The 72,089-nt window shown below is 46.4% G+C and overlaps 1 protein-coding gene across 1 annotated transcript; it reads right to left on the reverse strand.

Annotated features, from left to right (window-relative positions):
• Positions 1 to 32,630: 32,630 nt before the first annotated feature.
• Positions 32,631 to 55,112, reverse strand: LOC140723625 (ribonuclease inhibitor-like). The gene is made up of 11 exons (XM_073038199.1): positions 55,012 to 55,112; positions 49,898 to 49,985; positions 46,126 to 46,292; positions 43,320 to 43,491; positions 43,156 to 43,221; positions 36,080 to 36,399; positions 34,644 to 34,849; positions 33,611 to 33,697; positions 33,277 to 33,447; positions 32,955 to 33,122; positions 32,631 to 32,790 (listed from the first exon to the last, which is right to left on the reverse strand). Exons 2-11 carry the CDS (start codon positions 49,905 to 49,907, stop codon positions 32,703 to 32,705), a joined length of 1,455 nt encoding a protein of 484 aa, XP_072894300.1. The 5' UTR covers positions 49,908 to 49,985; positions 55,012 to 55,112; the 3' UTR covers positions 32,631 to 32,702.
• Positions 55,113 to 72,089: the final 16,977 nt, after the last annotated feature.

The raw sequence follows: 72,089 nt of genomic DNA on the forward strand, positions 1-72,089 counted from the left end.
CCCCCCACAAAAGAGGTCCCAGTGATCCAGAAATCTTTATCCCTGCCTCCTGCTCCAATCCCTCAGCCATGCATTTATCCTCCACCTCATTCTATTCCTATTCTCACTGCCGCGTGGCACAGGCAGTAATTCCGAGATCACTACCTTTGAGGATCTGGTTCTCAACTTCCTTCCTAACTCCCTGTAGTCTGTTTTCAGGACCTCTTCCCTTTTCCAACCTATGTTGTTGGTACCAATATGTACCACAAACTCTGGCTGTTCTCCCTCCCACTGCAGGATATGTTGGATGCGATCTGAAATATCCCAGACCCTGGTACCTGGGAAGCAAACTACCATCCAAGTTTCTTTCCTGCATCCACAGAATCGCCTGTCTGACCCCCTAATATAGAGTCCCCTATCACTACTCCCTTTCTCTTCTGAGTCACATAGCCAGACTCTGTGCCAGAGGCAGTGACACTGATGCACCCCACCCCCATAGGCTGTTCCCCCCTCCAGTAGTACTCGAACAGGAGTACTTATTGTCAAGGGGTACAACCACAGGGGAGCTCACTAGTATCTGCTTCTTAGATAGATAGATAGATAGATACTTTATTCATCCCCATGGGGAAATTCAACTTTTTTTTCCAATGTCCCATACACTTGTAGCAAAACTAATTACATACAATACTTAACTCAGTAAAAAAAAATATGATATGCATCTAAATCACCATCTCAAAAAGCATTAATAATAGCTTTTAAAAAGTTCTTAAGTCCTGGCGGTAGAATTGTAAAGCCTAATGGCATTGGGGAGTATTGACCTCTTCATCCCTTCCCTTGCCCTTCCCTCTCCTGACTGTGACCCACTTCTTCAGTCTCCCGTGGCCCCGGTGTGAACACCTGCCTGTGACTCCTCTCTATCACCTCCTCACTCTCCCTGACCAGACGAAGGTCATCGAGCTGTATCTCCAGTTCCCTAACTCGGTCCCTAAGGAGCTGCAGCTCGACACACCTGGTGCAGATGTTGCCGTCCAGGAGGCTGGAAGTCTCCAGGATTTCCCAAATCTGATACCGAGCACAGAAAACCAGCCTCACACGCATACTCTCTGTCTATATTGTAAACAGATAACCTACCTCGCCTCGACCCTTTATCGCCAAAGCCCGTTGAGCCAAAGCCTTCCTACTCTGTCTCCCGCTCCTCTGATGCTCGCTCTGTAAATCTGTCTTCCTTTTAAACTCATCTCGCTCTTCTCACTGGTTGACTTGCGCAGTCGTGCTGCAGAAAGAAATCAGTAATGGGGTTACTGATAAACACTGGGGATTTTTACCGTCTCCTGTTTCTCTGAGTCCTTCACACTCACTCTCTCTCATCTCCAGGCTGGGGGGTGTTGGTCTCACAGATTCTGGTGCTGAGGATCTCGTCTCCGCTCTCAGTGCAAACCCATCACTGGCGGAGCTGAACCTGGGACTAAACTCACTGGAAGACCGATCTGTCCCCGCTCTCCGCCGCCTCGTACTGAACAACCGGAGGCTGAAGTGGATCGAGTGAGTGTGTTAATATTCAATGTGATAAAATTCCAGCGGATCTGCGGGTTTTCTGGTGATAGTTGTCTGTTAGTGTTGTTGAAACATTAACCCCTGTCCCCTGTTACTGACAATGTTGTGTAATCTGTTCATTTCATATAACCATTTAACCATATAACAATTACAGCACGGAAGCAGGCATTCACGGTCATTCTAGTCCGTGCCAAACGCTTACACTTACCTAGTCCCACTGGCCCGCACTCAGCTCATAACCCTCCATTCCTTTCCTGTCCATATACCTATCTAATTTTACTTTAAACGACAATACCGAACCTGCCTCTACCACTTCTACTGGAAGCTCGTTCCACACAGCTACCACTCTCTGAGTAAAGAAATTGCCCCTTGTGTTACCCTTAAATTTTTGCCCCCTAACTCTCAACTCACGTCCTCTTGTTTGAATCTCCCCTACTCTCAATGGAAAAAGCCTATTCATGTGAACTCTATCTATCCCCCTCATAATTTTAAATACCACTATCAAGTCCCCCCTCAACCTTCTGGGCTCCAAAGAATAAAGACCTAACTTGCTCAATCTTTCGCTGTAACTTAGGTGCTGAAACCCAGATAACATTCTAGTAAATCTTTTCTGATTCCCTCTATTTTGCTGACATATTTCCTATAATTTGTTGACGAGAAATATACACAATACAATACACAAATTTGGAATATTGTGTACAGTTCTGGTCACCGAATTATAGGAAAGATATCAATAAATTAGAGAGAGTGCAGAGACGATTTACTAGGATGTTACCTGGGTTTCAGCACTTAAGTTACAGAGAAAGGTTGAACAAGTTAGGTCTCTATTCATTGGAGCGTAGAAGGTTGAGGGGGGATTTGATCGAGGTATTTAAAATGTTGAGAGGGATAGATAGAGTTGACGTGAATAGGCTGTTTCCATTGAGAGTAGGGGAGATTCAAATGAGAGGACATGATTTGAGAGTTAGGGGGCAAAAGTTTAAGGGAAACACGAGGGGGTATTTCTTTACTCAGAGATTGATAGCTGTGTGGAATGAGCTTCCTGTAGAAGTAGTAGAGGCCAGTTCAGTTGTGTCATTTAAGGTAAAATTGGATAGGTATATGGACAGGAAAGGAGTGGAGGGTTATAGGCTGAGTGCGGGTAGGTGGGACTAGGTGAGATTAAGAGTTCGGCACGGACTAGGAGGGCTGGAATGGCCTGTTTCTGTGCTGTGATTGTTATATGGTTACTCCAAATTCGGCAGTACCAATGCCTTGAACAATTTTAGCATTACATCCCAACTCCTATACTCAATGCTCTGATTTATAAAGGCCAGCATCCCAAAAGTTTTCTTCACCAACCTATCCACATGAGATTCCACCTTCAGGGAACTATGCACCATTATTCCTAGATCACTCTGTTCTATTGCATTCCTCAATGCCCTACCATTTACCATGTATGCCCTATTTGGATTATTCCTACCAAAATATGGCACCTCACATTTATCAGCATTAAACTCCATTCGCCATCTTTCAGCCCACTCTTCTAACTGGCCGAAATCTCTCTGCAAGCTTTAAAAACCTACTTCATTATCCACAACATCATCTGCATAAAGTATCATCTGCATACTTACTAATCCAATTTACCACCCCATCATCCAGATCATTAATTTATACGACAACAACACTGGAACCAGTACAGATCCCTGAGGCACACCACTAGTCACCGGCCTCCAACTAGACAAACAGTTATTCATACTACTCTCTGGCATCTCCCATCCAGCCACTGTTGAATGCATTCATCTTTATTCTTCCATCTGTTTCAGGTTGCGGAAGAATCGGTTCAGTGAGACCGGGAAGGAGGAACTGAGACCTCTGCGGGGAGTCAGACCCGGACTGACAGTGGCCGTGTGAACATCTGAATGGGTGAACACCCCCGCCCATGGGATGGCAACATTTTGTCCGATTTGCCGCCCTCCCCTTTAACTCCCGCCCTTAACTTAATTGCCGCACACCGGGGGTAATTCCCAACAGTTTTAACGGAATCTGTTCCAGTCTTGAGCTCGGTGACATCGGAAGCGGTCCATAGTGACGTATATCCGCCTGTTGTCCAGCGGAGCAGCTTCGGCCGGATGTGCGGGCTCGAGACTTCACCACTTCAGACTCCGGGGAATCACACAGACAGGAAGAGCCCGGGATTCGGCGCTCAGTCTGGAATACCGGTGTCCCAGGGTGGGATTATCCTGGGAGAGAATCCTTTTGCTCCCTTTGCTGAGGACGGTGCATTCGGCAGCCTGGCCGATATAATGATGTTAAATGGACAATTGCCTCGGCAGTGACCCTGGATCTGCAGCGATCCCGGACACGGCCCTGAAGTGTGATTTTATAATCATCGGTTCCCCGATGCAGAGTGATGGTAAGAAACGGGACTGATTATTCAACCGGTCACTCATTGTCGCCGGTCAGTTAATTGTGTGTGACTGTGAGTGAGTCGATTTACATTTGTCATGAGGATATCAATAAACCGCTGTAACTTCCTGTCTTGGTGTCGGACATGAGTCTCATTAGAGGAGAAACAGTGCCCCCAGCACCCGGTGAACTGCAATAATGGGTCTGAGCTCCTCACACTGGTAAGCAGCGTCTCAGAGTCTGGGTGCCCAGGATCTCATCTCCACCCTACCCCGATCGTGGCTAACTGCCCCCGCAGACAGTTAAAATCGACTGTAATGTCAGAGGTGATTTCATTGACGCCCCAAGTATGAAAGGGATGAGGGATGGAATACCGCATTCAGCACAGAGTGAAGATCCAACTGCATCGTCCCATCACACACTCCTGGTGTCAGACACAGAGTGAAAAAAAAGGTCTGTAGTGTGAGATATATCAACCGAGTTCTCGAGTTGAAACAGATTACAGATTACAGAGGAGACTCTCATTGTGTAGCACAGGGAACCACACAAACACACACACACACACGATGAATATACGTGGAGACGGAGAGAGATTCAATATGCACAGACCAGGAGAGGGTGGGAGGGGGCACAGACGGGCAGGGGAGTACAGACGGGAATCATAACCATAGCGGTTAACAATCATATTTGACTTCGAGGGTCGAGAAGTAGCCCAGGATGAAATCGAAGTTGAGGATAATTTTGCAAAGCGGGTATCCACCCGTTCCCCTCCTCTCCCGCGGTCCGCACTCCTCACAGGGCGCCATCCCTTTCCGTTCACGCACACGGACCGCAATCCCGATCAAATGCCATTCTTTCCCATTCATTCACAGCATCCGCACTGCCAATGACACCACCCCTTCCCATTCACTCCACCCATCCGCATTCCTAACCGGATGCTCCCCTACCAGTTCGCTTGCATCGTCCAAACTTTCAATGGATCCCACCCCTTCCCATTCACTCCCAGTGGACCCCACCCTTTCCCATTTACCCCCACCGTCTGCACCGCTTCCCATTCACTCCTGTCGTCCGGTCTCCCAGTGGGATCTGGCCCTTCCCACCATCTGCCTCCCAATGGGACAATTTTCAGTTGATTTCCAACGGGAATGTAATCCTCGAAATTGGCGGGAACGCATGAATTCTGTATTTGACAGAACTCGGAGCGGGGATTACGAAATTTGACGGGAACGCCAATGGGTTTATTAGGTACACTGAAAGTCGAGGGTCGTGTAGATGTTGGCGGCTTTGTAACACTAACGGTGGATACGATCGGACGGAAGGATGGGGAGGGGGCGTAGAGAGCGTGTGAGAGAGGTTTATGGTTTCCGAGTCCCCACGCCGGGAGATTCATTCTGCCCGGTTCCCGGTGTCCACAATACACACAGGAAGTTATACAGGGCACGGTTCCCGGTCTCCATATCCCAAACTGCGAATTTTGCCAGGCACGGTTCCCGATCTTTATCTCCACACCGAGAGTTTTACCGCGCACGGTGTCGGGTCTCTGTATCGACACCGGGAATATTACCACACACGTTTCGTGGTGTCTGTATCCTCCTCTCTCCACGACACTCGGAGTGATGACGCACAGGATCCGGAGATGAGGATGTCGGGTCGGTCTCTGTTGTTTGCGATATATTTATTATTTGTGATAAACAGTCTGCGCAATCGAGTGGAGGGTGGTCGAGAGTGTCTGTCCTGCGAGGGGCTCCTGATTGAAAATGGTGACCAGGGAGGGAACGACAGAAGGATTTAGAATGGTCTCTGGGGAGAAAGTGATGGGCTGAGTAATAATGGGCGCCAGGGAGGGGGCGATGGGCGGAATTGAGATGGCCGCGGTCACCTTGTTTCTCATGGCCGGCAGGGAGGGAGTGATACACTGACAAGAGAGTGGGAGTGACAGGCAGAATTAAAATGACCGACAGGGTGGGGATTGTGCACTGACTGAAAATTATCACCGGGGAGCGAGGGGGGGATGTGCTGATTAAAAATAGGATTCTGGATTAAAGCCAGAATATAAAATTATCACCGGGAGAGAGTGACACACGCACTGAAAATAGTCCCAGGGAGAGAGGGGTGCACCGAGGGAAAATCGACGCCAGGAAGGGAGTAACAAGTCAAAAGAAGTGGCGGCCCGACTTGAAATAGTCCCTGATTCCTTCGTTACAATGGCCGACAGGGAGAGAGTGATAAAACAAACTTTAAATGGCCAACAGGGAGGAAAAGACGCAACGGGTAAAATGGCCGAAATGGAGACTGTGGTACATTGAGAAGAGAGAGGCGGTAATGGCTCGATGTAAAATGATCTAATGGGAGAGAGTGACGCTCTGACATAAAATGGACGCTGCTTCACTTATAATGTCTGACCGGGCAGTTTAGTGTTTGTGATACCTTGTTTAACGTGAGCGCCGGGATGGGAGGGGTGAGACTCCGATTGAAAACGGCCGTCACCATCGTTAATTTTGTTGAGGAAAAAGGAGTGATGTGGTGACTGAAGGAGACGCCGCTCGGCCGGGTTGAAACGGGACCAAGGAGGGAGAGATGTGGTGACTTGAGGAGACCCCGTTCGGCCGGGTTGAAACGGGACCAAGGAGGGAGAGATGTGGTGACTGAAGGAGACCCCGTTCGGCCGGGTTGAAACGGGACCAAGGAGGGAGAGATGTGGTGACTGAAGGAGACGCCGCTCGGCCGGGTTGAAACGGGACCAAGGAGGGAGAGATGTGGTGACTGAAGGAGACCCCGTTCGGCCGGGTTGAAACGGGACCAAGGAGGGAGAGGTGTGGTGACTGAAGGAGACCCCGTTCGGCCGGGTTGAAACGGGACCAAGGAGGGAGAGATGTGGTGACTGAAGGAGACCCCGTTCGGCCGGGTTGAAACGGGACCAAGGAGGGAGAGATGTGGTGACTGAAGGAGACCCCCTTCGGCCGGGTTGAAACGGGACCAAGGAGGGAGAGATGTGGTGACTGAAGTAGACCCCGTTCGGCCGGGTTGAAACGGGACCAAGGAGGGAGAGGTGTGGTGACTGAAGGAGACCCCGTTCGGCCGGGTTGAAACGGGACCAAGGAGGGAGAGATGTGGTGACTGAAGGAGACCCCGTTCGGCCGGGTTGAAACGGGACCAAGGAGGGAGAGATGCGGTGACTGAAGGAGACCCCGTTCGGCCGGGTTGAAACGGGACCAAGGAGGGAGAGGTGTGGTGACTGAAGGAGACCCCGTTCGGCCGGGTTGAAACGGGACCAAGGAGGGAGAGATGTGGTGACTGAAGGAGACCCCGTTCGGCCGGGTTGAAACGGGACCAAGGAGGGAGAGATGTGGTGACTGAAGGAGACCCCGTTCGGCCGGGTTGAAACGGGACCAAGGAGGGAGAGATGTGGTGACTGAAGGAGACGCCGCTCGGCCGGGTTGAAACGGGACCAAGGAGGGAGTGATGTGGTGACTGAAGGAGACCCCGTTCGGCCGGGTTGAAACGGGACCAAGGAGGGAGAGATGTGGTGACGGAAGGAGGCCCCGTTCGGCCGGGTTGAAACGGGACCAAGGAGGGAAATGTGGTGACGGAAGGAGACCCCGTTCGGCCGGGTTGAAACGGGTCCAAGGAGGGAGCGATGTGGTGACTGAAGGAGGCCCCGTTCGGCCGGGTTGAAACGGGACCAAGGAGGGAGAGATGTGGTGACTGAAGGAGACGCCGCTCGGCCGGGTTGAAACGGGACCAAGGAGGGAGAGATGTGGTGACTGAAGGAGACCCCGTTCGGCCGGGTTGAAACGGGACCAAGGAGGGAGAGATGTGGTGACTGAAGGAGACCCCGTTCGGCCGGGTTGAAACGGGACCAAGGAGGGAGAGATGTGGTGACTGAAGGAGACGCCGCTCGGCCGGGATGAAACGGGACCAAGGAGGGAGAGATGTGGTGACTGAAGGAGACCCCGCTCGGCCGGGTTGAAACGGGACCAAGGAGGGAGAGATGTGGTGACTGAAGGAGACCCCGTTCGGCCGGGTTGAAACGGGACCAAGGAGGGAGAGATGTGTTGACTGAAGGAGACCCCGCTCGGCCGGGTTGAAACGGGACCAAGGAGGGAGAGATGTGGTGACTGAAGGAGACCCCGCTCGGCCGGGATGAAACGGGACCAAGGAGGGAGAGGTGTGGTGACTGAAGGAGACCCCGATCGGCCGGGTTGAAACGGGACCAAGGAGGGAGAGATGTGGTGACTGAAGGAGACCCCGTTCGGCCGGGTTGAAACGGGACCAAGGAGGGAGAGATGTGGTGACTGAAGGAGACCCCGCTCGGCCGGGTTGAAACGGGACCAAGGAGGGAGAGATGTGGTGACTGAAGGAGACCCCGTTCGGCGGGTTGAAACGGGACCAAGGAGGGAGAGGTGTGGTGACTGAAGGAGACCCCGTTCGGCCGGGTTGAAACGGGACCAAGGAGGGAGAGATGTGGTGACTGAAGGAGACCCCGTTCGGCCGGGTTGAAACGGGACCAAGGAGGGAGAGATGTGGTGACTGAAGGAGACCCCGTTCGGCCGGGTTGAAACGGGACCAAGGAGGGAGAGATGTGGTGACTGAATGAGACCCCGTTCGGCCGGGTTGAAACGGGACCAAGGAGGGAGAGATGTGGTGACTGAAGGAGACCCCGTTCGGCCGGGTTGAAACGGGACCAAGGAGGGAGAGATGTGGTGACTGAATGAGACCCCGTTCGGCCGGGTTGAAACGGGACCAAGGAGGGAGAGATGTGGTGACTGAAGGAGACCCCGTTCGGCCGGGTTGAAACGGGACCAAGGAGGGAGAGATGTGGTGACTGAAGGAGACCCCGCTCGGCCGGGTTGAAACGGGACCAAGGAGGGAGAGATGTGGTGACTGAAGGAGACCCCGTTCGGCCGGGTTGAAACGGGACCAAGGAGGGAGAGATGTGGTGACTGAAGGAGACGCCGCTCGGCCGGGTTGAAACGGGACCAAGGAGGGAGTGATGTGGTGACTGAAGGAGACCCCGTTCGGCCGGGTTGAAACGGGACCAAGGAGGGAGAGATGTGGTGACGGAAGGAGGCCCCGTTCGGCCGGGTTGAAACGGGACCAAGGAGGGAGAGATGTGGTGACGGAAGGAGACCCCGTTCGGCCGGGTTGAAACGGGTCCAAGGAGGGAGCGATGTGGTGACTGAAGGAGACCCCGTTCGGCCGGGTTGAAACGGGACCAAGGAGGGAGAGATGTGGTGACTGAAGGAGACGCCGCTCGGCCGGGTTGAAACGGGACCAAGGAGGGAGTGATGTGGTGACTGAAGGAGACCCCGTTCGGCCGGGTTGAAACGGGACCAAGGAGGGAGAGATGTGGTGACTGAAGGAGACCCCGTTCGGCCGGGTTGAAACGCGACCAAGGAGGGAGAGATGTGGTGACTGAAGCAGACCCCTCTCGGCCGGGTTGAAACGGGACCAAGGAGGGAGAGATGTGGTGACTGAAGGAGACCCCCTTCGGCCGGGTTGAAACGGGACCAAGGAGGGAGAGATGTTGTGACTGAAGGAGACCCCGTTCGGCCGGGTTGAAACGGGTCCAAGGAGGGAGCGACGCCTTGGTTAAAGTGAGCGGCAGAGAAGGAGTGAAGGACACGTTGACTTCAAATGGCCGACGCTTCACTGAAAATGGCCGCTGGGGAGAGACTGACGGCTTTGGTAGAAGTGAGCACAAGAGAGGGAGGGACGCGCTGATTTAAAATGGGCGAATCCTTGGTTAATGTGGCCGCCAGGGATGGAGTGAGACACTGACTTACAATGGCCACTGTCACACTCAGAATCTATGGCGAAGGAACATGCGGTGCCCATGTATACAATCCCGGGATCGAGTGTGTTACTGATTGTAATAACAGTATTTTAATTTGTGCTTTATATCGTCTTCGGCATTGTATATATGTTTTAAGTCCAATAATTTTGTCATTAAATAAACTAATGTATATATCAGATATTCACACATACACATATACATGTGGGGTTTGGGAGGAAGAGGAGTGACGGGACGAGGAGTGGACTGATGAGACGGTGAGCGTGGCGAAGTCACTGACTCAATAGGGGACGGAAAGGGGAGGGGCGAAAGTTCCTGTCACAAACTGGTGGCCGACAAGGAGAAAATAAAGACGGGATGAGGAGGAGTCCAACAACAGGAAGGGAGCGGGAGTGATGAGACGGAGAGGGAGGGGAAGTAATGGGACGGGAAGGGAGAGGATGCGATGGGACGGGAGGGAGGGAAGTAATGGGACTGGGAGAGAGTGGTCTGCTGGGACAGGGTGGGGAGGAACGGGATGGGAAGTGTGGGGGAGTGACTTAATCAATAGTGGAGGAAGGGTGGCTGGTGACATTTCCTTCGCAAATAAGACGAGCTGCAAGAAAGGGGAGGGGTGTGCTCGAGGGGAAAACGGGGAGCGGGGAGTCGGTGTCGCGGTCACGGCTGATGGACGGATAGTCGATTGTCGCAACGGAGAGGGGATCGACTCACTCAACGACGGAGGGAAGGGATTGGATGGGGAACCGAAATTTCCCATCAGAAAATGCCGGGTGAAAGGGCAAGGGGCCAGAAAGGGGAAAGGGTGTCAGGAGTGATGGGGTGAGTAGGGAAGTGACACACTGGGTAACAGAGAGAGAAAGAGGGCGATGAAGAGAAGCGAAAATTGGCATCGTTAAAATGGCAGCCAATCAGCATACGATGCAGAGCATCGAGGTGGTGGGGAGAGGAAAGAGAGGGGAGGGAGGGAAGGGGTTTGCGAGTGATGGGATGGGAAAGGGGTTGACAAGATGGTGAGTGAGAGGGAGTGACACACTTAATGGTGGAGGAAGTGCAAGGGAGGGTCACACACTGTCACAAAATGGCTGTTGGCGGAATGTTAAATGGAGAGTCTGGAGAGCGGGCACCGAGGGGGAGGTGAGGAGGGATGAGGAGTGGAGATTGAATAAACAGGGAGAAAAGTCAGTGGAAGGTGAGGAAAAGGGTGTGCCCCATTCTATGTTGCTGGGAGAGCAATGGTAAACATCACAAAATGGCCGCCAGCCTGGATGAGACGGGCGGTGATAGAGGGGAGAGCGAGGGAACAGAGAGTGGAGTGTTTCATTAGTGACGGGATGCCGAGGATGGGAGAGGGAGATTTGTAACAAGGGAGCTGGAGCACTAAAGGGAAGGGTGCCTCTGGGGAAGAATGTAGCAACGGGAAGAGCTTGGCACCGTGACCAACCACTCCCATCTCCAAAATACTGCCTTGATTTTTCCTTCCACTCCTCGGGTCGCTCAGACCTTCAGGCTGTCCCGTGGAGTGGGGACCGTATCGTCACTGAGGCCCGCCAGAGGCAGGAGTGGGCGCGGGCTGTGGAGAAGATGGAGGCGAGGTCTGTCGGTGCGGACTGGTTAGTGGGGGCGGCGTGAGAGGGAAGGATCAGATTGAGGAGGAGAGGGGTGAAAGAAAATGTGCGGAGAGGAGACGAGATGAGTAAAACCATCATCGCCTCTGTGTCGTCCATTACCCACTCCCTCAACCTCCCTATCCCTCACACCACTCTCTTCCCCCTCTGTCCCTTTTTCCCTCTCCATTTCTCCCCCCCCACCTCTCTACCACCCCACCCTGTCCTCTAGCCCCTCTCACTACCCTTATTTCCTTTCTCCCCTGTGCCCATCTCTCTCTCCACCTCTCCCGCGCTCTTGCTCCCACCCGTCTCTTTCCTGCCCTCTTTTACCCTCTAGGACCCTGGTCACTCTACCCTCTCCACGCTACCTCGGCCCGTCTCGATATCCCCGGTCTCACCCCGGCTGCTCTCTCATCTACGATTTCTCTCCATCTCCTCCTGGTCTATCTCTCGTCTTGGTCTCTCCCTCTCCCTCATTGGCCTTTCTCCTCGTCTCACTCTCCTCCGTCCCTAGTCGTTCTCTCTCTGCCCTCCCAGATTCTTTCCCTCCCAGATTCCCGCTTTCCTACACTCTGTTACAAACTTAAAAACAAATTTATTATCAAAGTACATGTATGTCACTATATACAGCTCTGATATTCAGTATAGAAACATAGAACGTAGAAACATAAAAAACCCACAGCACAATACAAGCCCTTCGGCCCTCAAGGCTGTGCCGAACATGACATTTTCTTGCAGGCATACACAAAAACAACATCACATAATAACCATCATAGAATCAATGAAATATTTATGCTGATGGTAATTAGACAGGGTATTCTTCCTCCAGGGTCCTTCTCCACTCTCTCCTCACCCCCGTCTGTCTGTCTCAGACTCTCAGTCCCTCTCCAGACTCTCTACCCCAGAGTTTTATCTCTCCCCTATCTCTCTCTCTGCCATCTCCCTCTTCCCCCCCCCCCCCCATCACCTCAAAGGTTACGTGGAGTGTGAGGTATGGTGAGGGCAAATCTCTCTGTCTCTCTCTTTCTCCCTGATGCCGCAGTCCCTCTCTCTCAAACCCAAAGCCCAGACTCTCCCACGGGCGGAAGTGCGAGGAGAGAGAGAAGGCTTTTCATTGAGAAAGATTTAGAAGCAGTGAGAACAAAAAGAGAGAGGGACAGTCAGATAGGCAGATAAAAACTGGAGAGGGACAGAAAAAAAAATAAACAGAAAGCAAACCCGAGGGAGAGAGTGAGACAGTAAGTCCGAGAGAGCAATGAGTAAAACCGAGTGGAGGAGAGAGAGGGAGAGAGACAGAGACTCAGATAAAGAGAGAGAAGACAGACGGAGAGACAGCGAAATCAAGTGAATGGGGGAGGGAGAGAGAGAGAGAGAGACCGAGAGGAAGAGTAAAAGAAGAGAGTGATAGTTAAAGAGAGAGCGAGGGAGAGATACAGAGAGAGACAGTGAATGTCAGGATCAGTGTCAATCGGAGACGAGATGTGGACGGAACAGCGACGCGTGAAAGGCTCCATTCAGAGCAGCAGAAACTCGCACCGCAGCTCGGGAACAGGAGGAACTGGCGAACGGAGCGAGAATGGGAAACCTCAGACCCCTCCCCTTGTGCTGCCTTGGTTACTGCGTTTGGGTCAGACAAAATGGAACTTCCCAATCCCCTGTCTGAGCTTCTCCCACCTGGTATTTATCCCTGCAAGCATAAGTGCTACACCTGTCACTACACCTTCTCTCTTACCACCATTCAGGGCCCCAAACAGTCCTTCCAGGTGAGGCAACAATTCACTTGTGAGTCTGTTGGGGTCATCGATTGCATCCGGTGCTCCCGGTGCGGCCTCCGCTACATCGGCGAGACCCGACGCATCAAACTGTTCACGCAGCAAATAATTCTGGTATTTATTACAATAGGGCTGGAGTTTAGAAATACAACTGTGCAGAGTATTAACACAGACACACCTCGACCACTGTGTACGTTCTGAATTCCCTATTTCAGAGAGAATACGTTCACGTTGACTTTCCAGAACATATCACCGCAGCGAATTCCTGGATCAAAGGTGTGCTCTTATCACGAAAGGCTAAAGATTACAGAGTGAGGGGTGACCTATCTGAACCAGACAGAACCTGGGAGGACACAGCCGGGTAGATGTTCAGAGGGAGGCAGAGAAACACACAGCACGAAACTAGGCTCTTCAACCTATTAACTCCTTGCCAGCTATCAAGGTCTATTTTAAAACTAAATATGCCACAGCCCTTCATATTCCCCTTACATTCCCACTTGTTCTAATGCACGGTCTGCCACTCACCTGCATTTAAAGCGACACATAAAACAAACCGAAATCACACACATATTTGGGATGTTGGAGGAAACTGGAACATCCGGGTTAAATATCTGTGAACACGAGGATTCCGTGTAATCTCCACTTAACCCACCCAAGGGATATGTATCCACTTGCAATAGAGCTTTCAACAAGCGGACATAATTGGGCCGATTGACAACTGAGGTATATCGCAATTTCCTCTCGTGGAAAAGAGTGAATATCTGGAATTCTCTACCTTAGAGGTTTGCTGAGATTAGATCAATGCCTGTACATAACAAGGAAGGGGATACATTTTCAAATACTGGGAATTTAGAATAATGGGGGCCTGGAACAGGAGAGAAGTTGAGAGATGGTAAAGATCCAGGGATAGTATCGACTGTTAGGACTGGCTTGAGGGGCTGAATCGCCGACAGCTGCACCTGTTTTATTATCTTCCTGTCTAAAGTGAAAGAGGGATCCCGGGTGGTAAACTCGGAACACAGGGACTTGGAGGGAAGGGTTGGAGGATTTACCTTCAGGATGATAAATTGAACAGGGCTGGGCAGCAGCAATATCCAAGAAGGAATTCATGCCTTCCCCAGCCCATCGTCCCTCTTTCACCTCAGTCTCATTTATATTGGTTGTTCAAAGGCTTGGGGAAGAGGCTGGACACAAAATATTCACCGTCCATTCCCCCGCACACAGTAGTTGCCTGACATGCTGACATATTGCATCAATATGTTATTTTTGATCCAGGTTTCCGTATCTGGAGTGTCTCGTGTCTCGATGATGCTCAGTGTTCTTGTGACTTGTCACCAGATGTTGTCTCTGTCTTTCCCATGCTGACGCCATCTTTCTCAGTCTGACAACTACCTGTAACAAACACCACATCGGTAAGTACTGCTGCCGCAAAACAAATACTTTCACGACAGACATGTCAGTGACAATATATCTGATTCTGATTGGGAAATGACCTGTGAAAGCTACAATGTACAATAGGCAGCAAGAAATTCAAAATGCATGAAGAAAGATCTTAAGTGGATCAACTGTGGCAATGGGCTGCGTCCTGGGGAAGGAATTTATAATCAATTTGAATTAATGTAATCACGCAAGTACAGCCCATTCAAACAAAGCAGAACCAGCCTGTGTGTGTGATCTGCACCAGCTCCTTTAACCACGCCCCTTTCAAGTGGCCGTCATATTATCTCTTCCCATCTCTCCTTATGGAATTACGCAGCCACCCTTTGAATAAGGATTGAGCTGAATTTTGAGGAACTATCTCCATGTGTAAAGAAGGCCCACGACAGCTGCAGATACCAGCTGAGTTCCTAGGAATATAATGGCAACATTCCCTGTGGAAAATGACCGTGCACAGGACAAACTCCCCCACATCAGCAGAGTGTCCATGTTGGACTCTGGGATGTGCGTACAGGAATATAATAGATATTGAGGGAGCGCGGGCATACATACGCAGGATCAAACCCCATACTGTAATGTTGAACCCAGTGTGTGATGTGCTCTCACCCACGACCATTTCCACCCGAACAATGGCCCATCATCATCAGGCCTCTCTTTTTCTCACAATCTTTCTCAGTAACTGAAACAAGAGAGTTTTGCTCACTCTGTTGTTGGAATAAAATGATTAGACTGGTCGTATTGTAGAAAGGTTTTATAAGGGTGTTACTTGGTCTAGAGGGACAGAATTATGGGATGAATTTGTCCAGGCTGAGTGTTTACTCCTTTGAACGTAGATGAATGGGAATGAAAGCTATTGGAATGTTTACAGTTACATATAAGGCGGTCGCTGACAGACTTTTCTGTTGCGTCGGTGTGTCCAAAATGAGTGGCGCAGGTTCAGGCTGAGCGGGCAAAGGTTTAGAAGGTGCTGAGCATCAGGAATGAGGCCAGGGAACTTGGTTGAGGCAGCGACACTGGGAGCATTGAAGAGGCGCTTCGGTCGGTACATGGGCGATGTTTTAAGTATCGAAATTAAAATGCAAAGGGCGAAGCTGAAGTCGAATTGATTGTTATAATTAGCACAAGAGCATGGATGAACAGTTACAACGCGCGAAGTTTCTGTGAGGTACATCCCACCTCACCAGGAAGGACTGTTTAAGGCCCTGAGGGAGGAGGTGTAGGGGCAGGTGTAGCACTTGCTCCGCTTGCGAGCATAAGCGCCAGGAGGGCGATCGATGGGGAGGGATGAATGGACAAAGGATTCCCGCGGAGAACAGAAAGTGGCTGGGGAGGGGGGGGGGGGGGCGTGAATTGAAGATGCACATGGTGGGATTCCGTTGGAGATGGTCATAAGAGGACAGGGATGGAGTGATTAAATATGAAGGGTATCACGCCAATAATATCAACAATCGTATAGTTTTTTTCGGCTTCATATATATATAGTAAAAAAACATGGGAGTGTAAACATTGCTGGGAAATAGCGCTATAGAGATAATAACTGGATTCAAGGGAATGGCGGACGAACTGAACAAATATCTTGCACCAACCTTTACTGTCGAAGACACTGACAGTGTGCTGAGAGTTCGAGGGTGTCGGGGCAGAAGTGAGTGCGGTTGCTTTGACTAAGGAAAAACTGCTTCAGAAACTAATCAGTCTGAAGGTAGATCGGTCACCTTGAAATGACAGGAAGACACCCCAGAGTTTTAAAAGTGGCGACTAACGGAATTGTGGGTGCTTTAGTAATCATCTTTCAAATATTAATATACTCTGGCATGGTTGCAGAGAACTGAGAATACCAAACGACACTTCAGTCTTCAGGCAGGGAGGGAAGCTTCAGAAAGGAAATTATAGGGCAGTTAGCTCTATAATTAGACCTCGGTGGTTGGGAAGATGTTGGAGTGGATTGTTAAGGAAGCGGTTTCGGGATAATCGAAGACACGTGACAAAATAGTTTTCCTTATGGGAACCGGGCAAACCCGTTGGAATTATTTGAGGAAATAACAAGCAGGATGGACAAATGAGAATCGGTGGATGTTCTGTACTTCGATTTTCAGAAGGTCTTTGACAAGATTCCGCACATGAATCTGCCCAGTGGATTACATGAAAGGCAGCAGCATACATAGAGCATTGGCTGGTTGACAACAGGGAAAGCGTGGGAACAAAGCAAAGGGATGGGTTTCGGGTTGCCTACCGGTGACTAGGAGTGTTCCACAAGGGTGTGTTAGGACCGCTTTTTTAACGATGATGAAATTGATGGCTCTGTAGTGAAGACTGCGGACTATGCGTAGACAGGTGGAGGAGCGGCAAGTGTTGTTTTAAGGAGGGCGGGTGCAGGAGGACAGAGACTGATAAAGAGAATGGACAAAGTGGTGGCCTGAATCGCTTCGCGCTCGAAAATTACACGTCGTCCCAACTCCTACTTCAATGGTGTTGTAAAACTCCGATCGGGTGGAAGACCCATCAGATGATGAATGGAAAAAGATACCGTGTTCGAATCCACAGACACGAGGTACTGTGGTGTTTGTCGTTGTGGTGAAACTGCGATCGGGTGGAAGACCCATCAGAAGATGAATAGAAGAAGATACCGTGTTCGAATCCACAGAGACGAGGTACTGTGGTGTTTCTCCTTGTGGTGAAACTCCGATCGGGTGGAAGACCCATCAGAAGATGAATGGAAGAATAGACCGTGTTCGAATCCACAGACATGAGGTACTGTGGTGTTTCTCCTTGTGGTGAAACTCCGATCGGGTGGAAGACCCATCAGAAGATGAATGGAAGAAGATACCGTGTTCGAATCCACAGACACGAGGTACTGTGGTGTTTCTCCTTGTGGTGAAACTCCGATCGGGTGGAATACCCACCAGATGATGAATGGAAGAAGATGCCGTGTTCGAATCCACAGACATGAGGTACTGTGGTGTTTCTCCTTGTGGTGAAACTCCGATCGGGTGGAAGACCCACCAGATGATGAATGTGAGAAGATACCGTGTTCGAATCCACAGACACGGGGGTAAGGTGGTGTTTGTCGTTGTGGTGAAATTCCGATCGGGTGGAAGACCCATCAGATGATGAATGTGAGAAGATACCGTGTTCGAATCCACAGACACGAGGTACTGTGGTGTTTCTCCTTGTGGTGAAACTCCGATCGGGTGGAAGACCCATCAGATGATGAATGGAAGAAGATACCGTTTTCGAATCCACAGACACGAGGTACGTGGTGTTTTTCCTTGTGGTGAAACTCCGATCGGGTGGAAGACCCATCAGATGATGAATGGAAGAAGATACCGTGTTCGAATCCACAGACACGAGGTACGGTGGTGTTTCTCCTTGTGGTGAAACTCCGATCGGGTGGAAGACCGTCAGATGATGAATGGAAGAAGATACCGTGTTCGAATCCACAGACACGAGGTACGGTGGTGTTTCTCCTTGTGGTGAAACTCCGATCGGGTGGAAGACCCATCAGATGATGAATGGAAGAAGATACCGTGTTCGAATCCACAGACACGAGGTACTGTGGTGTTTCTCCTTGTGGTGAAACTCCGATCGGGTGGAAGACCCATCAGATGATGAATGGAAGAAGATACCGTGTTCGAATCCACAGACACTAGGTACTGTGGTGTTTTTCCTTGTGGTGAACAGTAACTACAGACACCTCAAATATCAATTATTATTTTAAAAAGAACCTACATCATCAGCGGAGCGTTTTCTGCAATTTCTGTTTTAATTCGGATCTCCAGTATCATATTTCCTTTTTTTTCAAAAATAGATTACATTGCAAGTTAAAGTCCAGTTAGTTGCAGAGGGAGAGGGAGAGAGAGAGAGAGAGAGAGAGAGAGAGAGAGAGAGAGAGAGAGAGAGAGAGAGAGAGAGAGAGAGAGAGAGAGAAAGATCAGAAGATTTTTTTCTGGTGGCTTTGTAAGTTCTTTAAAGTGCAGCGTACATTTATGATCAGTGTAAATATATGTTCCGAAACGCTACAATGAGATGTACTTTGCTCAGTAGGGGATCGGACGTGTGGTCGGAGAGAAACAGAGAACAGAGGGAGAAGCAAAGAAGCAAATTGTCACGGTGCCTTGGGAGGTGAACAGAGATGTGGAAGAACAAAGAGGGAGCAGTCCGGAGATGGAAAGATTGTCGAGAAAGAAAACAAAACACACGACTCCGATGTGTGAAGGTCCAATAATGATTCCTCATGCGGCAACACACCAATCTATATTCGTATACCGGCGAGGATGAAGACATAAGCGGGGAAGTTTCTGGAGGAATCGAAGGGATCGGGAGTGAAATCAGAAGCAAAACACCGTGATCATCAATAAATAGGGAAATGAAAAACAGCAAGGAGGATGGAGAAAAGGGAGCTGATCCACTCTGACTGGACCAGCCCGGAGTAAAACACCGTGATTATCACTAAATAGGAAAATGAGAAACAGCGAGGAGGATGGAGAAAAGGGAGCTTATCCACTCTGACTGGACCAGCCCGGAGTAAAACACCGTGAACATCACTAAACAGGAAAATGAGAAACAGCGAGGAGGATGGAGAAAAGGGAGCTGATCCACTCTAACTGGACCAGCCCGGAGTAAACCACCGTGATCATCACTAAATAGGAAAATGAGAAACAGCGAGGAGGATGGGGAAAAGGGAGCTGATCCACTCTGACTGGACCAGCCCGGAGTAAAACACAGGGAGCATCACTAAATAGGAGAATGAGAAACAGCGGGGAGGATGGAGAAAAGGGAGCTGATCCACTCTGACTGGACCAGCCCGGAGTAAAACACCGTGAACATCACTAAATAGGAAAATGAGAAACAGCGAGGAGGATGGGGAAAAGGGAGCTGATCTATTCTGACTGGACCAGCCCGGAGTAAAACACCGGGAACATAATCAGATAAAAGAATGAGACCGAACGGAGAGAATGAAAATAAAAATAAAGAAAGAACGGTCGGGACACGAGTGCCCCGTCCCCGACTGTCCCCATGTTCTACAGAGCGTCCATCCGGGTGAACAGCTGAACTGATCCTTACATATTACATATCTGATGACGGGCACATTTCATCTCTGAGCGAATTACTTCTCAGAGGCGAGTGAAATATATCACCAGTAAACGCATGCGCATGTCAGAGATCTCAGTTGTTAACCGTGATTCCACATATCGGCAAGTGGATAGCTTATGGAAGAAACATGGCTTTTGACTTAATTCTACTGCAGAAACCAACTTGTCGCTCTATGATTAACGAATGTAGATAACCGTTTCAGCGGGCATTTCTCCGCGTTCATCACTCGGCACGGAGTATTGTGATCGGTTTGGGACACCTCATTCAGAAAGGTAGTGCTGGTATTGGGAACGGTCCAGAGGGGGCTCACTAGAATGATTCCGGGAATTCACGGCTGAGCGTATGAGGAGAGTTTGAAGGTTCTGAACCTGTACTCGCCTGAGTTCAGAACAAGGAGGGTGGATTTATGGATATCTATCGAATACCCAAAGGACTCGATGGAGTAACTGTGGAAACAGGACCAGAGGGCACAGCGTCAGTACAGAAGGACGACCATTTAGAGCAGAGATGAGAAGGAATTCGCTCAGCCAGGTGGTGTTGAACCTGTGTAATTCATTGCCATCGACGGCTGGAGACGCCAAAACACTGAGTATACTAAAGCGTGGATTGGTTGGTTCCTGGTTAGTCTGGATGCCACGTCACGGGGAGAAGGCGGGAGAATGGGGTTAAGAGTAGTTATAAATGAGCTATGATAGACTGGGAGAGAAGACGCGATCGGCCGAGTGGACTACTCCTGCTCCTGTATATAATGGTCTAATCACACTGGAAATAATGGGGGATCGAGCTAGAATATGAAGCTGGAGGTGATAAAAGATAGAAGGCGATAGATAAAGCTAATTAGGTGGGGGAGGGGCGGGATGAAAGAAAAAAATCGTGTCCCCATTATTCCCCACAGCAGCGCTGAGGTGTCAATAAAATCACAGAGTTCTGTTTATTGAACTGAAGTGTCTTTTTGAAGGTCCAAATTACGGCTTTGATGGCTCTAACATGTTAGCATACCATTCAGTTTGTGTTCGGGTCTGCTGACCTCTTCAGTCCTGGCGATGTCTCTCCAGGACGTCACAGACACACGGTCAGTATGCCGAGTGGAGAGTTTGTGCCGATCCCATTCGGAACTAATTCACGTCCTTCTCCGTCTGCAGATCTGCTGCGTACAGACTCACAATCACAAATCTTTAAAACGCACCTTCTCAATTGTTTGGCAGCGGCTATCTGCTTATGTGTAGCAGTTGGGGGAAAATAGTTTAATTTTCTTCCACACCCTCCTGTAACAGCCAGAAAAGAAAAAGATCTTGAGATAGGATATGGTAACATATATGGATTTTGATGATAGACTCACTTCGATACGGTGATTTCTAACGTATCCTGAGATTGGAATAACATAGGGATTCGTGTTTTAATTGGAGATCGTTTAATAACTTGTCTTAATAAAATAATAATTTTTCGCAAACGCACAACTGTGATTGAGTCATCCCGTGATTGTACACTTCGGCTCTTGATGGAAAATTCACAATTTAATATGCAGAATAAGGGTTGGGTATTTAGAACTAAATGTAATATTGTGCTCGGATATTCAGTCACAGTCCGTGGTCGATGATTATGGGGTATTATTATTGACGAGTTTAAATATGAACGTCACTGCCGTGCCCGAGTTGGGACAGGAAATGTAACGGCAGTGTTAGTTTAGTGAAGGAAGTTCTGAATGAGCAATGAGATGATCTGTGCAGATATTCATGGACCTGATAGAAACATTTCTAACACGATTGCCGATATTGAGGGAGAAGCCTTGTCCCTGTGGTCAGTGACCGGTCTGAATACACTGTGACAATACCAGAGCGTCAGTGATGCGCCACCAGCAGTCGTGATCGCTCTGTTTACTCCATGTTGAAGTGTAGGTCAGATCACTCGCGTTTCTCCTCTGATTCAGGGAATAAAGCGATAACCTGTTCAAGTTATACTTATAGCTCTGTCCTTAATACCCCGCAACAGTCTCGTAAAATCTCTATGAACTCATTCAATCTTATGGATATCGTTCCTTCTGAAAGGTGACCAGATCTGCATACAATGCTCCTAATTCGGCCTCAGCGACGTCGTAAAACTTCAACATAACATCTCATCACCGATACCCAATACCTTAACATATGAAGGTCAATGTACAAAATACCCTCTTTACTTTGATGCCGCTTTCGAGAGATTATGGATCTCTATTCCCAGATCCCCCTGTTCCACCGCACTCATCGCTGCCCCAACATTCAACGTGTGAATCCTCCTAACGCAACAGCTCGCAGTTCCCTGAATGAAATTACATCGACCACTTCTCAGCCCATTTTACCGGCTGCTCCAATGACTCTGAATGACTTTGACGGATTTGGGGAGGTCAGGTGAGTTTGGAACACACGCCAATGGCATTAGGTCTGTGCTAAGTCTGAAGGAACGCGCAGTTCCAGAGTTTTCAGTCTCTCGATCCCTATAGGTAAAACACCAAAATATGTGCGCTGTATTTCCCCCGCGTTTCTTTCACATTGGAATCCGGCGACGTGTCTGTCCTCGCCTTCCCCCCTCGACCAGACTGAGGCTTTATAAAAAACTACAGCAATTGCACCCCACATTGCGGACTGACATTCGCATTTCCACAAAACTAGCATCGACTTTTCAAGCTTCCGTTAACACTGAGATTGCCAGAAGTTTCCGGAATCCTTGGTCTCGGTCAGCGATACCCGGGACACGATCTCCAGTCTCGAACTGCGAACTGGGGGAACTGGACCGCTGAACAGGAGAGGTTTCGGGAACACAGAATCTCACGCTGGAGCGGGGCAGTGCATCCGCACCAGGTGGACGGTGGGACTTGCAAGACAGAACTGTGGGTCACCAGGGCGGCGCTGATCTACACTGACAAACGTAGGTCGTCCCACTCGGGAAGAGAGGGGAATATACACTGGTGAATGCAGAAAAAAAAACGATTCAAAGGGTCGTCAGTTGAGCTGGAGTGAGGAATCATGCGCGATAGTAAAGCGGGTGCGGAATGAGACGAACACGTATTTACACGGGTCCCCTTTGGTGCAGAGATTGTCTACAATGTGGTGAATTAGTTGAGCCAGGCAGGGAAACATCATTAATTCATGACATCCTTCCAGCAATGAGAGCCAGGGGATGTTTCATCGCGTCCTTCAGTTGCTCCCTGAACTTGGTCTGGGTGACGGCGTAAAGAGCCGTGTTTGTGCAGCAGCTCAGAAGCTGCAGCATCGAGCCCAGTTCTCGCAGAGAATCCGGAGGAGGCTTCACCGCAGAGATACGAGACAATACGATCCACAAAGAATAAACAGTGAATGGTCCCCACAGCAGGACGAAATTGCCAGAGATGATCAGCAGTAAAACGAGGGATTTCCTGCGGCTTTCCATCTCCGGGTCCCCGGCACCCTGTCCCTTGTCAGCACACCGGAGTCTCCTGCGCCCTCTGCTGGTGACTAAAACATGCCGGACGGTCAATGCATTCGTCAGCAGAACCAGCAGGAATGGGATTACAGGGGTGAGAAGGTAATGAAATAAGTCTATTGGCATTGTGACAGAAAAAGACAAATAATACGTGGTTTGCATACAAATAAATGGAGCAATTATCCATGAATAATGCCCTACGAGCCGAAAATACCAGTAAATGTTCCTTAAGCAGCTGATCACTGTCACTGTTCCCAGAATCACAGACGCAGTTTTCCCGGTGCAATATTTTGTTTTCAGCTTCTGGCAACAAATGGCCACAAACCGGTCAAAGGTGAAAGTGACGGTGAACCAGACCGAACAATCGGTGGCGGCGTAAACCAGGACGGCGTGGATTTTACACACTGGTGTATCCCTGGCCCAGAGGAAAAGTTTCATTGGCACATAAGTGTACGGGATCTTGCTCAAAATCAGGTCCAGGACAACGACCATAAGATCCGCCGTTGCCATGGCAACCAGGTACCGAGTGACAACTCTGGAGAGACCGCACTTTCCTCTGGACAGGATTAAAATCGTCACCAGGTTCACTGCGAGGAGGAGAAAAAAAATATTCAAGTGATACACATCAGGAAACATTTTCTGTTACGAATTTGTCCGGCTTGTGGTTAGTTTGTAGATTTGTGGCTGCCGCTTAGTCGACAGGGCAGTTGGCTGCGAGAATATTGCGGATTTGGATTATATTTCCAAATATTTGGATTTGGAAAATTAATTTGCATTGTAAACACAAGGTCTGGAAGCAACTTGATTCGGCAGCTGATGTTCTCGAGGGGAGATGAAGCGACAGAAAAGAAGCAACGTTTCCAGAGGCAAAATATCAAAGCCCCGGCCATGTCATGATGTGTGCAACGGCTGGACAGAGTTTACCGGTTACATCACCGACCTGCGCAGTGCCAGGAGTCACAGGGAACAGCATCGCTGCAGAATTTGAAGCTATCAAAATGTCTTATCCGCAGTGTGCGACAGCAGCAATGATTTCAAATGGGCGATAAACATTAGAAAACAGTTTAAAAGTGTTGCATAGTTGAGCTTTCGAGAGACTTACCGGGAAGAGCAATGATAGCGAGGACGGGAAAGAAAATCATTTGAATTGTTTTTAACGCATACGTAATTCGAAGATCTAAGGTCATCCATTCATACTTCGCAAAGACAAACTGAGCAGCCCAGAAGGCATTCTTCGGAATTTCTGCCACACTCCACGCTGCTGTTCCCGGACTCTGATCCATTACGGAACCAGCAAACCGTCCTTCTGCAGCGTGCTCTCTCTGTCCCGCTGTGTGGATCGGCGAATCACTGTGAGTGCCGGAGCGGCTGTTCCGTGAGAGCTCAGTGATTCAGATGCTTATTAATAGGAGAGGGAAACTCCCTGGAGACGCTGAAACCCTCCGTGGAAATGACGATATCGGCATTTAATGAAATGACACGTGCAGTTAACCCTTTTTGCGTAGCAGCTGAGTAGCAGGTGTGGGGAGGTGTCAAATAATATCGATGTATGAAGTTCTATATGTTCATAATTTATTGATAAAATATTCAGTAGATTTCGCAAAAAAACTGAGTAAAATTCGAAGATGTTAGAATAAAACGTGCAGATTCTATCCTTAAGCTCTTTTAAAGAAAAGCGGTATATGCTTACCTTTGAATATTGTGATTGAAAAGCAGGGTGGTATGAGTATTTGGCTTAAGGAGAGAGACAGTGAGAGCGAGAGAGGGAGAGAAGCGAGAGAGACGGGAGAGGAGAGAGAGACTGTCAGAGAGAGGGAGAGGAGAGAGGGGAGAGACTGAGAGAGAGACTGAGAGAGACTGAAGGAGGGAGGGAGAGAAGGAGAGAGGGGAGAGTGAGAGACAGAGAGAGACTGGAGGGAGGGAGAGAAGGAGAGGGGAGAGAGAGAGAGAGAGAGAGAGAGAGAGAGAGAGAGAGAGAGAGAGAGAGAGAGAGAGACAGAGAGAGAGAGAGAGAGACAGAGAGACAAAGAGAGGGAGGGGAGAGACTGAAAGAGAGACAGTCACAGAGAGAGAGACTGACAGAGGGAGGGAGAGAGGGGGGAGAGACAGAAAGAGACAGTCAGGGAGAGAGACAGAGAGAGACTGACAGAGGGAGAGAAGGAGAGAGGGGAGAGTGAGAAAGAGACAGTCAGAGAGAGAGACTGACAGAGAGAGGGAGGGGAGAGAGGGGAGAGTGAGAGAGAGACAGTCACAGAGAGAGAGACAGACAGATAGAGAGAGAGAGGAGATTATTATTCTCTGCTTTCACGTCTTTCATGGCCAATTTTCACATCATCATAATACAGTAGAATTGTTCATGAAACATGTGGGGGAGAGTTTCTGAATTACAAAACCTTTGGCATTGGGACAGCTCCACTCTTTTGACCTCAGTAGTCCGTGTCTAGTGGCACAAAACGACCTCTTTCTTGGTTCCAGTGAAGAACCGTGAGTTCATCGGTGCCTTGACAGGCCCTTCGCTCTCTCCGGAGCGTTGCAGTACCGAATGCAAACAGATATTCTCAAGATCAAAATCACGTTTAATATCACCGGCATGTGCCGTGATATTTGTTAACTGAGCAGCAGCAGGTCAATGCAATACTTAACATAGAAAAAGTAGATAAATAAGTAAAATAAATACATCGGGTGTATAGTGAATTTTAAAAATCGTGCAAAACAGAAATAATATATGATAAAAATGTGAGATAGTAAGCGCGGGTTCAATGTACATTTAGGAATCGGATGGCAGAGGGGAAGAACCTGTTCCTGAATCGCTGAGTGTGTGCCGTCAGGCTCCTGTACCTCCCCCCTGATGGTAGCAATGAGAAAGGGGTATGCCCTGGGTGATCGGGGTCCTGAATAATGGACGCTGACACCGCTCCAAGATGACGTCCTGGGAACTTTACAGGCTAGTATCCAAGATGGAGCTGCCTAAATTTACGACCCTCTGCAGCTTCTTTCGGCCCTGTGCAGTAGCACCGCACCTACCCCCCCCCCCCCCCCAACAACCCTCCATACCAGATAGTGACCCAGCCTGTCAGAATGCTCTCCCGTCTATAGAAGTTTTGGAGTTTATTTTGTTCACATACCAAATCTCTTCAAACTAAAAAATGAAGTGTAGTCGCTGACTGGCCGTCTTTATAGCTGCATCGATGTGTTGGGACCAGGTTAGGTCCTCAGATAAACAGACACCCAGGAACTTGAAACTGCTCCTCTCTCCACTTCTGATCCCTCTGTGAGGATCGGCATCTGATCCTTTGTCTCGCCGTTCCTGAAGTCCACAATCAGCTCTTTCGTCTCACTGACGTTGAGTGTCAGGTTGTTGCTGAGACACCACTCCACTAGTTGGTGTATCTCGTTCCTGTGGCCCTCTCGTCTCCGTCTCATATTCGACCAACAATGGTTGTATCATCAGTAAATTTATAGATGGTATATGAGCCATGTCTAACCACACAGTCATCGGTGTACAGAGAGTAGAGCAGTGGGCTAAGCACACAGCCCTGAGGTGCACCAAAGTTGATCGTCAGCGTGGAGGAGATATTTTCACCAATCCGTACGGATTTTCGTCTTCCAATTAGGAAGTCGAGGACCCAATTGCAGACGGAGGTACAGAGGACCAGGTTCTGTAACTTCTTAATCAGGATTGCGGAATGATGGTGTGAACTGTGAGCTACTGTCACCAAACTGCATCCTGCATAGGTGTTTGTATTGTCCAGGTGGTCTAAAGCCGTATGAAGAGAATGTCATGGTCCTGGCTTGCTTTTCCCACATTTTCCCTTTCCTGCCTAATTGGTCCTTAATCCCCACACTTGATTCCCAATCTTTTCCAATTGTTCTCAATTCACCAGCACCTGATTTCCATTACTCACCAGAGGATAAGACCCCGACAGCTCCGGTTCGTCCTTGCCAGATTGTTGGTCGACTCAGAGAGAGAACCTTGCTCCCAGTCTTCAACCCCGTATCTCTCCGTAAACCAAGTCTCCCAGGTCCTGCCTCAGGCTGGTCCCGATTCTACACTCGCTACGGAGATCTTCCTCCTGATCCTGCCTCCGCGTCGGAGTCCTGCACTTGGGTTCGTTTTCCTGCCACGTCCGTGTCACAGAGAAAGATGTCACAACCCGAAACTGCCCCGTCAGGAAGTTTCAGCGAAGCAGCGGCCATTTTCTGTCAGGCAATAGATCATTTTATATCGACCCATTACCCCCTCTCTCTTCTCAATGTGCCACTGACTCCATTTCGGCCATTTTACCCGGTGCGTCTCTCCCTCCCTGTTGTCTGTCCATCACTCTGTGCCTGTCGGCAATTGTAACAAAGGAATCAGGGACTATTTCAGGTCGGGCCGCCTCTCCCTCTGAATTGTCACCTCCGGACGTCCATTTTCTCTCAGTGTATCCCTTCCTCCCTCCCTGGAAACCATTTTCAAAGCGTGCGTCACCCCCTCCCTATTGACAATGTTATATTTGCTTGTCAATCTATCCCTGGTATTAATTTTATATTCTGGTTTTAATCCAGAATCCTATTTTTAATCAGCACATAATTCCGCCCCACCCCGTGATAATTTTCAGTCAGTGCACAATCCCCATGCCGTCGGTCATTTTAACTCTGCCTGTCACTCCCACTCTCTTGTCAGTGTATCACTCCCTCGCTGCCGGCCATGAGAAACAAGGTGACCGCGGCCATCTTAATTCCGCCCATCGCCACCTCCCTGGCGCCCATTGTCACTCAGCCCATCACTTTCTCCCCGGAGACCATTTTCAATCAACCGTTCACTCCCTCCCTAGTGACCATTCTAAATCCTTCTGTCGTTCCCTCCCTATTCACCATTTTCAATCAGGAGCCCCTCGCAGGACAGACACTCTCGACCACCCTCCACTCGATGGCGCAGACTGTTTATCACAAATAATAAATATATCGCAAACAATAGAGACCGATCCGACATCCTCATCTCCGGACCCTGTGCGTTATCACTCCGAGTGTCGTGGAGAGAGGAGGGTACAGACACCAGGAAACGTGTGCGGTAATATTCCCGGTGTCGATACAGAGACCCGACACCGTGCGCGGTAAAACTCTCGGTGTGGAGACAGAGATCGGGAACCGTACCTGGCAAAAATCCCTGTTTGGGACATGGAGACCGGAAACCGTGTCCTGTATAACTTCCGGTCTGTTATGTGGACACAGGGAACCGGGCGCAATGAATCTCCCGGCGTGGCGATACGGAAACGGTAAACCTCTCTCACACGTACCCCACCCCCGCCATCTTCAGGAAGGCGTGCCGTAGGTCCTTCCGTCCGATCGTATCCACCGTCTCCGCCAGGAGATGAGCATCGTCAGTGTAACAAAGCCGTCAACATCCACACCACCCTCGACTGTCCGTGTAACTGATAAACCATCGGCGTTCTCGTCAAATTCCATAAACCCCGCTCCGAGTTCTGTCAAGTACAGAATTCAGGCGTCCCGCTAACTAACAGGATCACATTCCCGTTGGAAATAAACTGAATGGAATCCTATTGGGAGGCCGATGGTGGGAGTGAATGGGAAGGCCCAGATCCCACTGGGATACTCCGGACGACAGGAGTAAATGAGAAGCGATGCAGACGGTGCCGGTAAATGGGAAGGGACGGGGCCCAGTGGGAGTGAAGGGGAAGGGGTTGGGCCCAATGGAAGTTTGGACAATACAAGCGAATGGGTAGGGGTGCGTCTCGTTAGGAATGCGGATGGGTGGAGTGAATGGGAAGGGGTTGTGTCATTGGGAGTGCCGATGGTGGGAATGAATGGGAAAGATTGGCATTTAATTGGGATCGCGGTCCGTGTGAGTGGACGGGAAGGGACGGCGTCCTTTGAGAAATGCGGACCGTGAGAGAGGACGGGAAGGGGTGGAGTCCCGCTTTGAAAAATTTTCCCCAAATTCGATTTCATCCTGGGCTACTTCTCGATCCTACAATTCAAATGTCATTGTTAACTGCTATGGTTATGATTCCCGTCTGTACTCCGCTGCCTGTTTGTGCCCGCTCCCACCCTCTCCTGGTCTGTGCAAACTGCATCTCTCCCCGTCTCTGTGACCACTTCGACATATATTCATTGTGTGTGTGTGTGTGTGTGGTTGTCGGTTCCAAGGTGAACACAGTGTGAGTCTCCACTCAGTTGATACACTACAGAGACGTTTTTTTTCCCCGTGTCTGACCCCGGGAGTGCGTGAGAGGACAGTGTGGAGGCAGATTCACTCTGTGTCTGACCCCGGGAGTGCGTGAGAGGACAGTGTGGAGGCAGATTCACTCTGTGTCTGACCCCGGGAGTGTGTGAGAGGACAGTGCCGAGGGAGATTCACTCCGTGTCTGACCCCCGGAGTGTGTGAGAGGACGGTGTGGAGGGAGCTCCACTCTGTGTCTGATCCCGGGAGAGTGTGATGGGACGGTGTGGAGGGAGCTCCACTCTGTGTTTGACCCCGGGAGTGTGTGATGGGACGATGCGGAGGGATATTCACTCTGTGCCTGACCCCGGGAGTGTGTGATGGGACAGTTTGCAGGGAGCTCCACTCTGTGTCTGACCCCGGGAGTGTGTGAACGGACGATGCGGAGGGAGATTCACTCTGTGCCTGACCCCGGGAGTGTGTGATGGGACGGTGTGGAGGGAGCTCCACTCTGTGTCTGATACCCGGGAGAGTGTGATGGGACGGTGTGGAGGGAGCTCCACTCTGTGTCTGACCCCGGGAGAGTGTGATGGGACGGTGTGGAGGGAGCTCCACTCTGTGTCTGACCCCGGGAGAGTGTGATGGGACGGTGTGGAGGGAGCTCCACTCTGTGTCTGACCCCGGGAGAGTGTGATGGGACGGTGTGGAGGGAGCTCCACTCTGTGTTTGACCCCGGGAGTGTGTGATGGGACGGTGTGGAGGGAGATTCACTCTGTGTCTGACCCCGGGAGAGAGTGATGGGACGGTGTGGAGGGAGCTCCACTCTGTGTTTGACCCCGGGAGTGTGTGATGGGACGGTGTGGAGGGAGTTTCACTCTGTGTCTGACCCCGGGAGTGTGTGAACGGACGATGCGGAGGGAGATTCACTCTGTGCCTGACCCCGGGAGTGTGTGATGGGACGGTGTGGAGGGAGCTCCACTCTGTGTCTGACCCCGGGAGTGTGTGATGGGACGGTGTAGAGGGAGCTCCACTCTGTGTCTGACCACGGGAGTGTCTGATGGGACGGTGCGGAGGGAGATTCACTCTGTGTCTTACCCCGGGAGTGTGTGATTGGATGCTGTGGGGCGGCTGCACCCCGTGCTAACGCCGGTTTTCCATCCACCATCCCTCACATACTAGGAACCTCAGTGGACTTACGTCTGATATTTTAGTCGAAGTAACTGTCTGCGGGGGGTGAGAGGGGGACAGTTATCCAGGAAGGGGGCTGGGTGGAGATGAGATCCTGGGCACCCAGACTCTGCCTGTCCGACCTCCCTCAGCCTGGAGCTGAGACGCTACTGTGTCAGTGTGAGGAGCTCCGACCCACTGTTGCAGTGCACAGGGTGCGGGGGGCAGCAGAAACCTCAAATAAAACTCGAGTCCGGCACCAGGACAGGAAGTTACAGCGGTTTATTGATTTCATCATTACAGTTGTAAATTAAGCAATGTTGGCCATTTGAATTCTGTCCATCACTCTCTCCCTGTCGGCCATTGTAGCAAAGGAATCTAGGGCTAGGAGTCAGGGACTATTACAGGTCGGGCCGCCACTCTCTCTGACCTGTCACCTTCTGGCGTCCATTTTCTCTCAGTGCAGCCCTCCCTTCCTCCCTGGTGACCATTTTCAATGTGCGCGTCAATCTCCCCCGGTGATAGTTTTACATTCTGGCGTTAATCCAGAAACCTATTTTTAATCAGCACATAACTCCCGGTGCCTCCTCCTGGTATCACCCCAGCGATAATTTTCAGTCAGTGCACAATCCCCACCCTGTCGGTCATTTTAACTCCGCCTGTCACTCCCACTCTCTTGTCAGTGTATCACTACCTCCCCGCCGGCCATGAGAAACAAGGTGACCGCGGCCATCTTAATTCCGCCCATCGCCCCCTCCCTGGCTCCCATTGTCACTCAGCCCATCGCTTTCTCCCCGGAGACCATTTTCAGTCAACCTTTCACTCCCTCCCTAGTGACCATTCTAAATCCTTCTGTCGCTCCCTCCCTATTCACCATTTTCAATCAGGAGCCCCTCGCAGGACAGACACTCTCGACCACCCTCCACTCGATTGCGCAGACTGTTTATCACAAATAATAAATTTATCGCAAACAATAGAGACCGATCCGACATCCTCATCTCCGGATCCTGTGCGTCATCACTCCGAGTGTCGTGGAGAGAGGAGGGTACAGACATCAGGAAACGTGTGCGGTAATATTCCCGGTGTCAATACAGAGACCCGACACCGTGCGCGGTAAAACTCTCGGTGTGGAGACAGAGATCGGGAACCGTGCCTGGCAAAATTACCAGCCACGATATGAAGAGCGGGAACCGTGCCAAGTATAACTTCCTGTGTGCTATGTGGACACCGGGAACCGGGCGCGATGAATCACCCGGCGTGTGGACACGGAAACCATAAACCTCTCTCACATGCACCCCCAACCCCCCGCCATCTTCAGGAAGACGTGCCGAAGGTCCTTCCGTCCGATCCTATCCGCCGTCTCCGCCAGGAGATGAGCATCGTCAGTGTAACAAAGCCGTCAACATCCACACCACCCTCGACTTTTTGTGTAACTAATAAACGTCAAATTTTGTAAACTCCGCTCCCAGTTCGGTCAAATACTGAATTCAGGCGTCCTCGCCAATTTCCATAATCCCATTCCCGTTGGAAATAAACTGAATGGAGTCCCACTGGGAGGCAGATAGTGGGAGTGATTGGGAAGGGCCAGATCCCACTGGGAGATCGGACGACAGGACTGAATTGGAGTGGTGCAGACGGTGGGAGTAAATTGGAAGGCGCGAGGCTCACTGGCAGGCAAACAGTGGGACTGAATGAGATGGGGCGGGGCCCAATGGAAGTATGGATGATGCAAGCGAATGAGTAGGGATGCGTCCCATTAGGAATGCGGATGAGTGGAGTGAATGGGAAGGGGTGGTCTCATTGGCAGTGCCGATAGTGGGAATGAATGGGAAAGAATGGCATTTGTTTGGGATCACGGTCCGTGTGAGTAGAAGGGAACGGACGGCGTCCTGTGAGGACTGCGGACCGTGGGAGATGACGGGAAGGGGTGGAGTCCCGTTCTCCAGAATTATCCTCAACTTTGATTTCATCCTGGGCTATTTCTCGAGCCTAGAAGTCAAATTTGATTGTTAACTGCTATGGTTATGATTCCCATTTGTATACCCCTGCTCGTTTCTGCCCACCCCCATCCTCCCCCGTGTCTGTCCCCAGGAGTTTGTGATGGGACGGTGTGGAGGGTGCTTCACTCTGAGTCTGTCCCCGGGAGTGTGTGATAGGATGGTATGAGGTTGCTTCACACAGTGTTTGACCCCGGGAGTGTGTGATGGGATGGTGTGGAGGGAGATTCACTTTGTGTCTGACCCGGGAGTGTGTGATGGGATGGTGTGGAAGGAGCTTCACCCTGTGTCTGACCCTGTGATGTTAACACATTCTGATGTTCACAGATGCACGGTCAATCCAGGTCTGGGTTCCTGCAGAGATCTCAGTTCATTCCTCCCTGTCTCTCTAAACTGATTCCCCAGCAGCCTGAAACAGATGGAGGAATAAAGATGAAATTAACAGTTTTCACAACAGTGTCAGTAACAGGGGACCGGGGTTATTGTTTCAATAGCACTCACAGACAAATATCACCAGGAAACCCACGGATCCGCTGACATTTTATCAGATTGAACGTTAACACAAACACTCACTCTATCCGCTGCAGACTCGGGAGGGCCAGTATGAGGCGGCGGAGGGCGGGGACCCATCGGTCTGTGAGCGAGTTCCATCCCAGGCTCAACTCCCTCAGTGATGGGTTTGTCCTGAGAGCAGAGATGAGATCCTCGGCACCAGAATCTGTGAGACCGACATCCCTCAGCCTGGAGATGAGAGAGAGTGAGGGTGAAAGACACAGAGAGACAGGAGACGGTACAAATCCCCAGTGTTTATCAGTAACACAATTATTGATCACATTAATGTTCAGTGTAGACACCCAGTGACTGTAAACACAATCTCCCTCAGTTTGGTACTTACCCCAGTTTCTGTATTTTACACTCGGGGTTCCTCAGAGCCGCAGACACCAGTTTCACTCCTGAATCACCCAGTTTATTAGCACTCAGGTCCAACTCCATCAATGATGGGTTTGTACTGAGGGCGGAGGCGAGATCCTCGGCACCAGAATCTGTGAGACCGACACCCCACAACCTGGAGATGAGAGAAAGAGAGAGAGTGAGGGTGATGGACACAGAGAGACAGGAGACGGTAAAAATCCCCAGTGTTTATCAGTAACACAATTACTGATCACATTAATGTTCAGTGTCAGACACCCAGTGACTGTAAACACAATCTCCCACAGTCTGGTACTTACCCCAGTTTCTGTATTTTACACTCGGGGTTCCTCAGAGCCGCAGACACCAGTTTCACTTCTGAATCTCCCAGTTCATTCCAACCAAGGCTAAACAAAAATAAACAAGTTGATGAACAAAGTGATTCAAACAATGGGTCTGGGGGAATTTCTCTCACTCGGATATTTCAGGAAACATTAAACCCTTCAGTAAATCACTGATCGGAGTTCCCATCACTGTCAATGTCCCTCACTGACCAGCTCCACGGTATTCACCGAATGTCAGTAATTTAGTCAGTCGGTGTGACCCTGTAAACTCAACATATTCTGTCCAATTTCCCGATGGTTAGAAAACTGTTCCTGATGTGTTAGGGTTGAAGTGTGGGAGGAAGTGCCACCGTGAGGAAGATTTGTGAATGAGGATATGTCGATGGGAGATAATAGAAGAGACTCCATCTAAGGAAAAGAGCTAGCAAGACAGAATCAGCAGGACGAAGGGGGATGAGGATGAGAGGTCCCACAGGAGGATGCTGATGGGAAAAGATAATCCCACAAGATGAGACGATGCAGAAATAGATTGCACGGGAGGGTTGAGTCTGAACTGAAGCCCACAATCGGGAGAGGAGATGCACGCATTGGGGACTGGGTATCTGGTAGTGAGCACAGTCACACAGGATGGTGATAGACACGGGGAAGGGCAGGGGAGGACAATCTTACAATGGTACTTCTTTCCTTCTCACTGAGACGGTCTGCTGACGCTCTCTTGTCCCTCACCGGGAAGGGAGTGTGAATCTCTGACCCACCTGCTGCAGTCAGTGTCGGTCTGGGTGTCAGTAACAGTGAGAAGAAATATTGTCAATGGACGTGCCACAGGAAGCGGGAAACACAGGCAGCCATTCCTGTGATTTAAAACCATTAAACCAATGGCCACTTTTCACTAAGCATTTGTCACAATTCTTCACAATCTGATTTATTACAGTTTTATCCCAGTTCCTTTACATTGAAACAACACAATGGAACAGTTTCACAATTCAGAGTGAAAAATAAATCAAGTTACCTCAACTCCTGGCACTTGTGCAGCCCGGGTCCCAGCCGCTGGATTCCTTCACAATGAATGCGGCAGTTCTCCAGGTTGAGGTGTTTTATTGTATCACAGAGTCCGATGACATGAGACAGGACCGCGCAGTCAATCGGGGTCAGTGTCATTCCACTGAATGCAAGTGTTTCCACAGATCCCAGTGAGACCTGAGCCAGTCCACGATTCTGTGACTCAAACAGGTAGTGCAATGTGTTCAGGAGGCTCCTTTTACCATCTTCACTCTCTGAGTTTCCAATCTGACGTTTAACCTCCTCCTTCACCCAGTCAATCACCTGGCAGGTTGTTTGATGAGGAAATGGACCCAGAAACTCCTCCAGGCCCCGAGCTGTCATTGGGGAGGAGAGACCAGCAACAAAACGGAGGAATACCTCAAATCGCCCATCTGTCGTGTTGTGGGCTTCAGTGAGGAATTTCCGGATATCCCCGGGATGTGGATTCAGGAATTGTGCGACTGCAGCTACAAACTCTTGAATGGTGAGGTGTGGGAATGTGTACACCACACTCTGGGCAGAATCCTCTCTCTCCAAAAGCTCCATCAGGAACCCGGACAGGAACTGGGAAGGCTGCAGATTGTACTTGATCAAATCTACATCTGTAAACACAATTTTCCTCCCGGACACTCCTCTGAAGGCCATCTGACCAACCCTGAGTAACACATCACGGGGGTTCTCAATCTCACGGCCGTGGTTTTTCAGGATGTTGTAAATATAGTACGAGTACAGTTGGGTGATGGTCTTGGGTACTCGCTGTGGGTCCACGACTCTTTGTGTGAAGAAGGGGCCCAGTGTCAGAGCGAGGATCCAGCAGTAGGAGGGGGTGTAGCTCATGGTGTACAGGATCTCGTTCTCCTTCATGTGTTTGAAAACAGCTGCCGCCACCATTTTATCTACAAAATGCCTGATGAAATATTCCTTCCGTTCCTCACCAGAAAATCCCAGGATTTCAGCCCAGGTACTGATCTCCGCCTTTTCCAATAAATGTAATGCAGTGGGACGGGTCGTCACCAGCACTGAACACCCTGGGAGCAGCTTCTGTTGGATTAAACTGTACACAATGTCAGACACCTTGCACTTGAATTCAGGGTCTGTGCATGTGGACTGAGGTTCTGTGCCTCTCCGGCTGTCAGCAAAATTGATTTTTTCATTGAATTCATCCAAACCATCAAATATAAACAGCAATCCCTCTGGATTCTTCCAGACCTCTCTCAGAATATTCCCAAAGTAAGGATACTGATCCAGAATCAGTTCCTTTATGTTTATTCTGCAATTAATGATGTTTAAATCCCGGAATTTGAAACTGAAGACAAACTGGAATTGTTGGTATATTTTCCCCATGGCCCAGTCATAAACAATCTTTTGTACCATTGTTGTTTTCCCGATCCCTGGGACTCCGGCCACTGCTGCGGACATCCCGGATTTATTTCCAAAGACAGATCTTTTCAATTTTTGAACAAAGCTCTCCTTGAATAACTGATCAGTCCGGATTTTTTCCAGTTTACCACGGAGATCTTTTTCTCTCCACAGCTCGTGGTCTCTGCCTCTTGCCAGCAGCTCATGTTCCACCAGTGTCCGATCTCGAACAGTAGAAATGACCGTGAGCTCAGCGTATCGATCAACCAGCTGGAAAACCTTCACCTTCTCCCTCATCAGGATCGTGTTCACTCTCAGTGTTTCAGTTTTTGCCCGCAGAGTCTCCATGTGTTTCCTTCGAACATCTTATGACGGATAGAAATAGGTTGTCAATGCCTGATCTGATGAACATGGAGCTCACAACATATTTTCTTTAATAAAAAAAAATACTCGTTAAAGACACTGTTTGGGTGAAATCGGGTGATCAGAGATTACAGTGTCTGAAAATGAACGATGGCCCAGAAACATTTCTGATCTGATTCAGATTCGCTGTTAAAGGCTCCACTCTCCCCTCTGTTGGTAGTTTGCAGATTCCCGGTGTTCCAGCGAGCACCAAGTGCACACGTGATTCTGGAGAGGAGAGTGTTGTGTGGAGCGGGTGGTTTCACTGCTTTCAGTGCTCAGCTTCTGCTGAACTGTGCAACCCTGCAGAGGGTAACAGTGGGGAGGGGGGCAGATTTACTGGAGCTGTTGGGAGTGTTTTGGCCGGGGGACTGGAACTAGGACGATGAGGACCGATATTCTTGCGGGCAGATTTACTGGAGCTGTTGGGAGTGTTTTGGCCGGGGGACTGGAACTAGGACGATGAGGACCAATATTCTTGCGGGCAGATTTACTGGAGCTGTTGGGAGTGTTTTGGCCGGGGGACTGGAACTAGGACAATGAGGACCAATATTCTTGCGGGCAGATTTACTGGAGCTGTTGGGAGTGTTTTGGCCGGGGGACTGGAACTAGGACGATGAGGACCGATATTCTTGCGGGCAGATTTACTGGAGCTGTTGGGAGTGTTTTGGCCGGGGGACTGGAACTAGGACGATGAGGACCGATATTCTTGCGGGCAGATTTACTGGAGCTGTTGGGAGTGTTTTGGCCGGGGGACTGGAACTAGGACGATGAGGACCAATATTCTTGCGGGCAGATTTACTGGAGCTGTTGGGAGTGTTTTGGCCGGGGGACTGGAACTAGGACGATGAGGACCAATATTCTTGCGGGCAGATTTACTGGAGCTGTTGGGAGTGTTTTGGCCGGGGGACTGGAACTAGGACGATGAGGACCAATATTCTTGCGGGCAGATTTACTGGAGCTGTTGGGAGTGTTTTGGCCGGGGGACTGGAACTAGGACGATGAGGACCAATATTCTTGCGGGCAGATTTACTGGAGCTGTTGGGAGTGTTTTGGCCGGGGGACTGGAACTAGGACGATGAGGACCGATATTCTTGCGGGCAGATTTACTGGAGCTGTTGGGAGTGTTTTGGCCGGGGGACTGGAACTAGGACGATGAGGACCGATATTCTTGCGGGCAGATTTACTGGAGCTGTTGGGAGTGTTTTGGCCGGGGGACTGGAACTAGGACGATGAGGACCGATATTCTTGCGGGCAGATTTACTGGAGCTGTTGGGAGTGTTTTGGCCGGGGGACTGGAACTAGGACGATGAGGACCGATATTCTTGCGGGCAGATTTACTGGAGCTGTTGGGAGTGTTTTGGCCGGGGGACTGGAACTAGGACGATGAGGACCGATATTCTTGCGGGCAGATTTACTGGAGCTGTTGGGAGTGTTTTGGCCGGGGGACTGGAACTAGGACGATGAGGACCAATATTCTTGCGGGCAGATTTACTGGAGCTGTTGGGAGTGTTTTGGCCGGGGGACTGGAACTAGGACGATGAGGACCAATATTCTTGCGGGCAGATTTACTGGAGCTGTTGGGAGTGTTTTGGCCGGGGGACAGGAACTAGGACGATGAGGACCGATATTCTTGCGGGCAGATTTACTGGAGCTGTTGGGAGTGTTTTGGCCGGGGGACAGGAACTAGGACGATGAGGACCAATATTCTTGCGGGCAGATTTACTGGAGCTGTTGGGAGTGTTTTGGCCGGGGGACTGGAACTAGGACGATGAGGACCAATATTCTTGCGGGCAGATTTACTGGAGCTGTTGGGAGTGTTTTGGCCGGGGGACTGGAACTAGGACGATGAGGACCAATATTCTTGCGGGCAGATTTACTGGAGCTGTTGGGAGTGTTTTGGCCGGGGGACTGGAACTAGGACGATGAGGACCAATATTCTTGCGGGCAGATTTACTGGAGCTGTTGGGAGTGTTTTGGCCGGGGGACTGGAACTAGGACGATGAGGACCAATATTCTTGCGGGCAGATTTACTGGAGCTGTTGGGAGTGTTTTGGCCGGGGGACTGGAACTAGGACGATGAGGACCAATATTCTTGTGGGCAGATTTACTGGAGCTGTTGGGAGTGTTTTGGCCAGGGGACTGGAACTAGGACGATGAGGACCAATATTCCTACGGGCAGATTTACTGGAGCTGTGGGGAGTGTTTTGGCCGGGGGACTGGAACTAGGACGATGAGGACCAATATTCTTGCGGGCAGATTTACTGGAGCTGTTGGGAGTGTTTTGGCCAGGGGACTGGAACTAGGACGATGAGGACCAATATTCCTACGGGCAGATTTACTGGAGCTGTTGGGAGTGTTTTGGCCGGGGGACTGGAACTAGGACGATGAGGACCAATATTCTTGCGGGCAGATTTACTGGAGCTGTTGGGAGTGTTTTGGCCGGGAGACTGGAACTAGGACGATGAGGACCAATATTCTTGCGGGCAGATTTACTGGAGCTGTTGGGAGTGTTTTGGCCGGGGGACTGGAACTAGGACGATGAGGACCAATATTCTTGCGGGCAGATTTACTGGAGCTGTTGGGAGTGTTTTGGCCGGGGGACTGGAACTAGGACGATGAGGACCAATATTCTTGCGGGCAGATTTACTGGAGCTGTTGGGAGTGTTTTGGCCGGGGGACTGGAACTAGGACGATGAGGACCGATATTCTTGCGGGCAGATTTACTGGAGCTGTTGGGAGTGTTTTGGCCGGGGGACTGGAACTAGGACGATGAGGACCGATATTCTTGCGGGCAGATTTACTGGAGCTGTTGGGAGTGTTTTGGCCGGGGGACTGGAACTAGGACGATGAGGACCAATATTCTTGCGGGCAGATTTACTGGAGCTGTTGGGAGTGTTTTGGCCGGGGGACAGGAACTAGGACGATGAGGACCAATATTCTTGCGGGCAGATTTACTGGAGCTGTTGGGAGTGTTTTGGCCGGGGGACTGGAACTAGGACGATGAGGACCAATATTCTTGCGGGCAGATTTACTGGAGCTGTTGGGAGTGTTTTGGCCGGGGGACTGGAACTAGGACGATGAGGACCAATATTCTTGCGGGCAGATTTACTGGAGCTGTTGGGAGTGTTTTGGCCGGGGGACTGGAACTAGGACGATGAGGACCAATATTCTTGCGGGCAGATTTACTGGAGCTGTTGGGAGTGTTTTGGCCGGGGGACTGGAACTAGGACGATGAGGACCAATATTCTTGCGGGCAGATTTACTGGAGCTGTTGGGAGTGTTTTGGCCAGGGGACTGGAACTAGGACGATGAGGACCAATATTCCTACGGGCAGATTTACTGGAGCTGTTGGGAGTGTTTTGGCCGGGGGACTGGAACTAGGACGATGAGGACCAATATTCTTGCGGGCAGATTTACTGGAGCTGTTGGGAGTGTTTTGGCCAGGGGACTGGAACTAGGACGATGAGGACCAATATTCCTACGGGCAGATTTACTGGAGCTGTTGGGAGTGTTTTGGCCGGGGGACTGGAACTAGGACGATGAGGACCAATATTCTTGCGGGCAGATTTACTGGAGCTGTTGGGAGTGTTTTGGCCGGGGGACTGGAACTAGGACGATGAGGACCAATATTCTTGCGGGCAGATTTACTGGAGCTGTTGGGAGTGTTTTGGCCGGGGGACAGGAACTAGGACGATAGAGCTGTGGATGAACCAGCAGTTTTACAAGTAGATGATGGGTTTAACATGAATGTAAGGAAGGACAAGCCAATGACTGGGTTCACATACAGACAGAGCAAACTGTTCAATTGTACCGCATCCACAACATTCAAAAGGGCGGAGATACAGGACTAAACGCATTGTATTTAAATGCACGCAACATTCAGAATAAGGTGGACGAACTTTTGGCGCAATTAGAGATTGGTCGGTATGATGTTGTGGGCATCACTGAGTCGCGGCTGAAAGAAGACCATAGCTGGGAGCTTAACGTTAAAAGATTTACATCTTATCGAAAGGACAGGCAGGAAGGCATAGGCGGTGGTGATGTGGCTGTGTTGGTTCAAGATGGAATCACATCTTGTTAAAGAGGTTACATAGGGTTAGAGAATGTTGAATCTTTGTGGGTGGAGATAAGAAACTACAGGGGTTTAAAAAAATCTTATTTTGGCCTGCAAATAGTAGCGAAGGTGTGGGGTTGAGATTGCAAAGGGAGCTGGGAAAGGCGTGTCATCAAGGTGATGACATAATTCAATATGCACGGGGAATTCGAAAATCAAACAAACTAGTTTTTTTGAAACTACTCAGGAAAATTCTGTCTTTGATTGGGTGTTATGTAATAGCTCGGATCTTATAAGGGAGCTTAATGTAAAAGAGCCCTCAACTGGTAGTAATCATAATATGAGTGAATTCATACTGCAGTTTGAGAGGGAGAAGCATAACTTATGGTATCAGTATCACTATGGAATAAAGTGAATTACAGAGGCACGAGAGGGAAGCTTTCCCAGGTAGATTGGAGAAGGATACTAGCGGAGATGATCGCTATGGAATAAAGTGAATTACAGAGGCACGAGGGAGAAGCTTTCCCTGGTAGATTGGAGAAGGATACTAGCGGAGATGATCGCTATGGAATAAAGTGAATTACAGAGGCACGAGAGAGAAGCTTTCCCAGGTAGATTTGAGAAGGATACTAGCGGAGATGATCGCAATGGAATAAAGCGAATTACAGAGGCACGAGAGGGAAGCTTTCCCAGGTAGATTGGAGAAGGATACCAGCGGAGATGATCGCTATGGAATAAAGTGAATTACAGAGGCACGAGAGAGAAGCTTTCCCAGGTAGATTTGAGAAGGATACTAGCGGAGATGATCGCAATGGAATAAAGTGAATTACAGAGGCACGAGAGGGAAGCTTTCCCAGGTAGATTGGAGAAGGATACCAGTGGAGATAACGGCAGAGCAGAGATGGTTGAAGCTTCGGGGAATAGGTCACAAGTTGAAGGATAGGTATGGCCCACGGAGGAAGAAGTTCTCAAGTGTCACGTGTCGGCAAACATGGTTGACAAAGGAAGTTAAGGATTGCATAAAAGCCGAGGAAAGGCCATGCAAGATAACAAAAGTGAGGGAAAGTTGAATGAATAGAAACCTTTTAAAATCCAACAAAAGGCAACTAAAAAAGCGATAAGAAGGGAAAAGATGAAATGTGAGGGCAGAAAAGCCAATAATATAAAACAGGATAATAAACACTTTTTTCAGTTATATGAAGAGTAAAAGGGAGGTGAGAGTTGATAGTGGAACACTGGAAAATGATGTCGGTGAGATAGTAATAGTGGACAAACAAATGTCAGAATAGCTTAATGTGTGCTTTGCATATATCTTCACTCTGGAAGACGCTAGCAGCATGCAGTGGTCTGCGAGTGACAGGCAGTAGGAGTGAGTGCCATTGCTATTTCAAAAGAGAAAAGTTCTCGGCATACTGAAAGCCCTTAAGGTGCAAAGTCACCTGGGCCAGAAAGACTACATCCCAGAGATCTGAGAGAGGTTGCTGAAGAGATGATGGTTGGATTGTTCATGATCTTTGAAGAATCACTTGATTCGGGCATGGTCCCGGAGGACTGGAACATTGCTATTGTCACTCTAGTCTTTAAAAGAGGGAAAGGCAAAAGAAGGAAAATTATAGGCCAGATAGCTAAAACTCGGCGATTGGAAAGAGTTGGAGTCTTTAATTAAGGTTGAGGTTTCGAGGTACTTGAGACTAATGACAAAATAAGTTAGCAATGGTTCTGTTAGATTTCACGGTGGAAGTAAGAAGCAGGCTGGACAAAGGAGAGTCAGTGGATGCCATTTACTTGGATTTTCAGAAAGCATTTGATAAGCTGCCGCACACAAACCTGCTTAACCAGATAAAAATCTATGGTGTCACAGGAAAGATACCGGCAGGTGGAGCGGAATAGCTGACAGGCAGCAGACAGCGTGTGGGAATAAAAGGGGCCTTTTTCTGATTGACTGCCAGTGATTGGTGGTGTTCCGCAGGGATCGGTATTGGGACCGCGGCTTTTCAGATTGTTTGTCAATGATTTAGATGATGGAATAAATGTATTTGTGGCAAAATTTGCGGATGATACAAAGATAGGTGGAGAGGTAGGTACAGCGATTGCAACAGGACAGAGGCCGATGGGAATGTCTGTTTATCAAACTCACAGAGGCCTCCGGGTACAGATCCCGAGACCGGGAAGGTGCCGGGTGTTGTGACAAATGCAAATTGCTTCCTGTCCTCCAGCCACAGCAACAAAAACCTGTCTACCAGACTCTGACAGTCTCTAAACAGGCCTCTAAAGAGACGTATTCAGACTCTCAGAGTGAAATAACAACAGAAACCTGTCTCCCAGACTCTGAAAGTCTCGAAACAGGCCTCTAAAGAGACGTATTCAGACTCTCAGAGTGAAATAACAACAGAAACCTGTCTCCCAGTCTCTGACAGTCTCTAAACAGGCCTCTAAAGAGACGTATTCAGACTCTCAGAGTGAAATAACAACAAAAACCTGTCTCCCAGACTCTGACAGTCTCTAAACAGGCCTCTAAAGAGACGTATTCAGACTCTCAGAGTGAAATAACAACAAAAACCTGTCTCCCAGACTCTGACAGTCTCTAAACAGGCCTCTAAAGAGACGTATTCAGACTCTCATAGTGAAATAAAGGCTTTGAGCTTTCCAGTCCATCTCTTACCTTTCAGATGCGCGGGCACTTCAGATAAACTCCGCTCAGTGTCCATGTAGGCGAACTGGCCGTCACCTGTTCAAACAGATTAACCTGCATGAAGTCTGTTCTGTGTAATACTGTAAATTCATCAGCATTTATATCTGTAACACACAGTGTACTGTTCACCGTACCTCGTTCCCGTATTTCCTTCAATATTCTGCTCAGCTTCGGTAAATGGTGATGTAGTTTCACAAAGGATTCCCACATCACCCTCCGGGCCCCGGAGCCCTTCTCCATCACCAGATCCAGGAGGAGTTTGGAAGCGCCCGCTCGTTTTCCCTTCTCCGCGAGGTCAGTCACGCTCTGTAATGAACAATGGGGAATATATTGAGGAGCGGAGGGATGGGTTCAAATCTACCCTGAACATGGACTGACCCAGCACATTCTGCTCGTCACAGATCACTGACAGCAATTGTTCGTAGCAGGAAAAAGAATTTAAAAGAAGTTAGCGTGGCCAGTGATGACTTTCTGAACGCCACAGATTGCGGGGTACTTATCCACTTGGCAAGGTTTAAAAGGAGCAGACATAGTGTGAGTGAGCCAGAGATAGGTAGGTTATTGAGGCTTTGTGTCAGAGAGGGTTCAGTGAGGAGAGGCGGAGGATTTAGGTAGATCTTGGGTAATATTTCCGCTCTCTGTTTCACTGTTAGAACAGTGGGAATGCCAGGCAGCATAGTGGGATGCTCTTCCTACAGGGTGCGGCAAGTCAGGGAGACCTCCAGTGTCCCTGACAACTGCACCTTCGGGAATTTCATCCAGCTGCAGCTTCTTACAGACTGTGCTCAGGAATTGGAGCTGGAGCTGGATAAACCCCGGATCACTCGGGAGACTGAGAGGTTGACTGACAGACTTTACAGGGAGGGAGCTATACCCAAGGCGCAGAACACAGGAAACTGGGTGACTGTCAGGAGGGGGAAGGGAACAGGCAGCCACTACAGGAAACTCCTTGTAACTGGTATACGGATTTCTGTTTCGGGGTATGGTCTCGCAGAGGAAAGCCACGGTGATTATGCCTCTGGCTCTGAGTTTGGCTTTGTGACTCAGAAGGGATGAGAATTGCTGATCTGCACTGACAGGGGGAATTCAATGGTCAGGAGAACAGACTGGAGATTCTATTTACGAGAACAGGATTTTTGGATGGTGTCTTGCCAAGGTCAGTGATATCTCATATCGACTCTGAAACTTCCTTAAGGGCAGGATGAGCAGGTCTTGGTCCACGTTGGTACCAATGACAAGAGTAGGAAGTGTGATGAGATCCTGCAAAGTGATACAGATCCAAAATTTCTTGAAAGTGTTGTCGAAGGTAGATGACGTTGTAAAGCTTTTTGGACATGGGGCTTCATAAATCAAAATATTGAATACAGAAGTTGGAATATTATGTCGAAGTTGATGTTGCAGAGGCTAATTTGAAGCAATGTGTACATCTACCTCCCGGAATGATATCAATAAGATTGAACGAATGCAGAATAAAATACAGATTGTTGCCAGGAGTTGAGGATCTGAGATATAGAGAAAGCGTGAATAGGCTAGGACATTACTCCATAGAGTGTAGGAGGACCATGAGAGATGTGACAGAGATATACACGTTTATAAAAGGTATAGAGAGAGTTAGTGCGAAAATGCATTTATTACTGAGGTTGGGTGGGACTGGAATTAGAGATCATAGGGTAATGATAACAGGTGAAAGGCAATATGAGGGGGAACTTGTTCACTCAGAGGTTGCTGAAGAGCGCGGAACGTGCTGCCATCTTAATTAGTCGATGTACATTCGAGTTGATTATTTAAGATCAGTTTGGATAAGTTTATTCAATGGGGGAGTTATGGACGTCTCCAGTCCGGGTTCAGATCAATGGGACTAAGCAGATAATAGGTCGGTGTGGACTAGATGGGCAGAAGAGCCTGTTGCTGTACTGTAGGGTTTGTTGACTATGACTAGGTGAAACTATGGCCGGGTCACTGTTGATTTTCGCCAGGGTAATCCCTGGTGAACGGCAGCAGCTTCACACTTCACTGCCAGGCTCCACGAGGGGTCCAGTGCCAGCCAACAGCTGGAAACTGGCAGTGAGGAGCAGCCAGCAAACTCAGGACTATTGTGCGTGTGTGACAGACCAAACCCGACTGGTGGGAATGTTGAGTAAGAAGTTTGGACTGAAATTGTCAGCTGCCTCACGTGGAATGTCGTGCTCAGTATGGTGTCTGGCTCTTCACTAATATTCATTCTGGGTGGCAGTAGGTGAATGCACTCCAGTAGCACGAGGACCATTGGAAAGCTGTTTCTTTGTAATTCTATGTTAGCTGTAGATGTTAAGAATATTTTCAGTGGCACTAATGTTGCACTTCCCATGTTAACAGTATATGCTGTGGTAATTACAAACTCAAATTGGAAGTCACAAGGAACAGATGGTAACAGAAACATGAGGCATGTTGGGATATTGATAAAGAAAGGGTCAGCAGTTCAAATGAGAGACGGGTCAGTGTTGCTTGAGTTGAAAATAGGGTTGAAGGTAGACTGAGAATGAGCTGAGAAATATGTCACTATACATTTGATTTGTGGGAAACCCGTCGGTCATCAGGAGAACACAGATTGGTGAATGGCCATTAATGTCGAACATTGGGAACATGATGTGATGTCAGACTGAGTGGTGTAGAGTGGTTCTCTGTCCACTTGCAATGTCCGTCAAGTGTCACATCACTAAATTCACCTCTCAATCATTGCCTGTATCCTAATCTGTCTATAAATGAATGTGATCAGAAAACTGGAGAGAGGCTTGTATTGGTTAATAAAAGTTCAGGGTTTTCGCAGATGAAAATTCTTTTCTTGATGTTCACCACAAGCATTACAGGATTTTCACTGCCCAGAGGTGCCGTTACACCGGTTCTGTCGGTCTGTGATTGATTCAGTAGAATCTACACTCAGTCTATGTCCCTTCCACTTACGTGATACTCTCGCTCATTGAAATGATGATCATGAGTTAACATGAAACCGACTCCCTCCACACCCTCCTCAATCGCCTGCTCCAGTCGCTCCATGTAGAATCTCGTCAACTGGAACAGTTGGTGTTCGTCACAATTTGTCAGGAAGGCGGAGATGGCGGAGTTCAGATCTGTCATAGAACATAAAATAGTAGATGTACCATGCGGATGCAGACACGATGCCAATTTAAACCAATCCCATCTTCAGGAACACGGTCAATATCCCTCCGTTCCCGGCCTACTCATGAGTTCAGACGCCTCCCAGACGCTGCTGAGTATCTGTTTCCAGTCTCTCCCTCGGCAGCTCATTCCAGACACCGATCACTCTCTGTGGAAAACATGCATCCTAAATACCCTTTAAACTTTACCATCTAAACTTAAACCTGTTACCTCAGGTTTTTGTGGTGAAACTCGTCTGCACCCTGTACAGACCCTCCACATCATTCTCGATTTGTGCACAATACTGAAATGGTCTCTTAACCAACGTGTATCCAGTTACAGTCTAACGTTAAAAAATACCTCAACTCATCGTTAGCACACTACCAATTGTGTTGCCACCTTCAGGGAGCTATGCATACCCATCACAAGACCCGACAGTACATCGATCTTATTATCAGATAGATAGATAGATAGATAGATACTTTATTCATCCCCATGGGGAAATTCAAAATTTTTTCCAATGTCCCATACACTTGTTGTAGCAAAACTAATTACATACAATACTTAACTCAGTAAAAATATGATATGCATCTAAATCACTCTCTCAAAAAGCATTAATAATAGCTTTAAAAAAGTTCTTACGTAGTTTACTTAAATACATTAAATACAATCAACCCCCGGCACTTTAACATATCTTACTCCTGGCGGTTGAATTGTAAAGCCTAATGGCATTGGGGAGTATTGACCTCTTCATCCTGTCTGAGGAGCATTGCATCGATAGCAACCTGTCGCTGAAACTGCTTCTCTGTCTCTGGATGGTGCTATGTAGAGGATGTTCAGGGTTTTCCATAATTGACAGTAGCCTACTCAGCGCCCTTCGCTCAGCTACCGATGTTATACTCTCCAGTACTTTGCCCACGACAGAGCCCGCCTTCCTTACCAGCTTATTAAGACGTGAGGCATCCCTCTTCTTAATGCTGCCTCCCCAACACGCCACCACAAAGAAGAGGGCGCTCTCCACAACTGACCTATAGAACATCTTCAGCATCTCACTACAGACATTGAATGACGCCAACCTTCTAAGGAAGTACAGTCGACTCTGTGCCTTCCTGCACAAGGCATCTGTGTTGGCAGTCCAGTCTAGCTTCTCGTCTAACTGTACTCCCAGATACTTGTAGGTCTTAACCTGCTCCACACATTCTCCATTAATGATCACTGGCTCCATTTGAGGCCTAGATCTCCTAAAGTCCACCACCATCTCCTTGGTCTTGGTGATATTGAGACGCAGGGAGTTTGAGTTGCACCATATCACAAAGTCCTGTATCAGTTTCCTATACTCCTCCTCCTGTCCATTCCTGACACACCCCACTATGGCCGTGTCATCAGCGAACTTCTGCACATGGCAGGACTCCGAGTTATATTGGAAGTCTGATGTGTACAGGGTGAACAGGACCTGAGAGAGTACGGTTCCCTGCGGCGCTCTTGTGCTGCTGACCACCGTGTCAGACCTACAGTCTCCCAACCGCACATATTGAGGTCTATCTGTCAAGTAGTCCACTATCCAATCCACCATGTGAGAGTCTACTCCCATCTCCGTTAGTTTGTGCTTTAAGATCTTGGGCTGGATGGTGTTAAAGGCACTAGAGAAGTCCAGGTATGTAATCCTCACAGCACCACTGACCCCATCTAGGTGAGAGAGGGATTTGTGCAGCAAATACGTGATAGCATCCTCCACTCCCACCTTCTCCTTATACGCAAACTGAAGAGGATCCCGGGCGTGCCTGGTTTGTGGCCTCAGATTCTGTATTATCAGCCGCTCCATGGTCTTCATCACGTGCGACGTCAAGGCAACAGGTCTGAAGTCATTCAACTCCTTTGGTTGTGGTTTCTTCGGTACCGGGACAATACAGGATGTTTTCCACTGTCTGGGTACTCTTCTCTACTCCAGGCTCATGTTGAAGATGCGCTGTAGTGGTTCTCCCAGCTCAGTCGCACAGGCCCTCAGTAATCGTGGGGAAACTCCATCCGGTCCAGCCGCCTTGCTGGTACAGATCTTCCTCAGTTGACCTTCCACCTGTGCAGCCGTAATCCTGGGCGTGGGCAAGGTCTCCTGTGAGTGGCTATTTTCCTGTGAGGGAAGTAAGCCTGGTGTGGAGTTCTGCGGTGAGGGTGAGATTGTGCTGTCGAACCTATTGAAGAAGTTGTTCAGCTGGTTCGCTTTCTCCACATCTCCACTTATGTTTGCCCCCCGCTTTGCACCGCATCCGGTGATGATCTTCATCCCATCCCACACCTCCTTCATGCTTTTTTTCTGCAGCTTTTGTTCTAGCTTCCTCCTATATTGCTCCTTTGCCCCCCTTATCTGTACTCTGAGTTCCTTCTGAACTCTTTTTAGCTCCAACCGATCACCATCTTTAAAGGCCCTCTTCTTCTGGTTTAGGAGGCCTTTGATGTGACTAGTGATCCAGGGCTCCCAACATTCACTGTGCACATTGCTCGCGAATTTGATTTCTCAAAATGCAGCTTCTCACATTTACCTGAATTATCTGTACTTGGTGACTCTCTGTTCCTATTTCTAACTGGATGCTGAACACGTTGACAACAGTCCCAAATTTATTCAACTCCTCCAACTCTGTAAATCAACGAATAAGTCCACCCAGTATATCATATGATTAACCTATTTGATTCACACACACGACACATGGCGAAACAGTGATCCTTGCTAACACGACTGGTCGCAGACCTTCAGCTAGAACAACGCTCCTCTAGTGCTGACTCCATTTTATGTACCCAAGACGACTTTGAAATCAATTTACAGATTCTCAGCCCGAAACGTTGAAGGCTATTTTTTCTCTGTAGATGCTTCCTGACCAGCTGAGTTCCTCCAGCATTTTGTATGGTGTCCTCTCCACTTATTATTTTGTTTTACTTTAATCCTATTCCCCAAGGACATTTCATTGCTTCAGTAGTGCCCCCGCCCCCCCCCCCAGATTCCCTGTGTACAACTTCACTTGTTAACTGTCTCCTGCACCCAGCCCGTCCTCCCTCAATATAACATTCTTTAACTCGGCCACAGAAAACAGACACCGGGAACTCCCCTCACCTCCATTGTGCAACAACCCGTTAATCTGGGGAGAATTCAACATTGCCCTTCCAAACATAAAACAACATCTGTTTCTCTCAATGGCTGTCGGAGGCATTTCCCACATCAGGGCATACCAAATGCTGACGGAAATCCTATCTGTTCCCTCGACTGTTACATTGCCCGTTGTTGTATTCCTGTCTAAGTTTTACCCACAGCCACCTTATTCAGGGGCTCCTTCTCCTTTCACTCAGGTGAAGATTTGTGTGGTGAGGGGAGTGATTCGACCATTCCCCTCGTTAGGTCCCCGCGCTGGACCTGGTGAATTGTTCCAATGCTCATGGACGCTTTACCAGTTGGAACAATGACCCCGTTTGATGGTACTTTATCTCTGCCCCTTTATCGCCCAAGTTTATCCCTCTGAATTATTGACGATTTGACTACACGTGTACCATGATGACAGAGTTTTAATGAGAAAGAGGCCAGTGAGCATACCTGTGTCCATTCTGACTCTGTTGTTGGTTGATTACCGTCTGCTTGTCTGACGTCCGGGTGGAAGCAAGCCCCACCTGCTGGCAATGACCTGAATTACACAAATGAAAAAGTATGATTCAGTTGCATTGTCCTTCAAATTTAAAACACTTTTGTAAGGTCACTGCTCACTCTCCGACATTCCAGGGAGTAAATGGAGATTGGTACAAAGACCTCCAACTGAACACAAATTTCAAGAAGATAGCAAGGAAATATAAGGAAACTTACTTAAAGGAGCGATGCACTGAAGCTGAAGAAGCCAAAAGAATTGGAAAAAAAGAAGAGATCTGTTGCAGGAGATTAGAGAAATCAAAGGAACATTTCATGTAACATGAGCATAGGTAGAGACAAAGAAGGGAAGGACCTTACAGAAGCAAAGGACATCAAAGGGAAACGGCAGGAACACACAGAAGAATTGCAGAAAGATCCGACAGCGAAGACACCTGCAATGACTCCCTCATCGATCTAGAGCCAAGCATTCTGGAAAGTGAAGTCGAATGGGTGATAGAAAGCATTGCCAATAATAAGGCTGCAGGATGTGACAGGATTTCAGTAAAATTGTTAAAAATTCTAAAAGGTGATGCTGTAAAAATGTTGCATGCAATTTTCCAGCAGATCTGGGAAAATATAAACAACAATGACTTTTAGGCTGGATTAAGATCCGTTTTTATCCCAATACCGAAGAACGGAAATGTAAAGTGTTGTTCAAATTACCGAAAGTTTTCACGTGCTAGAAAGGTAATGCTAAAGATTGTGCAAGCAAGACCCGAGCAATATATTGGACACAAACTGCCAGATAGAAGCTGCTTTTAAAAGAGGCAGAAGCACCAGAGACCAAATTGCTAACCTACGCTGGATAATGGAGAAATCGCGAGAATTTCAGAAAAGTATTTATCTATGTTTTATTGACTACTCTAAAGTCTTCAGCAGTGTGGTCCATAATAAACTATGGCAAATCCTTAAAGAAATGGGAATACCTGGACATCTGTTCTGCCTTATGAGAAACTTGTACAAAGATCAAGAAGCAACAGTTAGAACAACACAGAACAACAAACTGGTTCAAGATTTGGCAAGGAGTATGACCAGGCTGCATACTGTCACCTTGTTTGTTTGTTTTTCCAATTTATTTATTTATTAAATGTTTAGAAAATTACAAAGAATAAATGTGATGATAAAATAGTAAGAAAAAGAAAAATAATATTAACCCTCCCCCCCTTAACCCTTATCTAAAGAAAGAAAAAAAAGAAAGAAGAGAAAGATTGCCTGGATATCGGAGGATCCCCACATGCTCCATGGAGTTCAAAATAATTTTAATATTTATTTTTACTTTCCCCAATTACTTTATAATTTTATCTTCAAAGGACCTATGTATTTAATCCCATCTTTCGTAGGTATGGGAGCCAAATTTTCAAAAATATATCATATTAATTTCTTAGATTATATGTAATTTTTTCAAGTGGAATACAACTATATATTTCATTATGCCAATGATCCATAGCTAAATATAAATCAGATTTCCAAGTAACTGCGATAACTTTTTTGGCTACTGCCAATGCAATATTTATAATTTTTTTCTGATTCTTATTCAATTTAAGTTTTGGTATTGTCCCTTCAATATCTCCTAATAAAAATAATATTGGACTATGTGGGAGTTGTACTCCAGTAATTTGTTCCAATAAAAGTCTCAGATTTATCCAAAATGGTTGAATTTTAAAACAAGACCAAGTAGAATGTAAAAAAGTACCAATTTCTTGATTACATCGAAAACATTGGTCAGACATATTTGAATTTAATCTACTTATTCTCTGTGGTGTTATATATAATTGATGTAAAAAATTATATTGTATTTATCTAAGTCGAACATTTATTGTATTTATCATACTATCAGAACATAATCTTGACCAACTTTTTCCATCTATTTTAACATTCAAATCAGATTCCCATTTATGTCTTGATTTATGAATTCCTGATTTAATTGTCCGTTTTTAAATCAAATTGTACATACAAGATGTAATTTTTTTAATTTTTCCTTTTTGAATTAATATTTCTATTTCACTAGGTTTTGGCATCAACATTGTTTGACCCAGCTTTTCTTGTAAATAAGCCTTTAATTGAAAATAACAGAAAAGAGTGTTGTTTGATATTTTATATTTATTTTTTAATTGATCAAACGACATCAATATACCTCCTTCAAAACGTTCAGCTATATATTTAATCGCCTTTTGGAACCAATTATATAAATGTTTATTATCCATTGTAAAAGGAATAAGCCTATTTTGAATTAAAGTTCTTTTTGCTAATAAAGATTTCTTTATCTCATCATCCATATTTACCTTATTCCATAAATCAATCAAGTGTCTTAATATAGGAGATTCTGTTTTTTTCCCGTATCCATTTGGATTCCCATTTATATATAAAATCTTCTGGTATGTTTTCTCCTATCTTATCTAATTCTATTCTAATCCATGCCGGGTTTTTTTTTCATCAAAAAAAAAGATGCAATCAATCTAAGTTGATTTGCTTTATAATAATTCTTAAAATTTGGAAGTTGTAACCCTCCTAAATCAAATTTACATGTCAATTTTTCCAATGATATTCTTGACATCTTTCCTTTCCAAAGAAATTTCCTTACATATTTATTCAGTTCTTGAAAAAACTTCTGAGGTAATTGTATTGGTAAAGTTTGGAATAAATATTGCAATCTAGGAAATATATTCATTTTTACAGCATTAACTCTACCTATTAATGTTATTGGTAACATCATCCATTTATCAAGATCCTCTTTTTTTTAATAATGGCAAATAATTTTGTTTATATAAATTTTTTACATCATTATCAACTCTAATACCTAAATATTTTATCCCATTCATTGACCATCGAAATTGAGTTACTAATCAACATTGATTATAATTTCCTTTGGTAAGGGGTAAAATTTCACTTTTATCCCAATTTACTTTATACCCTGATACTTTCCCATATTCTTCCAATCTAAAAGATAATCTTTGCAAAGATTGCAATGGGTTTGTTAAATAAATCAAAACATCATCAGCAAATAAATTAATCTTATATTCTTCTTGATTAACGCTAAAGCCCCCAATGTCTGAATCTGTTCTGATTAATTCAGCTAATGGTTCTTTTGCCAATACAAATAAAGCAGGTGATAATGGGCAGCCTGGTCTAGTTGACCTCGTTATGCAAAATGGTGTTGAAATCTGACCATTTGTAACTACTTTAGCTTGATGATTAGTATTTAAGGTTTTAATCCATTGTGTAAAAGATTTCCCTAACTCATATTTTTCCAAACTCATATTTTTCCAATACCTTAAATAAAAAATCCCATTCCAATCTATCAAATGTTTTTTCTGCATCCAAAGCAACTGCCACACTCATTTCCTCTCTTTTTTTGTGCCAAATGAATGATACGAAGTAACTGGGTTATATTATCCATTGATTGTCTGTTTTTAATAAAACCTGTTTGATCCATATGTATTAATTTTGGTAAATATTTAGATATTCTATTAGATAAAATGTTTGCTATTATTTTATAATCTGTATTCAACAAAGAAATAGGCATTTTTCCACTTGATATATTAATTCCATAAAAGGAGGAATTAATAAATCTTTAAGTGTTTTATAAAATTCAGGAGGAAAACCATTTTCTCTTGGGGATTTATTACTCTGAAGTGATCATAAAGTTATCATTCTTCAACCTCTTTTAATGTAAAGGGCATATCTAATCCTTCGTTCTTCCAAATTTAATTTTGGAAGGGTTATTTGTGATAAAAATTTATCTATCTCAGCAGTCTTATTTTGTGATTCTGATTGATATAGTTCAGTATAAAATTTTTTTAAAGTTTCATTAATTTCTAAAGGCTTATAAGTAACCTTATTTACACTTGTTCTAATTGCATTTATTGTTTTAAAAGCCTGTTCTGTTTTCAACTGCCAAGCAAGAATCTTATGTGATCTTTCACCTAATTCGTAATATTTCTGTTTAGTTCTCATAATTACTTTTTCTGTACGATATGTCTGGAGTGTATTATATTGTAGTTTTTTATTAACAAGTTGTCTTCGTTTTTCTTCTGTCATATATCTTTGAGATTCTTTTTCTAACTTTATGATATCTTTCTCCAATTGATCTATTTCTGCCATGTATTCCTTCTTAATTTTAGATGTATAACTTATAATCTGACCCCTTAAATATGCTTTCATCGCTTCCCATAATAATTTTATCCTCAACTGAATGTAAATTTGTATCCAAAAAAAATTGAATCTGTTTTTTCATAAAATCACAAAAATCTTTATGTTTTAATAAAATTGAATTAAATCTCCATCTATAGATCGATTCCTCCTTATCCATCATTATCATTGTCATTATCAAGGGGGAATGATCTGACAGTATTCTTGCTTTATATTCCACACTTTTCACTCTATCCTGAATATGTTTTGATAATAAAAAAATCAATCCTTGAGTAAGTTTTATGTCTATTTGAATAAAATGAATAATCACTTTCTCATGGATTAATTTTTCTCCATATATCAATCAGGTTTAAATCTTTCATTAATGATAAAGTTAGTTTTATTACTTTTGATTTTGTAGCAACTTTATTTGACCTATCCAAAACTGGATCTAAACAAAAATTAAACTCTCCACCTATTAATATTTTATCATGTGCATCAGTCAAGTTCAAAAAACATTCTTGTATGAATTTTGCATCATTTTCATTTGGTGCATAAATGTTCATAAAAGTCCATAATTCTGAAAAAAATTGACAATGTATAATCACATATCTCCCCGCAGAATCAATTACTACATTTTGTATTTTAATTGGTAAAGTTTTATTAACCAAAATTGCAACTCCTCTCGATTTTGAATTAAATGAAGCTGCAATGACATTTCCAACCCAATCTCTCTTTAATTTCTTATGTTCTGTTTCTGTTAAATGTGTTTCTTGTAAAAAAGCTGTATCTCCTTTCATTTTCTTAATATATGTTAAAACTCTTTTTCTTTTCACAGGTCCATTAAGTCCATTAACATTAAAACTTAAAAAACTAAGTAAATTAATCATTCATAATACCTTGGGAACTCTTTGAAATTCTCCATGTTGCTATGAGTCTCTTCCCAACCATCCAGACAAAAAAGAAAAATAGAAAAAAGGTAACTAATATATAAGGGAAAAAAAAACAAAATACCCCCCATTAACGTTGCGAATAAAAAGAACACAACATTACCCCCCCCCCCCCCATTTTACAGGTCATGGCAATCGCCATGATTGTACACGTGAAACTCGCAGCCATCGATCAGGAGCTCCTCCAGCTCCCCCGCAAAAAAAATGTTAGTGAAGAAAAAAAAAATAATTAATGTCTCTACTCCCAATTAATACTCAACTATTTTTGTTTTCCTTATAAATGTCCGTCAAGTCCAACCTTATTTCAGTCTTCATCATTAGTCCACTTCATTTCTATAATTCTTTAGTCCTCTTCCTGGACATCAGGTAATTCTTGTACAAATTTCTCCGCTTTCCGGTAGTCAACGAAAAATCTTCTTTCTTTGTTATCCAGGAAAATTATCAATTTTGCTGGGTAGCTCAATAAAAATTTATAGCCCTTTTCCCATAAAGATTTTTTCACTGGATTAAATTCCTTCCGCCTCTTCAGAAGATCGTAACTTATGTCTGGATTTTTAAAAACTCTTTTCCCTTCTATTATCAATGGCCCATTTCTCTTTTTAGCACCTTGAGTAGCTGCCTTCAAGATCATTTCTTTATCTTGGTACCTTAAGCATTTTATCAAAATTGATCTTGGATTTGGATCTTGCTGAGGTCTTGGTCTTAAAGCTCTGTGTGCTCTTTAAATTTCAATTACTTGGCTTCCATCTTTCATTTCCAAAATTTTCGGAATCCATTCTTGAAAGAATTTTATTGGATTTTCACCCTCTGTACCTTCCATAAGACCAACAATTTTAATATTATTTCGTCTACTAGAGTTTTCAAGCGCATCTATTTTTTCCAACATCCGTTTTCTTTCTATTGTCCAGGCAAGATTATTGTCTTCTATCTTATCTATTCTTTCAGTGTTTTCTTCCATTTCTTTAACTTTATTATCCATCTTCTTTTCTTTTTCCACCACATTATCGAGTGTAGTCTGCATCCTTCTTATATCTGTTCTTATAGCTTTTAATTCATTCATCATATATATCAGGATATATCTTATGTCCCCTTTAATCTCCTCCTTCTTTTCCTCTTCTTCATCCTCTGAATTTCCCAAAGAGTCTGTTTCTACTTCCAATCCACATCCAATTTCACTTCCAGCCGTAATTGGGATTTGTAGTTTTGTTAATATCTGTTCATTCATGCTTGTTTCTTCGCGCATGCGTTGTTCTTGCCGTTTCTTCTCAGAGACCGCCGACATTGCTGCAACTTCCTGTCCCGCATCATCAGAACTGCCATGCACTTCGCCGGGAGGAGATCCAACTTGAGTCCGAGGCTTCGCCGAGACGGTTAGGCCTTTTTTCCCCGCCGATTTGCGCAGTCTTCGAAGTAGTAACTTTCTTCTGTTTCGGTTTAGGAGCCATATCCAAAAATAATCCTGAGTTGCTTATAAACAGTTTCTAGTGGGTATTTATTAACTGTTTTTCATTTAAACCTTATTTCATTAATTTTTACGGAGGAGCTGGATTCCCAACGTCTCGACCCTACGCCATCACGTGACGCCCCCTCACCCTGCTTATTTAATCTAGATGCTGAACATATGAGGAATGCTGGTCGAGAGGACTCAAGATGTTGCAGTGAAAATTACCAGACAGAATATTAATAAATTCAGATACGCATGTGATACTATTCTAATGGCTGAAAGTGAGGAGGATCTGAAGAAGCTTCTGATGAAAGTGAAAGAAGAAAGTCGAAAGCTGGCTTCTTGCTCAATATTAAGAAAACCAGCCAGTCCTGTTAACACTGTGGTAATAAATGGAAAAGTAGTGGAAGCAGAGACGGATTTTTTCTTCCCTGATTCAAAGATTTCTATAGATGGTAAATGTGATAGCCTTTTCAAATTTATTGGGTAGTAGAGCTATTTTGTTGCATTCGAAGGATCCTAATCCACCTACTGCTTTTTTCAGGCTCTCCTCCACTGTGTTTTGTTTAAAATTGGAGAAAATTAGAAGTCGGACGTTCGATACATCTTTCAAATTTGAACAAACCTGGCCACCTTTTATTCAATATTTTCATACAATCTAATTTCTTTTCTTTTCTTTCTCCATCTGTGAAGGTTCAGATTTGACCAGAAGGACGTTTTCTTCTTTTTTTGTAATCTTGTCCTCAAGTGCACTGCCCAGTCCCTTTTTTGTTGTTTTAGGTTAGTTTAGTGTTTTTTTTCTCTTCTATAAATAGAACATTACCAGTCTTTTTTTGTATGAATTGTCAAGAGGAGTTGTGGTTCTCTGTTTTTATATTCTTGCTTCCTGCTATAATTCTCAACCTACTTAGCAATCCAGAACATGAATATACCCAACGATAGCCTCCACCACTGTTTGTGGTGACAAATTCCACAGATCAAACAACCTTTGGCTGAAGTAATGTCTCTCATCTCAATTTTAAAGTGATGCTTCTTTATTCTGAGGCAGCACTCTCAGATCCCAGACTCTCAGTCTAATCCAGACACCCTCTCCACTCCCACTGCATCCAGACTTGTTGTTATTCAGTTGGTAAATAATCACCCCCGCCCTAACTTCAACCCCCCCCCCCACCAACCCTAGATTTTGAGGGTGGGTGTTGATTTACTTTTCTGCTGGTTTGGCACACCATTGTGGCCGAAGGGCCTGTTCCTGTGATGTACTATTCCATGTTCTGTTCCATCTTCAGCATCCTGAGTTTCTGTTTGAGTATCTGCCCACTGGCAGATAGAAGGTGACAGTGAGGGGGAATTTCTAAATGTGAATTGAATTCTGAAACCCCGGTCTATGTCTACTGGTGCAAACACAAAACAGCGTATTTAATCACAGCCTCTCCCTGAGAGGGATGGAATAGCAACATTCTCTGCTTTGCTTCCAAAGAGACTTCAGAACCAAACATCTGAGCACAGAACAGAAATACTCGCTCAACATCTCATAAACCCTGACAGCTTGATCCCCTGACTCATTTTATCTGGATCAAATCAGGTGTGGTATCCCAGGTCCAACCTCAGAGGGTCACAGCCCACACCGAGAGCCTCGCACATCTTTTCCACATCTCACACTGGTGTTCCCGCATCTCACACTGAGAGATCCACGCTACCAATATCCAGCCCCCGGAGACGTCTGCTTCATCACGGAACATCCAGCCGCATCTGTAAAAACACCAACGTAGACCGAAGCCCAAACACTACCAGCTCCATATTCCTGGAGCCCCCATCCCAAGATTGTATCTCAAGCACCAACTCTCCCAGGGCTCTTTGCTGCCGGTAATATGCGGCAGTGTCTCAGTAATCCCAGTTCAAAAACTTACACTCCCACACCAACCCATGACAGAACTGGAGCCCGATGATCCTCTTTCTAGACAGGGATTAGCTGTAAAACATGGGCCTTGGATCACAAAGAGGGTGCTGATACATTTTAGCTTGTTCCCACAGTTAGATTGAACACAGTTGTTCATTATTTTATTGCTGAGTGCGGTGTAGCCCAGGTCAATTAGCAGCCACTTTCCCCGTCGTGTAACAGGAACAAAATGTTTTAAATATAAAATTGAAAATATAGCACTGGAAACTCAGTGCAGGAGATTTCATTTTGTTTCTTTTGATGCAGAAACGATGACTAACTGCAAGATGTTTGACCCCCAGAACAGAATCGCATAAATACAATCCCTACAATTTTCTTCATTCCATCCCGGACAGTAAATGCTGAAAACATCCTCGTATCTGAGGCCACTCTCTCTCCGCTGAGAGTCAGCAACCAGAGAGCGATAAACGTGTTCAACACTCTCTGCAGCTCTGGTGAGCTGTTGCCCTGGTGACGGAGGAAGTGGCTCGCAAAGATAACCGAGCGGGGAAATAACAAACTCAGTGTGACACGTTCTCGGTTTCATTGTGACAAAGATGAACTGAACATTCATCCATTTTGTAATGCTGATACTGAAATTCCAGCGGTTGTTTTTACCCCTTGGAGGTGCATTCAGTAAATTTCAATGTGGTTCCAGCTCTACAGAGCTCTCAGCAGTGCAGACGCTGGTCCAAAATAAATCGCAGTGTTGTATACGACCTATAAGTTAGATATAATATAAATTAGATATGGCCCTAGTGGCTAAAGGGATGGAGAGAAAGCAAGTACAGGGTTCTGAGTTGGATGATCAGCCATGATCATACTGAATGGCGATGCAGGCTCAAAGGGCCGAAGGGCCTACTCCTGCACCTATAAGCGCACAGTGAGGACTGCCGAGTGCATCATTGGAGCCTCCCTGCCCTCTATTGTGGACCTGTACTTTTCCAGGTTGAAGAAGAGGGCGGGGAACATCATAAAGGACTCCTCCCATCCTGCGCACGGACTGTTTGATCTGCTTCCGTCTGGTAGGCGCTTCAGATCCCTCCAGACTAAGACTAATAGGCACTGGAGAAGTTTTTTCCCTACTGCGGTCACTTTGCTGAACAGTTAACTGCCGGTTAACAGTCGGCTAACTATTACTTGGATTGCACTACCTGTATGTATAATCTATATTTTCATTTATATTTATCATTATTATTATTATTGTTATGAGCAGAGAGACAACATCTGCCAGAAGTAAATTCCTTGTATGTGCATAGGTACTTGGCGATTAAAGTCTGATTCTGATTCTGATTCTGATTTTCTATGTTTTCTACGACCTGTCTGCAATAAATGTCGATTATGTGTAGAAGTTTCAATTGAGATTCACAGAGCCCTTACAGCACAGACACAGGGTTGTTAAAGTCCATTCAGTCCGTGCCATGTTCGGTGTGGTTCCATCCCCCTGCACCCAGACCATAGCCCTCGATACCTCCCTCATCCATGTACCTCCCCAAACATCTCTGAAATACCACAATCGGACCTTCATCTCTTACATCTGCTGGGAACTTGTTCCGCATTCGCTCCACCCTCTGAGTGAAGTAGTTCTCCCTCAGATTACCCTTAAATGTGTCACTTTTTGCCCTAAATCCATGATTTTACCCAACCTGAGGGGGAAATGACTAACTGCATTCACCCTATTTATACCATCATAGATTTCTATATTTCAAGCAGGGCTTCCCCACCTAGGGTCCTGGACCCTTCCTCTAATTGTAGGGGCAAATGGCATAGAAAAGTTGGAATCCTGCTAGGATACCCCATCATTCCCCTGTATTCCAGGTAATCGAGTTCTAACCTGTTCAACCTATCACTATAACTATTTCCTGAAATACTAGCAATGTCCGTGTAATTTTCCCTGCACTCTTTCACGCTTATCGACATCTTTCCCCCAAGTAGCTGGCCAGAACTGCACTCAATTCTGTTTTTTTTTTATTTTGGATTCCCGGCGTCTTTTACAACTTTAGCATTAATATCCAGGCCCCTCTTAATAATGGTCAAAATGTCCTAAACTCTCTTTACAACTCTGGTGTTACTTTAAAGGAATTGTGGATCTGTAACACCCACGGCAGGACAATCGGGCTCAAAACAGTTATTTTCACCAACGGTCAGCCTGATTAACAGCTCTACTCACTAACCCACACTCCGCACCCCACCCACTACTGGTTTAACATTTCCTGACAGTTCTAGGCACTCCTGTGCCTGAAGTGACTTTATGGACAGACAATCAATATGATTCTCCGTAGGTCCAGGCTTTCCTGTGCCTATTGTCACTTTACGGACATAGAATCGTTGTCAGTCTCACATGTCCAGACACTCCTGTGCCTGACGTCACTTTATGGACATACGATCAATCTCACAGACCAGAGAATTATGCAATATTGCAAAGGGAGAATGGCTGAATCAAAAAATGCAATGAAGTAGAAGGCCATATTAACAACAGCAAAAAATGCACCAGAAAATTTAAGGAAATTACTGGCATTAAGAAAACCTCCTCTACAGGATGCCTAGAATCAGCAGATGGACCCATCCTAACGGATAAAGTATGTGAGAGGTGGATTCAGTATGTAGAGCAGCTTTTTGAGATAATAGAGGGAACCCCCATATATAAAACACCCTAATTCTGGCCCTCATTACCGAAGAAGAAATAACTAAAGCAATGAAAAGCATGAAACAAAGTAAAGCCACTGGACGTGATGGAATTTCAGTGGAAATGATACAAGCCCTAGAAGATCTGGGAGTAGATATTCTTTTTGAAGAGTATAATGGCATTTATGAGTCTGGTGTATTGCCTGACGATCTCTTAAAATCAGTATTTATAACCCTGCCTAAAATTCCTGGAACTATTGACTGCGAAAATTATAGAACAATCAGTCTTATGAGTCACATAACAAAGATTTTGTAGAGAATTGTTCTGAGTCAAATTAAAAACAATTTAAGTCCAGAAACTTCTGAACTGTAATATGGATTTATTGAGGATAGAGGAACTAGGAATGCAATTTTCATACTACTAATGCTTTCAGAAAGGGCAATTGAATATCAAAATGATGTATTTTTATGTTTTATTGATTTCACTAAAGCATTCGACAAAGTGCAACATGAAAAATTATTTCAACTTCCCATTTAACTAAACATTGACGGAAGGGACAAATAACCGCTTCAAAATTCATGTTGTAATCAATCGGTGGCGGTAAAAGATGATGATAATATAAGCAGTTGGACTAAAATTCAAAGGGAAGTTAGACAGAGATGCGTTGCCTCACAGAAATTATTTAATATCTATACTGAAATGATTCTCAGAGAAACAGAAGACCTAGATGGGATAAAAATTGGAGATGTTTCCATCAACAATATAAGATATGCAGACGATACCACTCTAATAGCAAGTGCTGCAGAAGACCTACAAATTCTCCTGGACAAAGTAGTACAAACAAGTGCAGATTTTGGTCTAACCATTAACTGTAAAAAAATAAGTATGTGGTAATATCAAAAGAGCAGGATACTCCCAACTGCAAGTTGCCCGTCAGTAACAAAAGAGATTGAACAAAAGACCAGCGTTAATTACCCTAGTAGCTTTATATCACAAGATGCTAGAAGTAAAGTAGAAATAAAAAGAGTTGCCATTGCCAAAATCAACTTCTAAATAATGAAACCCATTTTTACCAACAGACACATTTCTATGACCACAAGGCTCAGGCTACTAAAATGTTACATCTGGTCAATCTTGCTGTGTGCTTCCGAAATGTGGACTATAACATCAGAACTCCAAAGAAACATAGAAGCAACAGAAATGTGTTTTTTAGAAGAATGCTGAAAATATCACATAGAGACAGGGTAGCTAACGAGACAGTACTCCAACGTACCCACACCAAAAGATCTTTAATGAGAACATTAAATGAGAGGGAACTTCAATTCCCGGGGCATGTCATCAGAAAGGGAGAAATAGGATGTCTTACATTGCAAGGCCATATGCCTGGGAAACGCGGAAGAGGAAGGCAAAGAAGGAAATATATGGACAGCGTGAAAGAACTAACAGATCTAAGTGTGCGGGATATCATTGACGCTGTGAGGGATCAGTGGATGTGGAGAGCCATGATCGCCCAAACGTGTAACATGCAAGTCACATGCAGAAGAAGAATCAATGTCAGTCTCTCATGTCCAGACACCCCTTTGATTAATGTCACTTTATGGACATACAATCAATCTTTTTAAACTGTCATACTTCATGTATTGTGTTTTGTTTATTATTGTGGTCTCCATCATTTTGGTTTTTTCTTCTGTCCTGAGTAACAATTATTTTGTTCTCCTTTACACTTGTTACTGGAATGACATTAAACAATTTTGAATCTTGAAACCTGGGTAAAATACCACGACCAACCACATTATCTATGTTCCCTCTTGATTTCATGAACTCCTATAATGTCACCCTCATTCTCCTCTGCAATGAAGACCCAGCTCGGCCAAAAGCTTCCTATGACTCGGCCCTCTAGTCCAGGCAACATCTTCAGCAATCTCTTCTGCACCCTCTCCAGCTTGATAATATATTTACTACAGTAGGGTGAACACAACGGGACATAATACTCTGTGTAGCCATTTACATTCATATACAAATCAATGGCATGAATAATAAATTACAGAGGTCTCAACACTGACACTCACATCCCACTCGTCACAGGCCTCCATTCGCTAGAACCATCTACATTCATCCCCCTCTCCTTCTTGTTCTCGAGCCCAGTGTGAATCCACCTCGCCAGCTCCCTGTGAATCCCACGTGACCGAACCTCCCCGATCAGCTGCCATGCGGGAACTTGTTACAGACTTTACCAAAGTTCAGATGAACAACATCACTGCCCAACTTCACCTAACGCCCTAGTTCATTCTTTTAAAAAAAAACTTTTTTATTGAGTTTTCAAATGATTACAGAAAGAAAAAAAATATATACCCTTCCCCCCTCCCCTTAGCCCCCCCAACATCCCTATAGGAAAAAAAAGAAAAAAAAGAAAGAAAGAAAGAGTGCCTGGATATCGGAAGATCTCCACATGCTCCATGGAGTTCGTAATAACTTTAGTATATATATTTATTTATTTCCCCAAATAACCAATTATTTTATCTTCGGAGCACCTATATATTTAATCCTGTCTTTTGTAAATAAGGCCGCCAAATTTTTAGAAATGTTTCATATTTATCTCTTAAATTATAAGTATTTTTTTCAAGTGGAATACAGCTGGAAATTTCATTCTTCCAACGATCTATACTTAAGTATGAATCCGATTTCCAAGTAACTGCAATAGCCTTTTTGGCTACAGCCAGTGCAATTTTTGTGAATTCTTTCTGATATTTATTCAATTTGGGTTTCGATTTTATCCCTTCAATATCGCCTAATAAAAATAATATTGGATTATGTGGAAGCTGTGTTCCAATAATTTGTTCCAATAAAACTCTTAAATTTGTCCAAAAAGGTTGAATTTTAAAACAAAACCAAGTAGAATGTAAAAAAGTACCGATTTCTTGGTTACATCGGAAACACTGATCAGATAAATTTGGGTTTAATTTATTTATTTTTTGTGGTGTAATATATAATTGAAGTAAAAAATTATATTGCACTAATCTTAACCGGAAATTTATTGTATTTGTCATACTATCAAGACATAGTCTTGACCAATTTGTTTCTTCAATTTTAATATTCAAGTCACTTTCCCATTTTTGTCTTGACTTATGGACTCCTTGTTTAACTGCCTGTTTTTGAATTAAGCTATACATTCAAGAAATATTATTTTTAGTTTTTCCTTTTTGAATTAAAGTTTCTATTTCATTAGCTTTCGGCAATAACATTGTTTGACCTAATTTTTCTCTTAAATAAGTCTTTAGTTGGAAGTAACAAAAAAGAATGTTGTTTGATACTTTATATTTATTCTTTAATTGATCAAATGACATTAATATACCTCCTTCAAAACAATCTCCTATATATCTAATCCCTTTTTGAAACCAATTATATAAAAGTTGATTATCCATTGTAAAAGGAATAAGTCTATTTTGAATTAAAGATCTCTTTGCTAATAAAGATTTCTTTGTCTCATCATCAACATTTATCTTATTCCATAAGTCAATCAAATGTTTTAATATAGGAGATTCTTTCTTTTCCCGTATCCATTTAGATTCCCATTTATATATAAAATCTTCTGGTGTATTTTCTCCTATTTTATCTAGTTCTATTCTAATCCATGCCGGTCTATCTTTCTCAAAAAAAGATGCAATACGCCCTAGTTCATTCTTAACTAATCTCCAAAATACTTGACAGATATGATATCCTATTGGACAGTGTAGACGGTGATTTCCCCACAACCAATGCCCGACCGCCCGGGATTTCAGCTTCACTGCAGACTGAGAAAATTCCGATCACATCTGTCGAATTACCAACCTGGACTGAAGCCCGTATATTGCCAGTTCCATATCATCAGAGTCACCAGCGCAATATTATCACCCATACAAAGACGCCTTGGTGCCGGCAATTTGCCGTGGAGTTCCTGCCAGATCCGATTCACAAACTAAAGTGGAATTGGAAGCTAATGACCCTCTGCCGGGGCCGGTGCTCAGGCCGTTTCCCCGGTCTGAAAAGAGGATGCGGATACACTTCAGCCTGATCCCAGCAGCTAAACCGAGCACATTTGATCACAATCTTCTTGCTGTGTGGGATCTTGCCCAGCAGAGCGGGCTGCCATGTTTCCTGCAGTGTAGCAGGAACAAAATGTAAAATTATAAAGTAGAAAATGCTGGGAGCTCAGTACATCAGACTACATCTCTGAAAGGAGAAATGGTGGAATACCCAGTTCCAGAACTGAGAATGTCCAAGATGCTGCCGATCTGCTGAGCGTCTCCAGTATTTTCACCTCCTTACTTTAAATTTCCTGCAACTGTAGTATTTTCTCCCTCTTCATTTTAACGCACAGATAGTAACTGATTGCCAACCTAGACTGTAAATGCCATCCCACCCCAAACAATTTGTTAGTTCTGAGTTCATTCTGACCCTGGTGTAACACATCCCACACAGACAATGCTCACAGCATCCTTTCCTCCCACTATCACTCTGTTACATTTGCTCCCGAGGCCACTGTCTCTACGCTGAGAGGCGGTGACCACAGAGCGATAAAAACTGCAACACTTGCTGCAGCTCTGACGGGCCGTTACCCTGGAAACAGAGGAAGTGGCTCACTGAAAATAACCGAGAAAGGAAATAACAAACTCAACATCAGATGTTATGACAAAGATTAACACTGCAGCCATTTTGTAACGGTGAATCAAAAATTGAAATGGTTGCTTTTACCCTGTCACGTGTTGTGTCCAACTAAACCTTTGGTATTCCTAGCGAACAATAACTAACTAATTAACTAACTAGCTAACTAAATAAATAAACAAACAAAGAAACAAATAAATAAATAGAAAGGTGCAATACAAAACTTCACAATGAAGACAACGTTTAGAAGAGAGATTGCTGAAGTATATCATTGCGGCATTGGGATACAGGCTGGGCAAACATGAACTAGACTTAACTCTCGCATTAATAGGGCCAGACATCGGGAAACACTGTCAGTGTTTCGGCAAGTCATAGCAATGGAAAATAGATGGAATTTAACTTCCTAGTCCTCCAAGAGGACGTGAGAGATCTGGATCTCACTGTCCTGTCTGAACGGGGAAAGGTGAAACTACTCATACACGTGGAGGAGTCTCCCGAGGGTGCGATTACTCTGTTTAACCCTCGAGTCTGCAAGAACACAACGGGCTGAACGGCCGCTTCCAGTATGCTGGAAATATGTAAAACAATTATCGACCCCAGGCGTCGATCCAGGTGAAGTTTGGATCCGATACCGGGCCGGGTGATGGAGGTAAAGTTCACCAGGTACAACTGAGTGGATGGATTTAGTCCGGGCATCACCACCTCATCCCGCTCCTGGGACCAGAACACCAGGGGCTGAGCGGCGGCTCATCTCAGGCGGTTCGGTGTGAAGGTCCCATAACCCGGACCGACCACGACAGGTTGTATCCCGGAAGCGGGACGAGGCCGCCAGTTCGAGGAAGTTAACGGGACTCTCTGCACAACATCAGGTTTCCCTCCCCCGGGATCGGCTTCAGTACTCACCGATGGGAAATTGTCGGTCGCGTTCATCCCGAGTGACCCGCCACAACATTGACCGATGGGAACTTGATCAATTTGCCCCGCAGACAGCAATCGGTCCACCGGCTCCACGCCGACGATCCGCTTCAACAGAGAACGGAAAGAAAACCCCGTCCATCCGGAGACTGTGAGAGCGGGGGCGGGGCCTCGGAAGCGTAAACAGCAGATGCTGCTGATCTGCGTTTGAAATGGGAGCGAGAAACTTGTCGGGTGGAGGGTCTCCCGTCTGAACCGATGACTCTGCTCCTCGCCCCTCACACACTGCCCGACCCACCGCATTTTAACCATACCGATAACGCATTTTACACGTTATTTCATATTTACACCAGCTACATTTTTTATTTTGCCCTCGGTACCTTTGGCGTCTCCATCGCTCCACCTCTCGGATCTCGGAGTTACGGGTTCGATTCCCATCCCGATCCGATACACAAGTCAGACCCGAAAAGGTTTCATTCAAATCACTTCTATCTTTATAAGTAATAATATTATTCACATTCCTCCTGCCTCACTGAAACATCAAGTGAGAAACAGGAGGAGGTGGCCATTCAGCCCCTCTAACCATCAACAAGATGGAACCTGCTCTCCCATCTCAGCCACATGTTTCTGCCCGGTCCTCATTTCCTCGATCCCCTCGGTCCCCACACATCTGCCGGCCTCTGTTTTATGTGAAGACGATCAGTGAGACTTCGTCGTCCTCCAGGAATCAGTGTGGTAAATCTCTAAACCATATACTTTACAACCTTTCTGTTAATCCTTCATGGAATTAAATTCCATTTCTGCAGCCCCGTGTTGCCCCAACCACTCACCTCCCACCCCTGTCACCACTTCCACCTTCCCACCTGCCCCTCACCTGGATCCACCACTCACTCCCCAGCTCTTGCCCCATCCCCACCCCTCACCTCTTTTCTCTGACTATTTCCCGTCGACTCTCAGTCCAGAGGGAGGGTCTCGGCCCGAAATGTTGACAGTCCATTTCCCTCCACAGATGCTGCCCGACCCACTGAGTTCCTCCGGCAGTTTGTTCTTTGGTCTGTGTAACCCGTGTTAGTATGGCGAGCGGGATTTTACACCATATTACAGGTATAATCTTAACAAAACCCAAATAATTGTTACGGTATTTATCATACTTAAACAGTAGAAAGCTTGCAAAGGCTGGAAATCCAAAGCATCACACAGACAATGCTGGAGGAACTCAGCACAACAGGCAGTATCTATGGAGAAGAGTAAATAGTCCACATTTTGGACCACAAGCCTTTTTCATTACTGAGGGATGGGGGGTGGAGAAGTGATCTGAATATAAAGGTCGGGGAAGGGAAAATGGCGAACTGGAAGCTGATAGGTGATAGGTGAAGTCAAGTCATGAGCGGGTCAAGGGCAGGAGATGAAAGAATTGGAGCGTCGTCATTAGGACAAAGGGAAAGAGGGGACTCAGGGTGAAGTGATAGACTGGTGAGCAGAAATGAAAGTTCAGAGTGGGGAATAGAGAAGTGGGTGGGGGGGGGGGGATTTGTTTAGTGGAAGGAGAATTCAATATCCATTCAATCAAGTTGGAGGGTACCCGGATGGAATATAAGGTGTTGCTCCTCCACCCTCTGGATGGTCTCATCTTGGCACACGAGGAGGCCATTGATCGAGACGTCGGAATGGGAATCAGAATTGAAATGTTTGGCCACTGCGAAGTCCCCCTTGTAGCAGATGATAAGTAGATGCTCAACATAACGGTCTCCCAATTGATGGCGGGTCTCACCAATGTAATGGAGGCCGCATCGGGAGCACCGGACACAATAGATGACCTCAGTAGATTCGCAGTGAAGTGTTGCCTCACCTGGAAGGACTGTTTTGTGTCTGAATGGAGGTGAGGGAGGGGGTGTACGGGTAGGTGTAGCACTTAGGCCGTATGCAGGGATAAGTATCTGGAGGAAGATTAGTGAGGAGGGATGAATGAACAAGGGGATTGTGGAGGGAGTGATCCCTGTTTGTGACATCCTAAACAGATTTGTATCAATGCAATCCCTACATTCATTAGTTATCTCTCTATTGCAACTTAAACATCATATATTTCCATACAGTAAATGCTCAAGGCATCCGGGCCTCCACACCGGCTCCTGAGGCCACTGAGTGGCAGTGACCAGAGAGCGATAAAAATGTTCAACACTCTGCAGCTCTGCTGGGCTGTTACCCTGGTGATGGGGGAAGTGGCTCGGCAGAACTAACTGAAAATAGGAAATAAGGAACAACCTCACATACTTTGAGTTTCATTGTGACAAAGATGAAAGCTGAGCTCTCAGCCATTTTGTAATTGGGAAACTACAATTCTAATGGCTGTTTTAACCCTGTCTCGAGGTGCCTCCATTAAATCTGTTAGTAGTTTAATCTCTACAGAACTTACAGCAGTGCCGAAGCTGTTACAAACTCAAAACACATTGTTGGATGCGAAATGTCTGTTCCAAATGTGAAATATAGGATATTTACAAAGGGCCTCACACAATGCATTGTGGTGATATCCATTAAGGGTCCTTATTTATTCAATTAAGTAGTTAAAATGCCATTATATTCTTGTGCCTGCAATTAACCTATAACTACGATCAACACTAGGCATTCATACAGGTGATATTCAGATCCTGTTACTGGACAGAAGTATGGAAGATAATGTCCCTATATACAACTGAATACATTGAGAGTGTGACCTCAGATCCTAGACTCCTCTCCTGTTTAAAACATCTTGTCCTATCACTCTATCCAGCACTCAGGATTTCATTGACATTTCTGTTCCCAGAGTCACCACCCCTCCATTGAGAACAGGCCCAGAGACACAAAATGCCCGTCATACATAAAACTTTTCATTCCATAATCACCCTTGTGAAATTTGTAAACAACAACTGTAATGAGCACATTTCCACGAATTGGTGCAGGATAATTTATTGAGAGAAACTGTGCTTTCCTTACTGCCCTGTTAACGGTCACAAGATATCTCCCGATGTTCAGTGTGCCAATCTGTGCATGGAGCCGAAAGAGATGGGAGAGATTTTCAACAAATTCTGTGTGCCTGTGTTTCCTTGGGAGACAGGAAGAGACAGTGGAAATGACGAAAGCCGGCCAGATCATGGATTGTGTACGGATTACACAACAGGTGCTTGCTGTCTTGAGGTAAATTAGGATGGATAAATCCCCATGAATAGGGTAGAGGCTGCAGGAGCCCTGCCGGACACGGATGTTGCTGGTGTTTAAGGAGTAGAGTTACAGGGGTCGGTTGAACAGGTTAGAAATTGATTCCCTGAAACACAGGAGAATGAGGGGAGGTACTAGCAGGGGTTCCCAAATTTTTTGTTTGTCATGGATCCCTACCATTAACTGGAGGGTTTGTGGGCCCCAGGTTGGGAACCCCGGCTAGAGGTAAAGCCAACTATGATAGTAGAAATAGGGTGAATGCAGGTAGGGTTTTGCCCCTCATGTTCAGTGTGGTCATGGGTTTGGGGCAAAAAGTGAAATATTAAACTGGAATCGGAGTAGGAACAATCTCACTCAGAGGGTGACATGAATGCGGATGCAGGTTTCAAATGCAAATAGGAGAAGTTTGTATGGGTGCATGGATGAGGGAGGTGTTCAGGGATATGGTCTGGGTGCATGTGGATGGGATCAGGCAGAGGAAGGCACAGTCTAGATGGGCCGAAAGCCCTGTTTCGGTGCTGTGAGATGGCGAATTTAAATTGAATGTCCTACACAAGTTTTATACCAGGAGACTAAATCATTCAAACTTAATGTTCGAGAATCCTGCAAGCCCAAGGAACACTCTACAGATAAAGAATATCAGTGGAGAGGAACAAAGTAAAAGCTCCAACCCCCCTATGTCGGAATGGTTTCAAACATTTTCTGATTTGATTTCAAATCAAATCAACTTGAATGTTTCTTTAATTTCCAGCTGCTCACAGACAGACGACAGTGAGTGGGGATTTCCAAACACGGAGAGAATACTGAACCCAGGGTAGATAACCAAGAATGCAAACACTGAACAGTTCGTTCCAGACACTCACTCGTTCTGTGTCTTGAGATTACCCCTCAGGCCTCTCTGGTCTCTCCGCTCCATTGTATCTGTGCTCTTTGGGTTTGGACTCCCCAACCCCGAGAAACAATCCTTGATATATATTGACTGGACATCAAAGGCAATACAGACTACGTTAGAAAAAAAAGCTTTGACTGTACCAGTGATACCACCTCCCCGGCCCCCCGTGCTTCGAGGCACCCAACACAAACCAGCCACGAAAGCTACCCGCTCCTACGTTTGAATAGATTGCAATAGGTACACTTAATATCAAAGAAGTGTACACAATATACATCCTGAGATTATCTTTCTTCGCAAACATCCATGAAAACAGAGGAGTGCCCTGAAGAATGAATGACAGTTAAATGTTAGAACCCCAAATCCCACCCCCCAAGCTCCCCCTCCGATGCATAAGCAGCAGCAAAGCAACAACCACTGCCCCCCCCGAGCAAAAAAAAGCATCGGCAACCCCCATGGAACAATCAAGCCCGCAGAAAAGTATCAATAAAGACACAGACCTGCAGAACCCCAAAGACTACTCGTTCACCTGATAATTCGAAATACCACAGTGTATGTGTCTCTCTCTCACCCTCGCTCTTACACTCTCTTCTCCTCTCTTCCCCTCTCTCTGCCTCTCTCTCTTTCTCTCTCTCCCTCTCTCTCTCTCACCCTCTCTCTCTCACCCTCGCTCTCACACTCTCTTCTTCTCTCTCCGCCTCTCTCTCTTTCTCTCTCTCCCTCTCTCTCTCGCACCCTGTCTCTCTCCCTCTCTCTCACCTCTGTCTCACTCTGACACTCTCTCTCTCTCCCTTCCCCTCTCTCCCTCCCCCTCTCTTTCTCCCCCTCTCTCTCCCACCTCTCTCCCCTCCAAATAAGGGAAAAAGGTGTTATAATTTCACAGGTGAGCAGCCACTCTCTGTAACAACAATGAACAGACTCTGCCGAGATCCAACCCCTGAGAGGCTGCCAGGGCAGAAACATCCCAGGCCGAGTGCTCCGGCAGTGTGGGCACCAGCTCACTGATGACATCACGGCCATCGTCAACACTTCACTTAAGCAGGCTTCACATCGGCCAGCATCGTCGCTGCACCAAAGAACTATATACCTTCAGAATGAAACGACTACCGCCGGGTGGAACTGCCACCAATCATCACAAAGAGCGTGAAACGGCCGGTAATGACACAAATCAATAACTCCAATCCTGCCGCACTGGTTACTCACCAATATTCTTACTGACAGAACCGCTCTGTAACAAATTCCAACTCTACCATCTAAATACAGCCCTGTGCAACTGGGTGTTGGACTACTGAACCATACGGCTTCAGAAAGTCAGGATGTAGAACACTCCTCACTCCCAGTCATCCTCAACACGGGCTGTGTGCTGAGCCCATTGCTGTACACT

The sequence above is a fragment of the Hemitrygon akajei genome, unplaced genomic scaffold (genome assembly GCF_048418815.1).
Source record: "Hemitrygon akajei unplaced genomic scaffold, sHemAka1.3 Scf000121, whole genome shotgun sequence".
Taxonomy (NCBI): Eukaryota; Metazoa; Chordata; class Chondrichthyes; order Myliobatiformes; family Dasyatidae; genus Hemitrygon; species Hemitrygon akajei.

What these genes read in the sequence shown, in the direction of transcription:
- LOC140723625 (XM_073038199.1), bottom strand. An exon ending in AGTGCCCGCGCATCTGAAAG is followed by an intron (nt 36,400 to 43,155) that starts GTAAGAGATGGA and finishes ATCCGTCATAAG; the next exon opens with ATGTTCGAAGGAAACACATG. An exon ending in CCGAGTCTGCAGCGGATAGA is followed by an intron (nt 32,791 to 32,954) that starts GTGAGTGTTTGT and finishes CATCTGTTTCAG; the next exon opens with GCTGCTGGGGAATCAGTTTA.